This window comes from Malania oleifera, chromosome 10 (genome assembly GCF_029873635.1).
Source record: "Malania oleifera isolate guangnan ecotype guangnan chromosome 10, ASM2987363v1, whole genome shotgun sequence".
NCBI classification, from domain to species: Eukaryota; Viridiplantae; Streptophyta; class Magnoliopsida; order Santalales; family Ximeniaceae; genus Malania; species Malania oleifera.
In genome coordinates this window covers 44,842,829-44,914,917 of record NC_080426.1, presented here as the reverse complement: position 1 = coordinate 44,914,917, position 72,089 = coordinate 44,842,829, and the positions used below count along the sequence as shown (strand labels likewise).

Genomic DNA, 72,089 nt, shown 5'->3' with positions numbered 1-72,089 from the left:
ATTGGACCCTAAGTGCCTTTAGGACACTCACACTTTCACATATATTTGCTAAGCACTTAAATAGGACTTTATTGTATTAAGACGGGACCGAAATGCACACTTGGTGCACTTTCGGTCGACCGGCCAAATCAGTTCATTTTTGGCCTGGTCGACCGAACCATCCCTAGGTCAACCGTTGACCTAGGTCCCGGTCGACCGAACCCTTACAATTCATTTTACCCCGGTCGACCGAACCACCTGGGAGTCAACATTTTGACCTCCTGGTCGACCGACCAACTTTGTACTCCAACTACTTGGTCGACCGGAGGGTCCTCGGGAGAATTCCCAGCGGTCTGGTCTATCGAACCATGCAGTTCAAAAAGGCCCGGTCGACCGAACCTCAAAAATTTGGAAAATCGCCTTGCCTTGGTCGACCGACCACTCAGTTCAAAATACCTCTGGTCGACCGTACCACTTGAGTCCTGGTCGACCGAACCATTTCTGGTCGACCGGACCTCTCGGGTTGCCCTGATTTTTTACCGCAATTAATATTTTTTAAACAAGGTTAAAATGCCTTAAACGTCATTAAACTTTTCTAATAATACCCAATAGGTCCCCAACGGTCATATTTCCTTCCATGGCTATATATATGTGTTCATTTGCAAAAATTAAGGGTGATTAGCCACTTTGATTAGGGAAAATTCTTTGAAAAACCAAAATCCTATAATACTCATTTCCAAGCTCCATATACTTAATCTTACCTTCCCATATTGTCTACATCATTTTGTAAGTTGGCTTTGAGTGTGTGTCTTGATTGGTTTGCTCTCCTATCTTTGGATTGTTTGACTTATCTTTGAGAGCTAAACCTTAAGTATTCTTAGGGGACTTTGTTAATAAGTCTCTCATAAGAAGACTTGTACAAAACTTCTGAGTATTGCATATTCATTACAATATCTTAAGAAGTTTGTATTTGTATTTTGGTTGCAAAAATATTTTCAAATATCTACTGTGTTTTTATTTTGAAAATATTTGATGAGATATTTGCTTATGTGATAAAATCTTTGTTGCAATATTCGTTAACTCATATATCCTTTACTGAATACAAAGATTGAATATCATTTTGCAAACCAAACATATACACTTCAAGAGCATCATACGAATGAGAAAACCCGCTCTTTGAAATATACACATATATTGCTTAGCTAGTATCTTTGTGTGAACATCTTACCTGAATATTTTGTGATACAAAGATCATACTGTTTGTCACTCTCACGTACGCATTACACTGATAGAAAATACCTTTGAGAGTTGAACCATCTAGACCATATTGAGCTTACATATTGAATCATATTGTGGTGTATGTTATTGCGCCCATCTGGGTACATATCTGCTTTACACGAAAGCACAATCATTGTACCATTTGATTGTAATACACTTTGATTGTATTTCCAGGCACGGGCCTAAAGAGGGAGACTAACCCTGGAATAGTCCCGGATTGGCTTTGACCTGGTTAGGAAAGCTAGGTGCGTCGTCCTGTTAAGGCGTGTAGGTTGAGTTCAGCCCCGCTAATTGACCTGGTTAAGGTTAAGGTCAGCCCTGTGTTAATTTGACCTGGTTGTAAACGGTGTCGCTCCACCCTTAAGTGAGCCTTTAGTGGAATCCTTTAGCTTGCAAGCTAAAGGTGGTGACGTAGGCACAGTTGGCCGAACCTCGATAACATATCGTGTGTTTGCTTATATTTCTGCATTTTATATTTACCGCACGTGTATGTTATGGGTGAATGATGTGTATGACTTAATTTCCATAGTATATTTATCTACGCATTTGGAAACTGTATAGACTGATCCTAGGTTCTGTACATACCGTTGTTCCATAGATCAACCTAGGTGAAAAAGTTTTTAAGATTCCAATTCACCCCCCTTCTTGGGAATACACCAATTCTAACAATTGGTATTAGAGCTTCATTGCACTTGACTTAAACATTTTTGTAAAAAGATCGCAATGGCTCACATTGGTGTATCCCCATTCGTTGAGGGACAGTCATTTTCCAGTCCTCCAGTATTTTGTGGTGTCGACTACACCATGTGGAGAGTTAGAATGACCATATTCTTGAAATCTATGGACTAGAGGGTCTGGCTTCTGACTGCCAAAGGAAGATATGTACAAATAAATGAAAATGATTTTGATATGATTAATTCTAATGCCATGAACATGTTATATCTTGCGTTAGATTCTGATATCTTTGTTGAGTTTGTGGCATATCAGACTGCACAGGAAATCTGGGATGAATTAGAAAAGCAATATGAAAAATCCCAGGAAACGGAGATGGTAACTCCTCCAGATGATCAAGAGGAGGTAATCCATGAGCTAGACATCAACGGCGAGGTATATGATTCTCACTCTAGCCTATTTGATGGTTTTTGTGATGAATGTTGTATTGGGTCATATACTGAATCATCTGATGATAATGCTGTAAATGGTTCATGCGATGTTTGCTATGAAAAATCTTGTGATGAATCGTATGTTTGTTTTTGTGACATATCAAATGTTGGACCATCTATTGAATATCATAATAGTTTTGATAATGATGCTTGTGATGATTCATATATTGAATGTTGCAGTATACTATGGAATGAATCATCCCTTGTACCTCATGATAACCCTATTGAGCATGCATGCAACGATTGGTATGAAAACTGTTATGATAATTCCTTTGGTGAATCATGCGCTGATTTAAATATTAAAAGCATACTATCACATGAAGAACTAGAAAAGACTTTATTGAAAATGCACAAGTTTTTAGTTAGAATCTCTAAGTATGAAATACGTCTGAAGAATGAGAACAAAAGAATAGCAAAACAATTAAAGGGGCTGAAAAATTTTCATGCTATTCTTGAAAAGAAAAAGGTTGAGAAGATATTGAATATTGCATGCTTGGATGAAGAAACAGATGGTTATTCGAAAATTGCTCTTGAGATAAAAAATGATATGAATAATCATAATAAACCCTTCGAATCTAAAGAGAAAACTTATTTCAAAAAGTGTTCGGGTTGCTTACATAGAACCGATAGTCTAGTCTCACTAAAGAAAGATGGAATAAATAAGCACAATCCTTCATGTATATTCTATACCTGCTTATTTTGCAAATATGTGTGGCATACGTGGTTTAATTGCTCACTAAGAAGTGTGAGAGGACTAGAAAAGGAAATGAGATGGATAATCAGCGAAGCAAACCTCGTAGGACTTAAGGAAAGACAAATTCAAACCAAAGATGCCTTCGTGTTATCCTTCCCTAGTTCCTAGGTTTAGAAGGCAGTGATGACTGTAGAATTAGGGAGTGATTGATGCTTAATAGGAAGTCCTCACCAAAACCATTATCATACTCGGTGAGTTGTCACTCGTTTCTTGGTTTGTATCCTTGCTCCTCTATATCATCATTTCTATAGGACACTCTCCAATCACCACAGAGCATAGGTTAAGAAACGCCTCATACTCCTTTGTGCCCGGTGCCCAAAATAGGTCAATAAGTTTATTCTTGGTACACACTTCATTTGAGCAATATCTTTCACCAAGAATCCCCAAGAATCATGGTTACACTAGTACACATCAAATCTGGATCTTAGGGAGAACTTTGGATCAAAAATTGGGCAAAATTCTGAAAATACACTATGCTCGGTCGACCGAGCACTGTAGTTATAAAATGCCCCGGTCGACCAAGACAGTTTGACTTTGACCCCTCACGGTCGACCGAACCCTCATGAACAAATTCTCTCGGTCGACCAGCAGTCTCGGTTTCACATTTATTTTTCAAATCATCATTTTTTTTGGTCATTTTACCTAACAGTTTAGATACACGAATGTATTCAAATTGTAACTCTCTAAATGTAGGCATGCAATCAGAATCACAATCGTTGTGGTTTGATTCTGAGTCACTGTTGCTTTGTTTATCCCACGATGTCCCAGCCTTCATGACTTTTTTCTTTTTCTTAGCCTCCTTTTTCAGCAGTGGGCAATCTAGTTTGAAGTGCCCGACCTTGTTGCAATTATAACACGTGGGAGCATTTGATTTTTATTTTCTTTTGTTAGACTCTCCCTTCTCAGTTGGAGACTCCCTATATCTTTTATATGGCTTTCTGTTCTTCCTGAAGAATCTGCTGAATTTTCTAGTTAGCATGGTCATATCCCAAGAAGGGGGGTGAATTGGTACTTTTAAAATTTAAGCCCTAGGTAAATTTCCTAACAGCAGTATATTCACAACCCTATGGTCAATCTAGTGCAAGTAATGTAAATTAGTTGTAATATGTACCATTAATTAAATAAAGAAATCTAATTAACAACACAAGCACGAGAAAGCAGTAAAGTAAGAGTGACACGCATAAATGTTATCGAGGTTTGGTCAATTGCCTACGTCCCCGCCTTGGCTAACAAGCACAAGGATTACCACTATAATTGCTCACTTAAACGGGTGGAGCAACACCTAAACAAACCAGGTTAGTTAGCATAGGGCTGACCTCAACCTTTACAACTAATCCTTATCGGACTGGATTACCGCCGCCTCAGGCCATGCCTGGAAACACTCAGATTTTACAATCAAAGAATATTGGTACAGTGATTATGCTTTCATGTAAAGCAGATATGTACCCAGTTACGAGCAATCACATACACCACCAATATGAAATAATATGTGAGCTCAATGTGGTTTAATATATGCTCTCAAATAAATATTTGCTAATAATGTAATCGGTGCGTGTGAGTGCAAGCAATATACTTTTTGTATCACAAGATGTTCAATCAACGTGCTCAAACAAACATATCAATCAAATCTCAAATATATCAACCCGCAGGTTATCTCAATCGTGTAAAGCTCAAGTAGGGTATATGCTTGGTTTGCAAAAGAAGTTTAATCTTTGTATTCAGCAAATGATATATAAATCAATGAATATTGTAACAAAGATTTTTATCACATGAACAAATATCTTTTCAAAGGTATGTCAAGATAAGTCACACAAGATATTTGAAAATGTTTTGAAAAGATTTTGCAACTCATAAACAAATACAAACTTCACAAGATATTGCAATGAATATGCAATACTCAGAAGTTTAATACAAGTCTTCTTAGGAGAGACTTATCAACAAAGTCCCCTAAGAATTATTAGGTTTGGCTCTCAAGAAAAATTGTATCAATCACTCACAAACCAAAGAAGAGCAAACCTTTAGGGCAAACAATCACTCAAAACAAACTTACGAAGGATTTTAGCAATAGTAGAAGGTAAGTACGAATGAATGGAGCTTAGAAATGAATAGTAGGAATTTTGAAATTTCAGAGAGAACTTTTAATCAAGTTTTCTAATTGAGTTACTCATTATTCCAAATGAAGGGGTATATATAGACTTCCCCTGAATTATAACCGCTAAGGACATGGTTGGAATAATTAGAAAAGATTTAATATTATTTAATTATTTTAACCCTGTTTTAGTGAGTTAAGCGTGGTAAAAAAATAGGTCCAACCTGTGAGCACCGATTGTCCAGGACAAGTTCGGTCAACCCAAGTTCTTGGGGTTCGATCGATCGGGCTAGAAATGAACTGCGGTCTCGGTTGACAGGACATAGAAGTCCGAAGGCGATTTTTCAATTTTTGCGAGGTTCGGTCTACCAGGCTGATTTTGAACTAAGCATGTCGATCGACCAAACCGTTAAGTTCCCACATGTGGGAACTCAGTCGACCAGGTTGGCACTATGTAATTATCTCTCGGTCGACTAGGAAGTCAAAATGTTGACTTTCTATGAGGTTCGGTCGACCGGGCCAAATGAACTACTGGAGTTCGGTGGATTGGGAGGCATTTGTACCTTGGGGTACGGTCAACCGAAGGTGCACATTTTGTGCATTTTAGTCCTTTTTAAACATGCAATTGCCCTACTCAAATGACCAACATATATTTTAGCAATAGTGAGTGTCTTAGGGTCATTTCTAGGTCCTATTTCAATTATTTTTGGTTTGAGCTTACATATTAGAACATGCATGTAATGTGTGTGTGCTTATTACAAACCACAGAACCTAATTACTATTACAGACCCTTTGCATAAATGAAATAAACTACAACACATAGAAATTGGGTCTTGGGTCTTCAACTTCACTTTCTCTTTGTGCATTATGATCTATCAATTTGAGTTCCTGCACATAACCTCAAATACCCATTAGATATAATAGGTATTTATCCTTATCAAAATCAGGGCGTGACCTATAAGGTCAACATTATGTATCCTATGTGAATGTGAGTCTTGTGTTTGATGGTATTCCTGTGTGGATACAGACCCTATGTGGATCTAATTAAAATGTGTGGTATCTTGTGTGGATGTGTGTGGTTATGAATCTCAGTGAAATGGTTTATAATGGATATGTACGAACTTAATTACATAAGTATTTATGGTAAAGTAAAACTCTCCACCCAAGAGCTTGCTAAGAAAGACGAGTGCCCTGGTATTGGTATTAGAGTAGAGAGAAGCTACTTGTATAGGCGGATAATCTTCCCCATTCTCAGGAATCAAATATGTGAATACAAAATCAAATGCTCATAAGGATTATTCAAAGCTTATACTTCAAAGAAAGATGATCAAATGAAGCTTAAAGAGTCAAAGCATGAATTTAAAGATGATTTAGTAAAGCTTGAAGATTATGAGAGCATGGATGTTAAATAAGACTTGCTAAAAGCTTAAAGTATATTAAAACTTGAAGACAAGATGGAGCCAAAGGAAGACAAAGCAAAAGAGCTCAAAGAAAGACAAGCATGAAGACTTAAGAGCTTAAAATGTCAAAAGTCATAAGAAGTCTTTATGTAAGTACTTCGTATTTAAATATCTTTGGAAATATGATGAAAGCTCTTATAGGGTGAATTATGGACTTAGAGACCTTATTTAAAACCCTGGAAAATGTTTTATGAGAAATCAAAGCAAGAGAGCAAAAAGGATTTTTCAAAGCAAAAATGAATATTCTGAAGTTTGTCTATTTAGACGATTGAGGTGTACCCTCAAAAGTCTGAAGATGTACCTCAGATGACTGAAGTTTTACTTCAGACTTTTGAAGAATTTCTTTAGAAGACTAAATAATTAGTTTAGTCAACTGAATATTTATTTGTTGAAACACAGAACACGCAGAACACCCTCAAAAGGTTGAACTCTTAGTTCACTCATCTGAGTTGGGACTTCAGAAGTCTGAACCTATAGTTCAATCGTCTGATCCTATGTCCAGACTATATTTTTCAATGTATTAAGGAACATCAGAATACTGAATCCGATAGTTCAGTCATTTGAACACTGTTAATGACTATAAACTTTAAATATTTTAAATTTCAAATAAAGGTTTCCTGAGCCCCAAAATTAATGAAAACTTGGAAGATACTCCAAGTAATCTTGGGCATCACGAAATTACTTTTCCAAGCCTATAAATACATGGTTTTGCAAATCAAATTAAACACCAAGAACAAAAGAAATGAAAAATCTGTTTGAAAGCTGAAAGCTATCTTGATGCTCTCTCTTGCTCAAATCTTTACTCAACAGAAGTGCTGAATTTCTGAAGTGTCGATCCATCCTACTTCCTCAGTGATAAATTCTCTAGAGTTTCATTGTATTTCATATTGATATTTAGTTATTGAAGTACATAGTGATTGAATTTGTACTAATCTGCTCTTTGTGAGAGTGTCATTGTACGCAGCTATTGTTTCTTGTTTCTTGACGATTCTAGGTTGTTGGATCATTGACCGAGTGTGGGGTATCACTTGGAGAGGTGTTGCTCTAGCCTATTAAAGGAATGACCGAGCGTAGGGTATCGCTAGGAAAGGCGTTGCTCTAGCCTACTTAAAGTGTAAAAACCCCAAAAAGAGATATAAAAGATTAGTGGATTGATTTCCAAAAAATTAAAAAAATAAAATAAAAAATTAATTAATTAATCGGATTTAAAAGAAAAAGAAAAAAAATTAATTAAAATTTATTTTTATTTTTTAATAAAATATATTATTATTATTATTATATACCTTCCTGAAGGATCTGAATCCTTCAAGAAGGATTGTTTTAAATTGAAAGGGCCCCCCTATCTTCTATCTTCTTCTTCTTCTTTATTTTTTATTTATCTTTTTCTTCTTCCTGCAACCTGTAATCTCTCTCTCTTCTCACGTTCTCTCTCCCTCTCTCCTCGATTTCGTGACGAATTTTCGTCCAATCGAAAATTCGAAAATACCACTGGACTCCATTCGCCGCTGCCGTCATTTCTACCAGAGCGAATCGGTGGTAGGAGCGGCATAGGCGTATTCCCTAGGGTATTCATTTTCCCCTTTTTCTTTAATTTATTGCAAAATATAAGCCCAATTAATGAACGAACACCACCACAAGAATCTAGGGATGATTCTCTACAAGTCTAGTGGGATGGAATTCTCGTGGGGGTGTCGGGCCAAAACCCCAAATTTGGGGTGTAGCGGTTATTAAGGGGCTTATTTTTAATTAATTAGTATTAATTTAGAAATGTTAAAATATTGAGCATTTGGGACTGAAGTAGATTTCTGGAATTTAGGGCCCGGGTGAGCGCCGCTGGGTATAATTTTGGGACCCGCAGGCAAAATTTGAAAAATTAAGTGGGGATGTTAAATAATAGTTTAAATATTAATCTGAGGTATATGGAGCCTAGGGAAGGCTAGATGAGTATTATTTTGAAGAAATAGATTAATTAATCTGAGAAAAATGTAAATTGTAGGAGTTAAATTTCGGACCCCAAGGGCGTGAAATTTTGGGTCCTAACAAATTTCTCAGTAGTCAGGTAAGGGAATAAACTAAAGCAGTAATTTTTCATACAAATTATTATTGATTATAAGTAAATTTATTTTCAGAAAAGCATATGTTATATTGTGTATTACGAATGAAATGTACGATTGAGAAAATACTGCTATGATGATTAAAATGTATATGTATGTATGAGATGTAAGGAATTCACGATTTTAGAATATGAAGTATGGTTTTTTTTTACAGCACATGTGTGGCATGAATATTGTTTTATGTGGAATGTATTATGATTTGAAAAAAAAATTACGAACAAAACATGTTTTCAGGTATTATGAAAAGATGAATTATGTTGTGATGGTTTTAACGATTATATGATAAATGATGTATTTTCAAAATATATATACCTGAAACAATTTTGGCCCGAGGCCATATAATTATGTTATCGGCACGAGGCCGTATTTATGTTATTGGCGTGAGGCCATGTATTTATGTTATCGACGCGAGGCCGTATTTATGCTATCGGCACGAGGCCGTATTTATGTTATTGGCGCGAGGCCATGTATTTATGTTTTTGGCACGAGGCCGTAATGATGTTATGTATATGATCATGCATTATATGTTATCACTACCAGGATGTTAGTTTAGTTCAATTCAGGAGCTCGGTACCGTAGCTATATGTGTAGATCAGATATCTACGTTAGATTAGTGTTATCCATCCCACGAGGGGATGGGAGATGAATAGTCGATGTGGCTTTCAGTAGAGTGTGGACGTCCACCTGACAGTCCAGACCAGGGTGTGGCGGGCTTATTGTACTTACAGTCATATTTGATTCGGCAGTGGTCGGCCAGCCATTGTCGGGTCCCGCCTTCGAGCTACACAACTCGTCATGGGGGGTAATACATGACACTAGCTAGCTATTCATCCTAGGTTTGTTTTTGGTACTACAGTTATAACAGATGATTTTATGTATGTTATGATTTATTAACAGATGTGAAAATATATGTTGACCCAGTACGATATAATGATGTTTATAGAATTATGAAATGTACTGTATACGTATAAATGCATTAAATATTCATGTTGCCACACAGCTGTATTTAGTTTATTTTCCCTTACTAAGAAGTGTCTCACCCCCGAACGTTAAATGATTTTCAGGAAATCCAGTGAGACCGGCAGGCCAGAGCCGCCATTGAGTGATTGGAGCTTCCCTACTAGAAGGGTAAGCATTGAACTAGGATCGGGAGTTTTTGTTATTTGATCCTAGTGTTATTTTGACTTTTGGAGGTTGTATATAATAATAGTATTTTGATGTTATAGAAAGCTCTGCTATTATGTTTTATGATTGGATGTTTGAGATTTTATGTTTACTGCTGCTAGGTTTTCCGCCGTGTTTGACAGGTGTCCCCGTTACCCACGGGTTTGTTTTGACCATTTGATCTATTATGTGACATTTTATATTAAGAAATTGAGGGTCGTTACATAAGGAGTGTTTGAGCACGGGGTATCGCTTGTAAAAGGCTTGTTCTGCCCAGAAAGGAACGGTATAATGGAATCCTTTGGTGGTATTGGCCAAAGACAAGGACGTAGGTTGGGGATAAGTCGAATCTCATAAAAATGTCGTGTCACTCTCTTTCTTTACTCTCTTTAATTTTCATTATATATCAACTGCGTGGATGATTTAAATTTCCTAATCATAAAAACTACATGGATTGGATTTTAAATAAACTAAAGATTAATTTGTTTTTGGGACTTGCGGAAATCGAAAGGAAGTACGTTGGCTGATCAATATTAATTGCGAAAATCATAAGGGAGTACGTTGATTGGTCAACACCCAAAACCTATTAACTGAAGGTTTATTTGAAATCTGAATTTTGGGAAGAGTGTGGATGTTATATTGCTTATCATCTTGAAAGACAAATGTTATTCTTTACAGTGCTTGAATCATATTCATATATACAGGGCTACAAAAGCTGAAACTTGTATAAGAGCTAGATTTCATATCTTGATTGAATATATTGTGGTTGATTGGTTTGATTGAATAATGTTTTGAGGATTGCTTGTTCACTTAAACTTTTGCAGTGTATTTAATAAATTAACAAGAGGTCAAAGAATTCATAAAAAGAATTAAAAGAAATTTTAATAATCCAATTCACCCCCTCTTGGGACAACTCCTTAACTTTCAGTATGTGCTTCCTCTACTGATGATGAATAGCAAATGATTGTATTTTGTAGTTATTAAACTTTCTGCCACACACTGTTATGGTTTATTCTTCCTTACTAAGATGTGTCTCACCTTAGCAAATGATTACTTTTTCAGGTACATCAGGCGATCAAGCTTAGAGCTCCGGGCAAGGTAGTATTTTTGGTAAATTTTGGGGTGAATGTAAGAATAGTTATGTATAGTTTATGTTTTAAATACTGGGATGTAATATAAACATATGGATGGTGTTTTTTTATTTGGGATTTTGAGATAGACTCTGGTATTTAAATTGAGATTGTGAGAGATATGGTGTGATCCCAAGAGGGGGGTGAATTGGGATTTAAAAATATTTTGCTAATTTAAACTTCACCGATTCACTACATTAAATCTCATTTAAGAATTAAAGCCTGAATGAAAAATAAGAATGACAATAAATAAGCATTCATACACATGCGGAAATTAAAGTGCGAAATTTAAATGAGATAGATAGACAGAGAGAGAGAGAGAGAGAGAGAGAGAGAGAGAGAGAGAGAAAGAGAAAGGCACACACACGCACACACACACACACAAAAGATTTGTTATCAAGGTTCGGCCAATTCTGCCTACATCCTTGCCTCAAGCCAAACCAGCTTAGAGGATTCCACTACCTTTGCTTACTTACCGAGTGGAGCAACACCGTTACAACCTCTCCTTATAGGGCGAGGTAAACCCTAACTCAAATTTCGGGATTGAGCCACAACCTACAACTACACCTTATAAGATGGTGCTTCTAGTTCTCTTAACCAGGTGTAAACCAATCCACTGCACATTACATGCTAGTGCAATCCCCTTCCGACCACACATCGGGAATAAAACAATAATAAAAATTTGCATACAAAGAGAATGCTTCTTAGATAAGCAGAGATGTACACAATGAAAGCTTTAATATGCACTCTCAAATGATTTAAAAATGAAGTTCAATAGAGTTATGATTTTTATCTTAAAAATATTTTTCAATAAAATGTGAGAGTATGGAAAATGATTTCTTTTTAAAATGACCTTTTTAAACACTTTCAAAAACTAAAAGACCTCCAAGCAAAATATATTGAATTGAATATGTTGTCTATTCTTTTCTCAAGAAGCTTATCAAGCGAAATGTATATCAATTAATTCATGCTCAAAGCTTACTTGAATACCCTAAAAAATTTCTCCAAAAAATTATTTTTCAAATAAAAGAGTAGGAGGAACAAGGGATTTCTTTCCCAAATGATTGACATTCAAAAATAAGGCTTTCAAGCTATATATATATATATATGAATGATGATATAAGCTTGAGCCTTTTCAAATAAAGCCCCAATAATATTTTTTTCGAAAAGATATTCAAGAAGAGTAGGAGAAATATGAACTTTGATTTTCAAAATAATAAGGAGGCTTTCAAGCTATATATTATGAAAGTGAATATAAGCTTAAGCCCTCTAATAAACCCTTAAAAGGTTTTCCCCCAAAAATAATTTTTCAAATAAAAGGAATATGAGAGAAATTTAAACTTTGAAAATTATACAAAGGCTATCAAGCAATATATATGTATATATATATATATATATATATATATATATAAACTTGAATATATATGCTCAAGCCTTTTTAAAACAAAACCCCCAAAATATTTTTCTCCAAAAAGATTTTCAAATGAAGAATAAAGGAGAAACTTTGGTCTTTGGAAAACATGAAAATAAAAGGGCTATTAAGCACAATATATATATATATATATATGAAAGATAGTATATGCTTAATCCTTTTAAAATAAAATTACCTCAAGAAAAAATAAGCCTTTGAAGCAAGAATATATGAGTTGATATGTGCTCCAAGTTTTTTTCAATAACCCACAAGAGTCTCTCTCAAGAAGAATTTTCAAAATGAAAGAGTAGGAGAAATATGAAATTTAAAGCATGAAGCGGTATAAAAAATGAGGAAGAAACAAATAATAAGCAAGTATACTCTAAAGTGGTTTTTTCCACCTTTTACAAGTACTTGAGGTTGATATTTATAGGCTAAAACCAAAACTAACCGTTTTATGACCGTTGGAGGAAGATATAATATTATATTTTGAAAAACTAGCCGTTTTTGCCCGTTGGGGTGCTTTATGCGCAAACACCTTTCAGTTTTTCATACATAACTTTTACCATAAAACTCCAAATTTGACTTTCTTGATATCAACAAAAATCTAAGAGAAAATTACACAACTTTTTTGTTGAATACTTTTTAAGATAAGAAGTTATGAATTGAGAAAAATGCCCATCAATGAGACGGAAGAAATATGAAGGGAATTTTTTTGTTACGTAAACCTTTGAGTGTTTTGGCCCTATATTTTTCTATACAACTCCAAATTGGATGTTCTTAGTATCAACAGAAATTTAAGAGAAAATTTCACAACTTCCATGTTGAATACTTGTTAAGATAAGAAGTTATGAATTGAGAAAAATGCTCATTTATATTGTCTGGTTGGCTGGCCGGTCAACTGACCCCTTTGTAAAAATTAGTTTTTGCTTTCTTTTAACTTCAAAACCATTTTAAAACATTTGTATAAGTTATAAATTTTATGAAAAAGGTTTTTCATGTTACTTGGAGGTCCTATGGTAAATCTAAGTTCATATTTGAGCTTTAAGTAAATCATATGTAATGCATGCACAATTAATCCCTAATTACTATTACAATCCAAAAATTAAACAAGTCTTCACTCTTTTTCTCCTCGAATACACCATGGAATACGCTGGGGTCTACTCGTTTAGGTGCTTTTACGGCTTCCATTAGGCATCTGTTACTTATGCTTCCTGAGATGTAAACATGTTCACACTCAATGCACAAATGAGATGCTTGTTGTATGTCATAATCAAAACAAGGATCATACTCAAAAAGTCAACAGATTGTTTATATATTTCCACTGCATGATTGTAGTTTACGGTATTAGAAGCAGGTGAATGAAACACGTAACCTTCGGGCCCCACTTGGTGGGTTCGGGGCGCTACAAATGATATCAGAGCCTAACGGTTCTGCAGACTTTAAGAATGATTAATTCCAGAGTATATGTTTGAATTATGATAAAGACAATAATGGGTAGGTTAGGTGGAATAGTGGTCTGGAAACTTAGAGGTGGAGATCCTTTTATGGTATTCTGTATTTTTCCAAGAATGATGATATATTGAAAATTACGGTAAATCCATTAATGGTTTCGTTTCTGGGTTGAGAGACTGGAACTTGGGCACGTAAGTCAAAGCGATAGATCGATTGAGTATGTTTGTCATGTCGGTGTTACGATTTTGTGGTAAGATGGTATGAACGAATTGTAGATTAGAACTTCTATGCTATAGTAGCTTTTCATTTCAAACTTGTTTCAGTTATAATAAATGAGGAGATTCTAAGTTTGTTTCTATCCTATTTTCAGGATGGATCCTACGGGGAAGGACGTTGACATCAGAGGAGATAAACACATGGATACCTCTAGTGAGGATGACGTTGATTCCTCGGCGGTGCTACGTAGCATAACATGTCAGGCTAAGAAGGAAGCTCGAAGGGAGCAGGATCAGCCACTAGTTGATAGGGACTGCACTTTTCAATAGTTTACCCAAATAAGTCTGTCGACTTTTAAAGGAGATGTAGACCCGATCGTAGTTGAGGATTGGATTTAGGAGATGGAAAAACTCCTAATTGTTCTGCATTATGTGGAGGAGTAGAGGGTACAATACACTACCTTTAAATTGGTTGGGGAGGCCAAGAGGTGGTGGAGCGCGGTGACGTTGGTAGAGGAGTGGCGACTAGGACCTACGGTCATCACCTGGAGTTGCTTTAGGGAGGTATTCTTTGATCTGTATTTTTTCACTGCCACTCGGGTAGCTAAAGTAGAGGAGTTCCTGCATTTGATCCATGGGTCCATGACTGTACAATAGTATGGGGCTAAGTTTGTGGAGTTATCTCATTTCACTCCACACATGGTCCTGGACGAGCTACTGAAAGCCTGGATGTTTGAGAGAGGACTGAGGCAGGGGATACATGCTCAGGTGGTGGCATTGTTGACTCAGAGTTTCTTAAAGCTGGTGGATAGGATCATGGCAGTTGAGGCCATCATACAGGAAAATGAGGCAAAAGCGAATCAGAAAAGGCGATCCATACCTTCTAGCTCATATACTAATGTCCGATAGGATTCTTGGAGGGGAGATCGAGATGCTGGGGGTCAGAGGTCAAATAGGGCTGATCGAGACTACCAAAAGAATTCATCCCAACCCCTTTGTGCCAGATGTAATTGAAGGAATTGGGGGGAATGTCGGGGTGGGAATACCGTGTGCTATAGGCATGGCAGATATGGTCACATAGTTCGTGATTTCTGTGCTCCACCGAGAAATGCACCCGCTCTTGATCAAAATAGGAGGAACAACCCAGTTCCTTGCGGCGGCGGTGACCTAACGCATATCTATATGCTTACCCCAACTAAAGGGGACAATGCTAGAGGTGTAGGTAATATGTTTACGTTTGCATAAGCAATAGTCTTGTTTGATTTTAAATGAATCGATGGTTCATATGTTAGAATAAATTGAATTGTGTGAATGTGGTTAGTTAGCTTTTAAGTTGTGAAAAACGATGGATTAATGAATTTCGAGGACGGAATTTTATAAGGGGGGAAGAATGTAGTAACCCGAACCTGAAAAATAAAATAAAAATGAATAAAAGAAAAGGAAAATAAATAAAGGAAGGGAAAAATAAGAAAAAGAAGAAGATGGTTTGGTTTAGCACCAAACCGTCGACGATTTGAGGATCTTTAAAAAAAAACAGTCGACAATTTTCTCTTCAGCGAGCATTTTAAGAACCAAACCGTCAACGATTTTGTCAAGTGCAGGAAAATCGTCGACGGTTTTCTGCGGGGATAGAACACTTATAAATAGATCCTAGTTCATTTTTTTATAAAAATTCTTTTCTCCTTCACTCTCTCCGCTAGGGTTTCAGGTCTTTGGGGATTTTAGGGCATTTTAAGCATTTCTAAGCTTATTCGGGGGTTCGTGATCACTCCCAAGCGTAAGGTTCATGTGGTAGCTCGTTGGTTTCCATTTGTCGATGGGTTTGGAGCCTAGGATTTCAAGTTTCCTATTTATTTCAGGCGGTTTCTTTAGAAAACAGGTAAGAGGAATTAATTATAGCCGATTTTACTAAGTTTGAACCGATTAAATTCGATTATACAAATTTATATTTGTAAGGTATGCTTTTCTGAACAGTGTAGGCATTTGGGAAAATAATGATTTTTTATTATATATCATATATGGGAAAAATTGTGTGGCATGAATATAACTTTCATAATTTAACTGGTTGCGAATACTGACTATTGTGAATACTGATTGGTGATAAATACCGACTGCTTGTGAATATTGGCTGATTGTGGTTACAGTTTATTTGTGAGCATAGATTGGTTGCAAATACTGGCTACTTGTGATTACTGTGTGATGAATACTTTGATGTATGTGTATGGGTCATTATGTGTGGTTATTCGTGTGTATCACAATATAACGTTGGCAGGCATGAGGAGTTCGTTATATTTCCTAGATATAATCACGATATAACGTTGGCAGACCTGAGGACTTCGTTATATTGTCATTATCTATTGGGGTAGAACATTGGCAAGCCTAGAGAGGTTGTTCTATTGATATATTACACGTAGGTCATGGGGATTGGATATAATGAGTAGTGGTGTCTGTGTGGGCCACGTGCCACGGAAGCCGGAATGGTGCCTGTGTAGGTCACGTTATATCCTGTGTGGATGATGGCACCTGTGTGGGTCATGTTATGTATCCCGTGTGGATGTGAGTCTTGTTTGGATGGTATTCCTGTGTGGATACGGACCCTATGTGGATGTAATTAAAGTGTGTGGTATCTTGTGTGGATGTGTGTGGTTATGTGTATACATGAATTTCAATGAAATGGTTTATAATGGATATGTATGAACTTAATTACATAAGTATTTATAGTAAAGTAAAACTCTCCATCTGAGAGGTTGCTGAGAAAGGTGTTTGCCCTAGTATTGGTATTAGAGCAGAGGGAAACTACTTGTATGAGCGGGTAATCTTTCTTATTCTCGGGAACTATCACTAAAAATAATTATGTATGTGTGAGTGTGATCTATATGTGCTTCCTCTACTGATGATGAATAGCAAATGATTATATTTTATATTTATTAAACTCTCTGCCATACACTGATATGGTTTGTTCTTCCTTACTGAGATATGTCTCACCCTAACAAATGATTACATTTTCAGGTCCATCATCCGGGCAAGGTAATATTTTTGGTAAATTTTTGGGTGAATGTAAGAACATTTATGTATAGTTTATGTTTTAAATACTGGGATGTAATATAAACATAAGGATGTTGTTGTTTTATTTGGGATTTAGAGATAGACTCTGGTATTTACATTGAGATTGTTTATTTATTTCGGCTGCATGATTATAGCTTATGGTACTTGAAGCAGGTGAATGAAACACGTAACCTTCGAGCCCCACTTGGTGGGTTCGGGGCGTTACCGATCGACTCTCCCATCTCAGTGGATAACATTACTCTATATGTCCCTAATGGTCTTGGTCTTGAATTCCATGAGATTGCAGCGCCTATTTGGGCACGAGATTTCTCTTACATATAAGGAGCTTCATGACATGCTGATTGGCCACAAAAGCTACTTGCAACGTGTTGACACTTCCAATTCCGCCTTGGTTGCCACTACAAACACCACTCAGCGCCGCACTACCGCTTCCACATTCAACCGCAACTAACATTCCAAATTGGTTCGTATGGTTAGTGTCACCCCAAGTTGGTTGCTATAATCGTAAAGAGCGGTCTGGTCAACCCCATATTATTTGTTAGCTATGTGACAAAGTGGGACACTCGGCCAAGACCTGTCGCTTGACTTTAGGAGTGAAGTCTGTAAATTGTGTCACTACCAACGGGTCCACCAACCAAAAGTGGCTTGTGGATTCTGTTGCTTCTCACAATATCACTGCCGATCTTGCCAATCTCTCTGTTCACTTGGAGTATGATGACACATATGAGGTTGTCATTGGCGATGACTCAAGTTTGCGAGTCACACGTTTTGGCTCTATGACTCTTCCCTCTTCCTTGAAGCCTTTTACATTAACTAATATTCTTTGTGTTCCTAATATTCATAATAACTTAATCTCTATTCAAAATTTTGGTAATCTTTCGATGAGACATCCAACTAGAAAAGCATAAGGGAGAGTGATATGCTCATTTTTTTTTTTTTTTAATTTCCAACAATATGTTGCATTCACTAATCTGGTATTGCTCATCCTTATCATTAGTCATCTAAAATTACAAGGAATTTCCTCTTGCAAATTTTTTTGTCCTAGCATCCTTAATTTTAAAATTTTTATCATAGAATCCCATATCTCACATGCTTGTTTATGAGGACAATATATATAAAATATGTTACTTGACAGTATGCTCAGTATAATTTGTCTACACACTTTATTGTCATGCTCCTATAATTTTAAATTTTCTTAGATTTTATTCAAATTTATCTAACTCCTTTGCACACTTGGGCTTAGATAGAGCACATGGCGTTCCTAATAAGTCCAAGCAAAGTATACCCTTTCTTGCTATAGTTTAAAATGTGTGCCACTAAACATAATAGTTTTGGACATATGAAGAAAATCTTGATGCTAAGCAATGGAACATCCATGACAATCATAAATTTTGCGTGTGCCACTAAACATAATAGTTTTGGACATATGAAGAAAATCTTGATGCTAAGCAATGCAACATCCATGACAATCATAAATTTTGCCTTAAAGACTATCGAAAAAATAAATATGAAAATGTGATGCTAAGAATGAAACAAAGAAGACTTGTCAATTAAGGTGTGCACAACTGTAACGATCTGCTATTTATTCAACATTTTTTTCTTTTTATGAATATAATAAATGTCATCTGTCTGAACACTTATAATAACATTTCAGGCCCAAATAGCACTAAGGAAACTCTGTCTGTCATACATCACTAAGCAGCGGTACACAAAACTAGGAACTGCTATATACAATACAATACCAGGAAACTATAGAGTTCTGAAATATAATTACAACACAAAATACCCAGTGACAACATCCCAAAACAATCTACCCCAAATCATTGGCATAAAAAATAATACACCTACCCTTCCTACTAGGGTAGCTCAAGACAATCTCTAACCACGAGCCTAATCTGCTCGTCTAGCGGAGTATTCTGAAAAATAATAAGTCACTGGGATGAGACAATGCTCAGTAAGTGGAAATATGCTATTACTAGTATGTGGCGGCTGAGTTAAATATTTAAAATACTGAAATAATACTGTAATATGAGAAAACTGATAAACTGTACATAATATATCTATCTATCATGTAATCTTTAAAACATGACTGTGTATCTGAGTTACTATTTGAAGGTACTGCTAGTATAATATTATAAATTGCTGTTGTGTGACATATCTGTTCATAGGAACTTCTGTTATACCCTGAGATTTGTATATTATGATATATCCCCTCATGATAGGGTTGAACGGCCCGTAGGCTGGACTTACTCTGGTCGGCCCTCTAGGTAAGTCAATCTCTATCATCCGCCAATCTGTAATGACTTATGAAGATCCTAGCCCACTACAATCTCTCCGGGCTGTGTCAAACCTCTGTCATCTTCTAACCGGCTACCTCAACCCAGCGTACTGGGGAGACTACAATCTCTTTTAGCACGATTAGACGGAATCCACATGCTATTTGAGTCATGTGGTTGCACGTGTCTGAAACTAGCAACGGTACCATGCTCTGTTGTATATCTCTGTCTATAATATCCACAGGGGTCTGTAATTGTGTAATACTGTATACATATATAAATATATAATAATCTTGCTGCTTTTAACAGGATTTCAAAAACAACCATAACACTATATTTTTGAGCTATATTATCTGAGATATATATATATATATATATATATATATATATTATTTATCTGTATCATTTGTGCTTTCTGTCTGTACTATCTGTAATGTCTGTATAAAAATATCTATATATAATACATGTATGCTCTGTATATAATATCCGTATGCTTTATATATAATATCTGTGTGCTTTGTATATCTGCTGTAGCATCTTGATGTTATCACTGTATAATCTGTCTAAATAAATTGTCTGAGTGTTATGGTCTAGAAATCATGTTTTTCTCTAAAAATATTGTAAGTTTCATTTATTTCTAATATTCTGAAATATCTGAATATCTGTATATCTGTAACACTATAAAATCTATATATAGGGTACTGTAATAAACTCATGCCACACATTTGAATAAATGTAGTCTCATGCTTAATTTCGGTAATTCTGCTATAAAAATAATACTCATAATTCTCTGAAAAATAATGTGATATACATGCTTGTAAATACTCATTCATAATATTCTGTATACATATTAAAAATTGCTAGCATAACATATTTCTCTTACCTTAACTAAAATTCTAGCTCTATACCCATAGGGTTCCTAACTCAACATCCTGAAAACAATATCCCCTAGAACAAAACATCAGTATTTCTTCGTGTATAGTATTTCTTATAACTGAGGGAAAGACAAATATCGAATAAAATGTCTTACCCTGAGATTGAGACGAAATTCAAACCAACTCCACCAACGATCAGTTCCAGCAGACTTGCAGAGAACTTTTCTAGGAGCGTCGTGGTGGCTTCGGATCGTCGATCTAGGGTGAAACGAGGCCGGAATCGAAAAGAGAAGGAGGGAGTGACGTTTTTAGAGAGAGAAAGCCCCTTCTGGCTAAAAATTCATCTAAAATCTGGGTTTTCACTATTTATAGAGCTGGATTCGTCGACGAGACACGTCACCTCGTTGATGAGTCCTTTAATAATTTCGTCGACGAACTTCCTCCCTCGTCGGTGAATTTCTGACTGTCTCAAAAACCCTTCTCGGTATCTTCTCATCGACGAAGCATAACTTTGTCTACAAGGTCCCCTTATGTACTCGTCGACGAACTCCCTGTGTTCATCGACAGGGTCCTGTGTATTACTTCCGGGTTATTACATCCAAAATGCAATGTCGTCGACGAACGTGAAGCTGCCTCCTTCTGTTTCTGTTTTTGTTTCCATTTCCCTCTCTCTTTATTATTTAAATACCATTATTTTTCAGGTCGTTACAACAACACTGCCTTTAGGGTAAATTTTGCCCCTCAATATGGTGCAAAAGGCTCATTTGCGTCCACCCCCAGACACTCATTGATCGGGAGGTAGGAATGACAGTAGATTAATAACCCAGACAGATGACAAAAGATGATTTACAATACAACAACTATAATTGATGGTGAGGAACAATGATAGTAGCACATAGATCGTGTTAACAATCGTGTTGATATGATTAAAGACACCCAAGACGGGGGTTGAATTGGAATAATTAAAATTTTGTCAATTATTAATTAAAAACAATCAACCAAAGTAAATGTGTGAAAGCTAACAAAGACGTTGATCCAAGTGATCAAATAAGCACACAAGCAATCATAAACACAAGATAGTAGTGATTTGGTCAACGTTATCCACCTCTATTCCCCAAGTAGAAACTTGAACTTTCACTATCTCAATGGTACTACAACTACTTGTGCAAAATTGCACATCAACATACTTGATCAACTACAAATTAGGTAAACAGTTGCCTAGGCTAAAAAGACACACACTTTGGGTAGAAACCCAACTTGGACTAATGAGTCACAAAGCACATCAGGTGGATACCAAATTGGGTTAACAAGCCACAAATACTTCAAACTAAAAGGTCCTCGAATCAAATGATCCACACAAATGTAAGAGTAATGGAAAATAATAAGAGTACAGTAGAATATACTACATTATTAGGCCTTTTTCTTAATCACCCAAATTGAATCCTTAAGGGACTAAGTCAATTAAGAGAAAGTCAAGAGCTTTTGGCCCGTGTGAGAGGATAAAAAAATATGAACCCTAAAAAATTACAATCTTCTCAATCCTTTGCTTTTTCTTTAGTGCGCAAGTTCTCGCAAATAAGCATTGTAGTGTATGTATTCTTTATGATTTGTGTTGTGTTCTCTTTCTTGTAGCACTATACACAAATATATATTAGAAAGCACACAAGAAGGCTTTATTATGGAGTACTCCCCGATTCCAAACTTTACTAAACAATGCAATAAAAAGAAGGCTTTTGAAATACTTCCTTATTAAACACTAATTAATTGTTACAATAAATGAAATAGATAGCTAAACAAAAATGGGAGATAATCCTAAGAAAAAAGGTCCACAACTATTCAAGTCTCTCTTTGCTTAAGATTTCAAAGTATCATTATTAATTTAAGCATTGGAGAGGTAATTAGAATTCCTTTCAACCTGATTTTGTTTTGCAAGTTTTTATTGAATAGCAGCATTTGAGCATCATATCACAAAGAATCAATCCACATTAATTTTTTTTTTTTGCAACATCACTATTGTCTGTTGATATGCAACACATTATCTGCATAGATTGACAACGATTATTCTCAAGTTTTAAATAATTTTTTTTTAAAAAAGAATTCTTATTCATATTTTTATTTTTATTATCAACCTTAGTTATTTTAACATTTAAGCGTGCACGCATACACACAAAGATATATATATGTAGATGAAATGATAGGCATTTTGAAACTTTTGATCAATAATGTCAAGATAGCACATAATTATCTCACAAAAGATAGTTTCTAATCTCAACATAAAGCAACTTCACATTAAATGATTTATAGAGAAAAGATATAAAAAAAATACTAAAAACTACATGAATTCTATAACAAAAGTAAGCAAATATTGAAAGGAGGCTTGAATCCTTTTTAAAAATCATATCATATGCAGTTTAAGAAATTTCCAAAACACACACACACAAACACACAATCAAGTTCCAATTTTTGGCCAAACATTTTTTCAAATTGAAAAATAAATTAAGACCTACCAAACTAAGAATGCAAAACAAATACAAATTTATTGTTAATTTGTTCTTGTTGTTTTTTGTCTCACATTGGTAGAAAAGTTGTTTTGAACGGTGAGAAGTATTTTTTGAACGTGAGGTTGAAGTTATATAAATAGTTTAACTCTCTATTTGTAAAACACACCTCAAAGTTGTACTTTGTCAAAAAGTAGTGGATTGATCGTTAGCGGCCGAGGACATAGGTAATTCTATACCGAACCTCGTTAAACTCTTGTCTTGTTTTTTACTGTCTTTTATTATTAGTTTCTGCATTGCTTTAGTTTTTTTATATATTCAATAACATTAGTTGTAGTATTGATGTTTGACACAAGTGGGGTGCCCGACACAACAATTGGTATTAGAGTTAGGTTGAATAGTGTCGATACGGAGGTGTTCCTCTATTAGGATCCTTGATTCCACGTTTGATGCCTAAGAAAGACCTTATCTAAGCGAATGCTCAGAAACCATTGCGGCTCAATCGCTCCTTGGAGGTTGGCCTAGTCAAAGTGAAATTTAATAGGATAAAACAAAGTAGACACAATTGGTACGTACTATTCATCCTAGGCGTTTTGCTTTGTTGGTTGTTATTGAATATATAGAAGATGGCAGAAACTAGTGCAGCAGTAGAAGAAACTCTGTCCACACGAACTCCAACCCCTTTGACTTCGACATCATCGTCAAAGATGATAGCTAATGCTCAGTTTTAGGTGGAGAAATTTGATGGTACCAATAATTTTAGTATGTGGCAATGTGAGGTGATGAAAATCCTATATCAACAAGAATTGGATATTGCTTTGGATGATAAACCAATGGATATGGGTGATAGAGATTAGGAAAAGATCAATCGTCAGACATGTGGTACGATTCAACCAAGTATTTCGATTAATAACCACATAAATGCTTTCAATAAAATTTTGACCGATTTGTTAAATTTGGATGAAAAGGTGAAAGATGAGGATAAAACAATATTGTTACTAATTTCTCTCCCTGATGATTATGAACATCTAAACACCACTTTATTGTATGGAAAAGATAAAGTTACTTTTGATGCTGTTTGTACTGCATTGATTAGTACTATATGCAGAAAGAAGGGTCAGAGGGCCCATAAGGAAACAACAGAAGCACTAACAATAAGGGGACATTCTCAGAATTGTATGTGTGGAAGGAGGACTAAATCTCATGGGAGGAGTAAATCTTGTGGGAGACCTGCTAAAGATGAATGTGCCTTTTGTCATAAGAAAGGACTTTGGAAGAAAGATTGCCATAAATTATAGCAGAAAAATAAGACCAAAGCAAATTCTAATGTCAATATTGCCAATGATGATGGAAGTGAGTTAGATTTTTCTCTTGTTGAAACATCTTCGACACATTATTTTGGTGAGTGGATTTTGGATTCTGGTTGTTCCTATCACATGTGTCCCAATAGGGAATGATTTTCTAATTTTGAAGAATTAGATGGTGGAGTTGTATTTAGGAGAAATGATAATACCTATAAAACAACTAGAATAGGATCAATACAGTTGAACTGTTTAAATGAAACTATTAAAACCTTGACTGATGTTAGGTATGTTCAAAGCCTAAAGAAAAATCTGATTTCATTTGGTGCCTTGGAATCTAAAGGGTTCACTATCACTTTGAAAGATAAAATCTTAAAGATTAAATCAGGTGCACTGGTGGTGATGAAAGGAATAAGAAAAAATAACTTGTATTATTTACAAGGTAATACAGTTATTGGCTCAGTAGCTATTGTTTCTGAGAAAAATACAGGTTCAAATACAGCCAGATTATGACATATGCGATTGGCATATGCAGTAGAAAAATCTTTGCAACAATTAGCTAAGCGAGGTTTGTTGAAGGGTGCAAAGGTGTGCAAACTTTAATTTTGTGAGTATTGCATTCTAGAAAAACAGACTAGAGTGAAATTTGACATTGCAATCCACTAGACTAAAGGTATTTTAAACTACATCCACAAAAACGGCTTCATTGGGTGATATGCATTATTTTTTCACTTTTATTGATGATTTTTCCAGGAGGGTTTGGGTATATTCTATGAAGCATAAAAATGAAGCATGTGATATTTTTTTTAAGTGGAAAAAATTAGTTGAAACTCAAATTGGCAGAAACATTAAATGACTCAAGTTAGATAATGATGATGAATACGTGAGTGGCCCATTTATGAAGGTATCTAAAGATGAAGGCATTGTTCGACACCTCACAATTAGAGATACATCACAATAGAATGGGGTGGCAGAGTGCGTGAATCGGGCTTTGCTGGAGAAAGTTCGATGTATGTTGTTTAATGCTGGGTTAGACAAAAGGTTTTGGATTGAGGTTGTTAGATATGTGTGTCATCTCATCAACCGTCTACCATCATCTGCAATAGGGGTAAAAACACCTTATGAGGTATGGTTTGGAAAGCCTGCTAGTGATTATGATTATTTATATGTATTTGGTATTATGACTTATTATCATGTTAAAGAATCTAAGTTGGATCCAAGAGCCAAGAAAATAATATTCTTAGGGATTAGTGCATGAGTCAAAGGATACTGTCTTTGGTGTCTAAAGATGAAAAAAAAATGATTTTAAGCAAAGATTTAACTTTTGATGAACTTGTGATGATGAATAAAATAATACGCAAGGAGTCACCAATTGACAAAAAGACCAATGGTACTCAACAACAGGTGTATGTTGAGACAATTTTGCAAAACCAATGAGAAATGAAGAAATGCAGTCTTTTCATTAGAATCAAACTTAGGAGCTAGCCCAGCTGCCCAAGGGCAAGAAAGCAATTGGTTGCAAATGGGTTTATGTAAAGAAATAAGGATTTCCAGATGCAAATAGTGTTTTCTTCAAAGTTAGATTGGTAGCTAAGGGCTATACACAAAAGAAAGACATTGATTATAATGAGATATTTTCTCTAGTTGTTAAACATTCTTCCATTCGAATTTTGTTGGCTTTGGTAGCACAATTTGATCATGAATAAAGTCAACTCGATGTAAAAACTGCATTTTTACATGGTGATTTGGAAGAGGAAATCTATATGATTCAACTAGATGGATTTCAAGTTGCTGGGAAAGAGAATTGGGTATGTAAACTGGGTAAATCGTTGTATGGTTTAAAACAGTTTTTAAGAAAGTGGTACAAACGATTTCATCAGTTTATGATGGGTTACAAGTACATCAGAAATAAACATGATCATTGTGTTTATTTTCGCAGACTAAAAAATAGATTTTTATATATTTACTATTGTATGTTAATGATATGTTGATAACTTTAAAGAACAAGGAAGAAATCAACAAGTTGAAAAATTAGTTAAATCAAGAGTTTGAGATGAAAGATCTTTGTGAAGAAAATAAGATGGAGATTCGCGGAGACAGAATGAGAGGAAGAGTTAGTTTGTCTCAGAAATATTATTTGAAGAAGGTAGTACAAAGTTTTGGCATGTATGAGTAGTCAAAACTAGTAAGCATTCCTCTTGCTCCTTATTTCAAACTTAGTGTAGCTTTATCTCCTAAATCATACGAGGAACATAAGTATAAGTCACATGTTCCTTATGCAAGTGTTGTTGGTAGTCCGATGTATGCAATGGTTTGTACTAGACCTAGTATTTCACAAGCTATTAGTATGGTAAGCAGGTATATGCATGATTCGGGTAAAGGACATTGGCAAGCTGTGAAATGGATTTTAAGATATATTATGAATACGATTGATATTGATATAGTATTTGAGAAAAATAATACTATTGATCAATGAGTTGTTGGATATGTGGATTCTGATTTTGCAAGTAATTTGGATAAACGTCTATCAACTACTGGATATGTTTTTACATTTGCTAATGGTCCAGTGAGTTAAAGGTCTACCTTACAGTCTACTATTGCATTGTTTACAACGGAAGCAGAGTACATGATAGTTTCAGAGGCTGTTAAGGAAACTATTTGGTTGCAGGGTTTACTTGAAAATTTGGGAGTTGTTCAGAAGCACATTGTTGTGTTATGTGATAGCCATAGTGCTACTCATTTGGCAAAGAACCAAGTGTACCATGCACGAACGAAGCACATTGACGTTCAGTTTCATTTTATGCGGGATATTATTGACGGAGGCAAGATACTTCTTCATAAGATTGCTACAGCTGAAAATCCCGCAAATATATTGACCAAGATTGTGACAAAAATTAAGTTCAAACATTGTTTAGACTTGATCAATATCTTGTAAGTCTAAATATTTTTGTAAGGCGCCGATGATGTGGAACTCCAGAGAATGTTGGTGGCTGAAAAATTTGCTAAATTTATCGTCAAGGTGGAGATTTGTTGTTTTTTGTCCTACATTTGTAGAAAAGTTGTTCTGAACTTTTTTTATTTGTCCCACATTTGTGAGAAGTGTTTTTTGAACTTGAGGTTGACGCTATATAAAGAGTTCAACTCTCTATTTGTAAAACACATCTCAAAGTTGTACATTGTCAAGAAGTAATGGATTGATCGTTAGCATCTGAGAACGTAGATAATTCTATACTGCACTTCATTAAATTTTTGTCTTATTTTTTACTGTTTTTTTATTAGTTTCTGCATTACTTTAATTTTTCATATATTCAATAGCATTAGTTGTAGTATGGTGTTTAACACAAGTAGGGTGCCCGACACAACAATTCTTACCATGATTCTTGTATTCTTTTATATTGTGTTTGACATATTTCGAGATTTGCTTTCAAATTTTTGTAAATTTAAATAAATATATTTAAAAATTTATTAAAATATTATTTTTAATTCACATAAATATAAACGTAAAATTTAAAATTTCAAATACTCTGACCATATCTTTGGAGAAATTTTAGATTTGGATTTATATTGACTTTGGGTAAAATATAATATAAAAGTGTATTGAAATTTGTCCAAATCTATCTCAAATTCAAATTTAATATCTGAAATCCATACTTCCAAACATAGTGCGAGTTTTATTCAAATTCACACAAACTCAAATTTAAAATCTAAATTATAAGTTTCTAAATACTAAAAAAGGTCTATAACTAAACATGTTTTAATTTTTACAAAAAAAATGCTAAATTATATTGAGTTTTTATTTAACTTCACACCCATTTAAATCTAAAATCCCAAAAAGTTCCCAAACATGAAAATTTTATGAGAAATACTACTGAAAATTTTTTCAAGCCCTTGAATTTTAAACCGTTTGTACACTGAGAAGAGGGCCAGGGTCCGGATCGGGAACGGACCCCAATAGGGTCTAGTCTAAACGATCAACCCGTGAACCGGAGTCAAATAACAAGCCACCCGCCAAGAGTCCGCTTTCCCGCCTTCTTGCAGTCACCACCGATGGTCTCATTCGCAGATCGACACTAGGGATTTGTTTCACTTCTCAAATATCTCAACTAGCTGATTCGATTTCATGAAGATGAAGATCAACAAAGCATGCGATCTCAGCGCCATCTCTGTTCTTCCTCCTCACGCAAGGTTTGATTCCGCCACAAACTACGTTGTTCAGATTCGTCTTCGTGTCAATTCATAAATGTCTCTTTCTTGTTCCTCTTCGAATTTGTTGTTTGTTTCGGTAACTATGTCTAGGAGATCAAGTGATGTGCCGACTGGACTGCAAGCGTCGCAGCAGCTTCGATCGCAGGCGTCGCAGCAGTCATTGTCGCAGGGGCTTTCATCGCAGCATGGAATGTTCTCGCAGTTCTCGCAGGACTCTTTTAGTGAGACCGTGACGAACGATCAGGTTTAATCTCGATTCCGCTTCGAATTTCCACCAACTACATTTCTTGCTTTTGAAGCAAATATTTCATTTACTTCGGCTTTTGAGACCAATAGAAGGTGCTTCCTCATTGCTAAGCAATCGATGCCTTCGGTTTTTTGAAGTTTTACAAATGTAATTTTGCTGGAGATAAACCACAGCGATGCTTTATCTTTTGACTGAATAGATTCTTTTGATATTTAAACGACCTCATGATGCATTAGTTAGATTTTAGGAACTTAAAAAAAAATTGTTTAGTTTCATTAGCTCTGTTTGGTTGCTGGGAAAATGAGAAGAAAAAGAAATATGGAGTTCTGCTGTGCATTCTGTTCTAGAAATGAAATTGCCTAAGTACTTAACTAAGCATAGGCTGAACTTTTTTTTTTTTCGTTGTCTGTCTGTCCTTTTTTCTTTTCTGGAATAAAGAATAGAATAGACATGGATTGTTTTTTTTGCTACCGATTTCTCAGAAACCAAATGAAGCTTCTTGTTTGAGTTAATAATCAAGCTATGATGTTTTAATACTTGGAACTTTTTGGTGATTCCATTCAGAAACACTTTTTACTGCCTTTTATTTTGTTTTTATTGTCAGACATGCAAAAGGCTTAATTTTGTTCATCAGTTGAGCACACAAATTGGTCAGGAACCATATGTGAAAAGGCCACCGTGCTTGGGCATTAATATGCTTCCATCGGCCAGTGTATAGATTACATTGTTTGGAATGATTGAAAAGTTTTATTTACTTGTTTTCTATATGTGCATCAGAAAGTTCTATTGGTGACTGAGTTGTGCTCTCTGAGCAAATGACTTCTGGTAGAAATGCCCGAGGTTCATAGGGAGTGCAATTTTCTTTTCTATTTTGCAGTTTGTAATATATGTGGATGTGGTATAGCTTCTAGACCTTTTGCTTGGAAAATCTCTGAAAAAATTGTCTTTTTCTTTGATTATTCAAAAATAATATGATGCCACTATGAAGCTCTGAAAGGACAAAGTTCATATTTTCTGAGCTGCTTTTTATTTTTTCTTACATTAACAAACTGCACACATACATGACACAGGCACACTGCTCTTTCCATTAATTTTGATAATATTATTTGCAGAGACTAGGTTCTCAGGAAAGAGAGAATTCAAAGAGGAGGCTTTCTTGCTTTGCCCCAATTAATTATGCACGAGAAGAGAGTCAAATGGCAATTTCAAGGTCTTCCACAAAGCCGATGCAGAGATGGAATTCTGCTTCAGTTCCAGAACACAGATGTAAGTACATGCTCAGCGTCAGATAGAGAAGTTTGGATTTTATTTTTTTTTATTTTAAAATTAGGCTATTATCATTTTCCTTTTCAATTGAGAAATAATCTGGTATTTGTAATTTTAAAAATTAAAAAAATAAATCAGTCTTAAAGGCCGTATGATTATCCAAAACTGTGCTGTTGTTTCCTTTTTTTTTTTTTCTCTTTTCTTGTCTTTTTAAAGAACTTGTATCCTTTCAATATGTGGGTATATGTCTGCACGGATGCTAAATTTTGAGTTGCCTGATCAGGTCGGGTTAGTGAAGAGCTTGAATACAGGATTGGAATGATTGAAACTACAGTAACTAGATTTGGAATGATCTTGGATTCTGTTCAGGGTGATGTCATGCAAATAAACAAAGCGACAAAGGAAGTATCAATGGAATGTAAGCACCCTGATACCTCAACATATATATTGGACAGTAAGAGTTAGAAAATCTGTCAGTCAGTGGTTTAGCGTTGCAATACTGTATTGGACCTATTCGTATTCAAATATATATATATATATATATATATATATATTGTATGGGCCTATTGGTTGTTTTTAGGCATGTGATTGAGGAATGAGGAAGACTAGGTGGAACTTTTCAGTCATTGATTACTTTCAGTAATTTTTAAGTTCATCAACACAGTGTACATAAAAGGGAAATGGGATGCTCTATCCTTGGTAATTTCAATGGATTCAAGTGAATACATGGCAATAACTATTTCTGCAGCATAAAATTTTGCCGTTGGCAGTGTATCTTTACTCACAGCTGGGTAAATATTTTGGTTTTGATTGTACTCATTTTGGCTTGTGAAGAAGGAATAATATTTCATAGGGGACTTAGATGTAAAAGGAATAATATTTCATAGGGTACTTAGATGTAAAATAGAGAATGTAGAGTTTTATTAGCTACAAAAAAAGGACCGAAGTTCCGTTCATCGTGAGCAATGATGGCATTTCTTTGGATGGAATTTTCAATTTTCAAACTGGAAGAACAACCAGTTTGTTTAATTTTATTACTCTTGATGTTCTTTCAGTGGAAGGCATGCGGCAGAGGCTAACTCTTAATGACAACTTACTGCAGCTAATGGTGAGAATGGCTTATTTTGCCTGTTTTCTTTTTCCCTTAATAGTTTATCAGTTCATATCATATGTCAATCTATGTGAACTTCCTGATAAAAATGACATATGCCAACCAGAGCAAAGGACTAGAAGATATCAAAGATAGCCTTGAAGGGAAATTGAAATCAATTTCAGATGGACTGTGCAAGATTTCTTATCAAGAAAGATTACAGGAGATTTTCTCGAAACTGTCAGCTTTACCAGAGCGGATTGAAGCTCTTCTACTGAAGTCACAAAATGACCTCTGCAGTGCCTTCATTAAAGAAATGCAGGCATGTTTGAAATTTCAAGGTGTTGGAACACATGCAGATGCTAAAAGCTGCAACATAATTTCCCTTTTACTCGCTCAAGAAGTGGCAATAATGTCTGAATTGAATTTGATTCTTTTCCAGTGGCATCAATATCCAATTCCCTATTTGTTGATCATCAACAGTTGATATTTTCTATTTTGTAAACTTCTTTGCTTCTCAGCTGACAGGATTGTTTCTATGTTCATTTGCTTGCAGGCGAAGTCTAGCAGCCTGAAAGATTACAACCAAAAATATAAGGAACCCCATTTTCCTCCTCAAAAGGTTTTTTTTTTGACTTGTTTTCTATTTCAAGTTTCATTTGTACTCATTAACATTTTAAAACATGAACTTGTAGGGTCTGGGTTGCCCCATAACTTTGCAAAAAACGACACCCCCTTGCAAGATGTAAGGCTCAAAATTTTTTCCCTTCATTGATTATTGTTATACTTGACATAGATCTACTCGGGAAATTATGATTAATTTGGCTATGTAAATGAGGCAGCCTCCCTAAATCTGCATAAAATAAAGAGAACGCTGCCAATTTAGAATTGCAACAGAGGGCCTAATATGTGGCTTGAGTAACATCTCATGCTGTCAAGAATTCAATAACAGAGGAAGAGGAAATAGAAAGGAACTGAAAATTGTATTGAATTGATCATTGAGTAGCAGAATACAACTGAGAAGAAATACATTCGAGAGGGAGAGGGAGACCATTCTGAGAGAGATGCAAATATAGAGCAGCCTACTTCATATTTATAATACATTGAAGACATAAAACTAATATAATTGAAAAACTAACTGAAAGTTAATCATAGCAGTTAATATTTGGAAGAATCAGTTGAGTCTTCTTGATCTCCTTGAGCTGCCTTGAGTTTTTCTTCCTTGGACTTTAATTCCTAGTTATCAATGTGAGATGCTATACTCCAACACCCCCCCTCAAGATGAGCATTAATGTTAATAATGTTCATCTTGGGCAAATTATGGTGGAAAGGCAACGAACCAAGAGGCTTTGTAAGGATGTCTGCAAGTTGTAATCGTGAAGGAATATAAAAAGTTTTGATAATATGCTGCTGTAATTTTTCCCTTTCAGATGACAATCAATTTGAATATGTTTGGTTCTCTCATGTTGTATTGGATTAGTGGCAATTGACAAAGCTGATTTGCTATCAGTATATAACAATGATGGTTGAGGATGAGCAACATTAAGGTCTTGAAGAGCAAAGAGTAACCATTGCACTTCACATGTTCTGGCTGCAAGAGCTCTATATTCTGCTTCAGCAGATGATCTGCTAACTGTGGGCTGCTTCTTAGATTTCCAAGAGATGAATGAATCTCCTAGAAAAATAGCAAAACCAGTGACACTTCTTCTGGTGTCTAGACAACCTGCCCAATCACTGTCAGAAAAAGCCTTCAATTGTAAAGTAGAAGATGAAGGGAAAAATAATCCTTGGCCTGGTGTTGCTTTTAAATATCGAAGAACATGAATAACAGCTTGATGATGAGATATTGCAGGTTTAGCAAGAAACTGACTAAGAACCTGAACAGAATAAGCTAGATCAGGTTGTGTAATAGTCAAGTATAAAGTCTGCGAACTAATCTTTTGTAACCTGATGCATCTTCATAGATATTGGGATCAGCTGCACTGAGTTTGGTATTTGATTCCATTGGGAAAGCAGCTGGCTTGGAACCCAAAAGACCAGTATCTTGAAGTATGTCTAAAGCATATTTCCTTTGACAAAGAGAAATGCCAGACTGTGATCTTGCTACCTCCAATCCCAGAAAATATTTGAGTTGTCCCAAGTCTTTGATTTTAAATTTATCATGTAAAAATAATTTGAGCTGCTGAATTTCAGTAAGACTATCACCTGCTAGAATAACATCATCTACATAGGCAAGTAGAGCTATAAAGGAAGTAGCTGTTTTTTTAATAAAAAAGAGAGCAATCAGATTGACCTTGAGTGAAACCATAATCAAGAAGGGCTTGAGAAAGTTTTGCAAACCATTGTCGAGAGGCTTGCTTTAGTCCATATATACTTTTGAGTAGTTTGCAAACCAAATTGGGCTACTGAATATCTAAACCAGGAGGTACTGCCACATAAACTTCTTCATGTAAAACACCATGTAAAAAAGCATTATTGACATCTAATTGATGGATGTGCCAACACTTGACAGCAGCAATAGCTAATAATAATCGAATGGAAGTGATTTTTGCTACTGGAGAAAAAGTATCAAAGAAATCTAATCCTTCTTGCTGATTATAACCTTTGGCTACCAGCCTTGCTTTATATCTCTCAATAGTTCCATCAGCCTTGTATTTCACTCGAAATACCCATTTACAACCAATGATCTGTTTATGTTGAGGGAGAGTAACAAATTCCCAAGTGTTGTTTAACTGTAAAGCATTTAATTCATTTCTCATAGCAATTTGCCATTCAGGTGATTTGGCAGCCTGTTTATATGATTTTGGTTTTGGGGTAACAGAAATTGAAGTTAAAAAAGCTTTATGGGAATTTGAAAGTCTATTAACAGAAAGAAAAGAAGAAATAGGATAAGGAATACCTATGTTGGAAGAGCAATCAATTGAAGGAGATGAGGTGTTTGCATAAGGAAACAAGGATACATTACCACAATGACAATCCTGCAGATATTTTGGTGGATGTTTAACTCTGGAAGATTTTCTGATGTATGTATCAGGAGAAATGGGAACTGTTGATTCAGAAGGATCATGATGAGAGGGATAAGGGTTTGATGTAGAAGGAGATAATGAAAAATTATTACATGAATCAGAAGGAACAGAAGTTGGTGATTCAGAGTAATTTCTGGCAGTATGAGATGAGTCTGAAATAGGAACAGTAGATGATGTAGTATGTGGAACATAAGAAATAGGAATAGAAGAGTCATGTTGCAATTCTGAAGGAGGAAACCAAAAATTTGAAATGGTAGAGTTGAGTGGAAGAACTTTAAAAGGAAAGGGGGTTTCATGAAATATAACATTTCTGGAAACAATTATTTTGTTAGTGGTTAAGTTCATGAGTTTATATCCTTTTACATTCGGAGGATAACCTAAGAATAGACATTTAGTTGCTCTCGGATCAAACTTTTGTTTGTGATGAGCAATTGAAGATGCAAAGCATAAGCAACCAAAAACTTTTAGATGAGAAAAATTTGGGGGTTTGTGAAATAACATTTCAAAAGGTGATTTGTTTTGAAGAAGAGGAGTTGGAATTCTATTGATGACATGGGCAGCAGTCAATATACAATCACTCCAAAAAATCAAAGGTAGATTTGCTTGAAACATCAGTGCTTGAGCTGTATTTAATAAGTGCTGATGTTTTCTTTCAACGACTCCATTTTGTTGTGGAGTTTCTACACGTCTTCTTTGATGCAAAATGCCAAATGTTCTATAAAAGTTGGTAAGTATAAACTCTGAGCCATTGTCTGTTCTTATTGTTTTGACAGAAGTATTAAACTAAGTCAAAACCATTTTACAAAAATGTGGCAACAGAGATGATACCTCAGATTTGTTTTTAAGTAAATAAACCCAAGTACATCGTGTGAAATCATCTACAATGGTCAAGAAAACTTTGAAACTAGAGTATGAAATAGTAGCAAATGGACCCCATACATCACAATGACAAGTCAAACATCTTATTAGAAGTATGCTGAGATACAGGAAAGGAAAGCTTTTTCTGTTTTGCAAGTGGGCAAATGTCACAGACATTTGTACAATCAAAAGCAACTGAACTATCTATCTGTTGAATAAAAGGAATCGTAGAATTTGAAATGTGGCCTAATCTGTAGTGCCAAAGGTTTGACTGAATTTTTGTGGTAGCTGATACAAAGGATGGTATAGAATGCAAAGAAGAAGTTGACAGAGAATGCTGGCAAAGATTTGTTTTCGTAGAAGCTTGAGAAAAGTTATAAAGTCCTTGTTTCTAGTCCTTGTTTCTCAAAGGCAATCCCAATCATCATCTTCATTGAGTGGTCTTGTAAAAGACAATAAAAGGCAAAGAAAGATATACAAAGATTAGAATCTTTGGTTAGTCTAGAAACAGACAAGAGGTTGAAAGAAAAGCTAGGAACACACAACACATTATGCAAAAATAATGTGTCAGAAAGTTTCACAGTTCCAGTATATAATGCTGGAACAGTATGGCCATTGGGAAGATTAATTGAAATTGAAACTGATTTAGGGGTAGAATAATAAAGTTGAGGTGAACAAATCATATGATCTGTTGCTCCAGTATCCAAGATCCTAGAAAATCCAGAATTTAATTTTGTAGATACAGAATTACAGTAATTGAAAAGATTACCAGAAGAATGAGGTGTAGTGACTAAATTTTGCTGCTGTTGTAGATGAATTAGTAGGCTGAGCAGATGAACCTGAATTGGCAAGAGCTAAGAGTTTATTAAATTCTTCAGCAGTTAAACTTATCCTTTGATCCTCAGTACTTCGTTGATTGGGAATTTCTTCAATTGTGATGGCAGCATGTGCAGAAGAAGAATTTCTTTTTCCTTTTGGTCCAGTCCAACCAGGAGGATAACCATGTAATTGAAAGCATTTATCAATCATATGACCATTGTATCCACAGTGAGTACGATGCAATAAAGATTTCTTGGACATGTCTTTAGAAAACTTGAACTGAGTAGGCTGAGTATACTGAGTAGGCTTGGCTAGCAACGCATGTGTTGCAGGAACTGAATAATTTGTTAGTTGTCTCTGGCTTTCTTCGTGAAGCAACAAAGAAAATACCTTGGCCATGCGGGGCAATGGAATAGTAAGCAACAACTGACTTCATATTGAAGCAAAAGAATCATTCAATCCTACAAGAAACTTTAATACATAATCTGATTGTTGTTGAAAAATCAAGAAATTGAACAAATCGCAGGTACAAGAAGCCATCTTGCCACATGTACAGGTTGGAAATGGTTTGTAGCTGATATACTCATCCCAAAGAGTTTTAAAAGCACTAAAATACTCAGTAATCAAAGATGAACCCTGATTTATACAGCTTAAAGATTTTTCGAGATGAAAAACTCTTGGACCATCACTTCTCAAATATCGTGTCTTTAATTCATTCCAGAGATCAACAGCTGAAGTAACATACAACAAACTGTTTCTTGTATCTTTAGAAATGGAATTCATGAGCCAAGAAAGCACCAGATTATTTGCACAAAGCCAAGCAGTGTGCAAAATACGATGAGTAATAGGAGAACAAAGCTTGAGCCATCAATAAATGCCACCTTGTTCTTGACAGTGAGAGCAACGGTGATCGAACGGCTCCAGGCAATATAGTTATCTCCTGCAAAAATCTTAGAAACCAGTACAGACCCTGGATTATCATTAGGATGAAGAAAAAATGGGCTTGAAGAATCATTGGAAGGATTGACAAAAGAATCATCTGATAGATGTGAAGAATCTGAAGAATTAAGAGGGTTAGCATCAGACATGTTGTAAAGAAGATGCAAAAAACGACTGAATTAAATTCCAAAGCAGAATTAACAGTTTAGATTACAAGAAAAGAAATGTATGCGGAAGCAAGAAATTGCTTTGATACCATGTTAAGAATTCAATAACAGAGGAAGAGGAAGTAGAAAGGAACTGAAAATTGTATTGAATTGATCATTGAGTAGCAGAATACAACTGAGAAGAAATACATTCGAGAGGGAGAGAGAGAGCATTCTGAGAGAGATGCAAATACAGAGCAGCCTACTTCATATTTATAATACATTGAAGAAATAAAACTAATATAGCTGAAAAACTAACTGAAAGTTAATCGTAGAAGTTAATATTTGGAAGAATCAGTTGAGTCTTTTTGATCTCCTTGAGCTGCCTTGAGTTTTTCTTCCTTGGTTTTTAATTCCAAGTTATCAATGTGAGATGCTATACTCCAACACATGCTCAACTTGCTCTGGCTTACCAGTAGGTGGTAAAATCAGCAAATTGTTGCCTTGATGCATTAACAGAGTTATTGAAACCCATGTAGCAATCTGACACAGAAGCATCCTTTAAAAAGCACAACGCAACTGTTTGCTGCTGTTGCCATATTATTTGTGTTATTCCAGCACGTTGTTGCAGCAATGCAGTCACAATAAATACTCTTGTATTGTTCTTCTTCGGGGCCATATTTTCTTTCTCATAAGTCATGTCTTCTTTGCTTTTACCTCAACCATTACCTGTTGGAATTCCTTGGCCTTGTATGCAGTCTTGCCTGCCATTCTGGTCAGCACGTTGCTCACTGCTGCCAACATTTGCCTTTGTTGCAGATAATACTATTAGCCCATGTGCTCCAATACACAGCTCAGCTACAGCAGGGGTTCAGTTACAGCAAGAATAATTTGTAACCAATGTATTCTCTTCTGTTGTAACTATTTTATATTCCTTGATTCCTCATGTAAAGTCTATATATAGACACAGTATTCGATAAATAAAATATCGAATTCACAGCAAGCTTTCTATTGCTGTAATCACTCTGCAGCTCTTCCTTTCCTGCAAACAATACACAGCAGGTACTCACTGCTGTCAACATAGTATCGGAGCTCTGTGACTAACCTGTCTGCAGATCCATGGAGTTGTCTTCTCCCTCCCTTCCCTCGATACCCTCCATTTCCTCTTCCTTCTCTCACATTGTTACCGCCAAACTCACCACAGAAAATTATCTCCTCCGGAAAGTTCAAATTACAGCCTACCAAAGGGATCAAGATCTTTTCTCTTATGTTGACGGCTCACTCCCTTCCCCACCTGAATTTCTCCCTGCCACTGCAGATCAGCCACCTAAACCTGATCCTGCCTTCTTAGCTTGGAGACGTATAGATCAATTGTATAAGGAAAGACTCCTCAAATCAAGCTCCCAATCACAAGTCTTGATTTATAGGCTGACATTATGCTTGTAATAAATATCAAATATTCTGTGCTGTAAATGTGAGACTTGATTTTAGTTCTCTTGCTGAGAATAGAGTTTATGTACGTGTATATATGCTGATACAATAAAGTGAAAAAGTGTGGAAGATTTCTCCATTGAAAGTAATAAGAATCTTTGTTCATATTTCTCAAAACTTCATCATGGTATCAGTAGAGCCAATCTCCACTGAGCCTTGGATCCCTTCCTCTGACAATACCCATAACCCGATGCTTCACCGTCACTTAGTGGAAACGGGCCTTACATGATGCTTCTCAACCGTTGACATATTGGCCCTATGCCTTTCCCACTGCGGCATACCTTATTAACCGTCAACCAACCCCTCTCCTTCAAAACATATCTCCATTTGAAGCATTATTTAAACAACCACCAAACTATTTGAAGCTAAAAAAATTTGGTTGTTTATGCTTTCCACTCACTCGGCCGTATAACACCAACAAAATGCAGCCCAAAGCAGTTCCCTGTCTCTTCATGGGCTATTCTTTGACCCAAAATGCCTACAAGTGCCTTGATCCATCTACCAACAAAATGTATCACTCCAGGCATGTTTTGTTTGATGAAACCCGAAATGGTCTCGCTGAAAAATCAGCATCATCGTTGTCCTCTGCAAGTGTTTCATCCCTTCCCGGTGCGCCTTCATTCATTCAACAGCCTCCACCAGTGACTTCGGTAGAAGCGAACACCTTCGCATCACCCCCAGGTACCGCCTCTCTCACTTTTTCTCTTCATTCCCAGCGTCTTAACTCTGTTTTCTCATGTCCTAACTCCCTTGCATCGCATGACATTGCGACATCATCCTCACATTCGCATGAACCCACTGATTTGAACCTTGGTCACATACCAACTACCTGTGACTCGTCTGCACAACAGCCTATGCGAACCCACTACATAACCACTCGGTCGATGAATAACATCCATAAACCCAAACAATTAAATTTCACAACCAAACATCCCATTTCTAGCACCATTGAACCAACTTGTGTGGGACAAGCTCTTCTTAAACCACACTGGAGAACAGCCATGTTAGAAGAACTCACTGCCCTTATGCACCATGGCACATGGGAACTAGTCCCTCCCCCACCTAATTGTCAACTCGTAGGGTGCAAATGGATATTCCGGGTCAAGCGAAAACCTGATGGGTTTATAGATCGTTTTAAAGCACGACTTGTTGCCAAAGGCTACAATCAACGTCTTGGGTTGGATTACAAGGAAACCTTTAGCCCCGTTGTGAAGCCTGCAACCATTCGAATTGTTCTAACAATTGCTGTAATGCAGGGATGACCCTTAAGGCAACTTGATGTTAACAATGCTTTTTTGCATGGGCAGTTAACTGAAACAGTTTATATGGCCCAACCCCCCGGGATTCAAAGATGCATCGACACCTAATTATGTTTGCAGGTTAAATAAGACAATTTATGGCCTAAAACAGGCTCCTAGAGCCTGGTACTCGTCATTGAAAATGGCTATCGTGAGTCTCGGGTTTCAGAATTCAAAGGTAGACTCATCCTTGTTTATCTACCAACAAAACTCTGTTTTGTGCTATTTATTGGTATATGTGGATGATTTGGTCATCACTGGCAGCGATCCGATGTTTTTATCTCATATCATTAAACAACTTGGAATTCAATTCTCCATAAAAGACATGGGCTAGCTTCATTTCTTCTTGGGCATGGAAGTCATTCCAACAACATCCAGTCTCTTCCTATCCTAGCACAAATACATTCGGGTCCTTCTTTCAAAAACAAATATGATGGGTGCAAAGGAAGTATCTACCCTGATGTCTACAAGCATGGCTCTGAAGCTGGTTGATGGAACAACATCATATGATAATACCGAGTTTCGAAGTGTTATTGGAGGCCTTCAGTATTTATCCCTCACACGCCCAGACATTTGTTTCTCAGTAAATAAATTGTCACTATTGATGCATAAACCCACTGTAACTCACTGGGCTGCAGCAAAGAGACTTCTCCGGTGCTTGAAACAAACCATTTTCCATGGCATTCATATTAAAAAAAATTCCAGCTTTGCTATCACCACATATTCCGACGCTGATTGGGTAGGCAACTTTGATGATCGTACATCCACATCAGCATACATAAGTTTCCTTGGTTCTAATCCCATTTCATGGAGTTTAAAAAAACAGAAAACTGTTGCAAGATCATCAACCGAGACTGAGTATAGATCTCTTGCCAATGCTGCCTCTGAAACCATGTGGCTGCTATCGTTATTCAAAGAACTCGGGCTATCAATAAAACATACACCAACATTGTTATGTGATAATCTGGGTGCGACACATCTTAGTTTCAATCCTATTCAGCACTCTCGGATGAAACACATACAGATTGATCTACATTTTGTTCGTGATATGGTTCAAAACAAAATTCTCAATGTTCAACATGTCAACACTCAAGATCAGCTAGCAGATTTAATGACCAAGCCGTTATCACAACAACGCATGGAGACTCTAAAAATCAAGATTTGCTTAGCTGATGGCTACTCCATCTTGCGGGGGCATATAAGGAAAGACTCCTCAAGTCAAGCTCCCAATCACAAGTCCTGATTTATAGACTGACATTATGTTTGTAATAAATATCAAATATTCTGTGCTGTTAATGTGAGGCTTGATTTTAGTTCTCTTGCCTAGAATAGAGTTTGTGTATGTGTATATATGCTGATACAATAAAGTGAAAAAGTGTGGAAGATTTCTCCATTGACAGCAATAAGAATCTTTGTTCATATTTCTCAAAACTTCATCAAATTGGTCCTTAGTTTACTGTTCTCCTCTCTCTCTGAATCAATTCTTGGTCATCTCCTCTCATCCTCTACATCCCATGATCTATGGTGTTCCCTCTCTTCCATGTTCTCCCCTCATTTACAAGCAAAGGAGTTTCAAATTTGGTTTCAGCTCACCAATCTCTCTCGTGGTGATCAATCCATCTTTGAATATTTTGGGAAAATTTGCCTTCTTTCCGACTCTCTTGCTGCAACTGGCAATGCTCTCTCTGATAAAGAGCTTGTTTCCTATCTGTTAAATGGCCTAGGACCCTCTTATGAACCCTTCATCACCTCCATTACAACCAGAGCAGATCCCTTGACCACCCATGAACTATATCAGCTTCTTCTTATTCAAGAAACCAGACTCTCACATTTCCAAATTCCCCACTCCTCCTGATTTCTCTGCACATTTAAGCTCTGCTGTTGGTCCAAGAGGTCGTCCCTATCATTAAGCTGGGAGACAAGGCCGTGGCCGTGGGAGAAGTTCCTATCACAATCGTGGTGACCGTAATGTTTTTTGCAACCCATCCCAGCAGAACTCATCGTCACGGCCAACCTGTCAAATTTGCAACAAGATCGGGCATTGTGGCACTTCAATGCCCAAACATGTTCAATCACTCCTATCAATATGATTCTCCTAAGAACTTCTCGGCAAATTTCGTTGCTCCTAGCTCTTCTTCAGACAATGTGTGGTATCCAGACTCTGCAGCGACTCATTATATAACCAATGAACTATCAAACTTGAATCTCTCATCCGACCAATACAATGGTGATGACACTATCAGGGTCGGCGATGGTTCTGGACTCATCCAAAATTTTGGCGATTCTTCTCTTTCTACATCTTCCTCTTCCTTTCTTCTTAAAAATCTTCTCATGTTCCGTCAATTACCAAGAATCTAATTTCAGTTCTTGGTTTCTTCATTGATAATCACTGCTTCTTTGAGTTCCACTCATCTCATTTCTTTGTCAAGGATTTGCAGACGAAGCAAACTCTTCTCACCACGCCAACCCGTGATGGGTTATATGTGTTTCCTTCCACCGTTCCAGCTTCTCCTTCCACTCACGTGAGTCAGAAAGCTTCCCTTCTCCAATGGCATCGCAAATTGGGTCATCCTTCCCTTGCTCTCGTCCATTTTGTCCTGCACACCAATTGTTTGACGCATTGCTCCTCATACGTCTCCTTCAAATGCCCGGTCTGTCCTCTTGCAAAATCACATCAGCTTCCCTTTCCTTCAAGTTGGGTCGTGTATCACAGGCCCTTGGAATTACTTTGTTTAGACATTTGGGGTCCATCTTCTTTTGTATCTCGTTTGGGTTATAAATATTATGTTTCTTTTGTGGATTCACTATACCCGATTCACTTAGTTATTTCCTATTAAACAAAAATATGATGTTGTTAATATATTTTTCAATTTTTTACCCTTTGTTGAGAGAATGTTTAACACCAAATTAGTAACCTTACAAACTGATGGCGGTGGTGAATTTAAGCCCATAACCTCCATGTGTCAAAAACTTGGCATTCAACATCGCCTTTCATTCCCTCACACCCATCAACAAAATGGACTTGTTGAAAGAAAGCACCGGCATATTGTTGAAACCGGGCTTGCTCTCTTGGCCCAAGCATCTCTTCATTTTTCTTATTGGGTCGATGCCTTTGAAGTTGTGGTTTATTTAATAATTCGTCTTCCCTCTCCAACATTAAATCATAAATCTCCTTATTCAATGGTTTATCACCGTGAACCCGATTACAACCTTTTAAAAGTGTTTGGTTGTCTTTGTTGGCCGAATCTTCGCCCATACCTTTCCCACTAATTTAATTTTCGGTCCACTCATTGTTTATTCCTGGGCTATAGTGCTTCCCACAAGGGATACAAATGTTTGGATTTCTCCAAAAACAGACTATACATATCCTGTGATGTCACCTTTGATGAAATATCATTTCCCACTGGACAATCTCAGCCCACATTCTCTTATCAGTTCGTTCCTTCACTTCAGGTTTCATTACCCATTCTCTCATCTTCAATTCTTGGCCCAGCTCCACACTTACCTCCTGCAAGCCCATCTCACCCTCCATCATCTTTTGTTCTCAGCCCAGGCCCCAATCCTTCATCGCATACAGCTTCTCCTGCACCTTCTACCATCTCCAGATCTTCCTATACATCAAATCCCTCGTCTTCTTCACCCTCCATTCCCCCAAATGTCTCTCCAATTTTTGTCCTTCCTTGGTCACCCATTATAACTCGAGCCCAGACAAATTCCTCTCTCCTTCGAGTGTTTTCAGATGGTACTGTGCCCTACCCAGCTCGCCAGTGCCTCACCACTACTGTTCCTGTTCCCGATGAGCCCTCAAGCTACACAGTAGCCTCAAAATTTTCAGACTGGGGCGCAGCGATGGCTCAAGAATTCACTGCCTTGACTCAAAATCATACCTGGACTCTTGTGCCGCCTGTTCCCTCTTCAAATATGCTTGAGTGTCGATGGGTCTATCACACCAAGACCAATGCCGATGGTTCATTTCAGCGACGGAAGGCCTGTTTAGTGGCCAAAGGCTCATCTTGTCCATTGCTGTGTCACGGCGCTGGCCATTGCGCCAGCTAGACATTGAGAATGCCTTCTTACATGGAACTCTTACTGATGATGTCTTTATGCAGCAGCCTAAAGGTTTTGTGGATCCAGCTCATCCTACGTTTGTGTGCAAGCTCAACAAGGCAATCTATGGATTGAAGCAAGCTCCACGAGCCTGGTTTGATCAACTCAATTCGTGGCTACTTGAGTATGGTTTTCTTGTCTCCAGAGCTGATCCTTCACTTTTCATTTTCAGTCATGCAGCTGTTAAAATTTTCTTGCTTGTCTATGTCGATGACATAGTGATAACTGTGTCTCACTCCTCTGTCATTGATACTTTAATTGCTGCCACGGGTCTTGCCTTCCCTATTCGGGATCTTGGAAATTTGTCCTTCTTTTTGGGTCTTGAAATTGATCATACCCCTGCTGGCTTGTTGGTCTCCCAAAGAAAACACATAAAAAATTTACTCATCCTCAGCAACATGCTTCATTGCAAACCCATGTCCTCACCAATGGCTGCATCTCTCAAGCTCTCCAAATTTGATTCACCTGATTTTGATGATCCTGTTCTCTACAGAAGTTTAGTTGGAGGTCATCAATACCACAACTTCACCCGCTTGGATATATCTTATGCAGTGAATAAACTCTGTCAATTTATGCACTCACCCAAACTTACTCATTCGAGTGCATTGAAAAGGGTCATGTGACATCTCAAGGGTACAATCAATCATGGTTTACTTTTTTCTTCTCTATAGAGTTTTGTCCTTTTAGCCTTTTCAAATGCGGATTGGGATGGTTGTCCAGATGATCGATGATCAACCAGTGGCTTTTGAACCTATCTTGGAAATCATCTCATCTCATGGAGTTCTAAGAAATAGAAAACAGTAGCTAGATCTTCCACAGAAGCTGAATATAAATCCTTGGCATCTTCAGCTGCTGAATTACTATGGCTTCAAACTCTTCTCAAGGAACTTGGTCTATTTTTATCTCAAGCACCAACACTATGGTGTGACAACCTTGGTGCAACATACCTTTGTGCTAATCCTATTTCTCATTCAAAAACCAAGCACATGGATATAGACTACCATTTTGTTCGGGATCGTATAGCTGCCAACACACTCAGAATTTCCTTTTGTAGCTCAAAAGATCAACTTGTGGATGTTCTCACCAAACCGGTAGTAGCAGAACGATTTAATCATTTTAAAGCAAGTCTCAACGTGGTTGACACCCCCTTGGGGTGTTACAGTAAGAATAATTTGTAACCAATATATTCTCTTCTGTTGTAACTATTTTATATTCCTTGATTTCTCATGTAAAGTCTATATATAGACACATTATTCAATAAATAAAATATAGAATTCACAGGAAGCTTTCTACTGCTGTAATCACTCTGCAGCTCTTCCTTTCCTGCAAACAATACACAGCAGGCACTCACTGCTGTAAACAATACACAGCAGGTACTCACTGCTGTCAACAAATGCAACCTACAGTCTGACTTGCCCCCACTTGGTAACAACTAACTTAAAAAGAATTATTATAATTCAAGTCCATTTTGATTGAGCTCTCATCCCAGTTCAACTATTCTTAAGAATTCATTCAGTCACTAGCAGTACTCTGGTTGTGTAATCGTGTTTGGTAAATTGTCTTGTTATTTTAAGAGGCATTTGAGTAGAGTGTTGGAGGAGTTGATAAAAAAAAGAACAAGAAAAGGAAGTAGGGTGGGAGGGGGACGGGGAGGGGGAGGCGGAGGCGGAGGGTGGGGAGGGGTGGTTGGGGTTACCCCACATCAGAAAATGTGGATGGGGCTGGGTCAGTTATAAAGTGAGAGAAAGTCTCACCCCATAAGCTAGCTTTTGGGGTTGAGAAGACTCTGGATCACCCAACACTGGTATCAGAGTCATGGTTCAACATTCTCCCTGGAATTCTAGACATGTAGTGCCGTCGATTTGGAGCCCGATGTGTGAGGGAGAGATTGTTGGGGTTATCTCACATCGGTTGTGGAAGGGGCTGGTGGAAGGCCCTAGACCGCCCAACATTGGTATCAGAGCCATGGTTCAACATTCTTCCCGGGGTGCCGGGTTTGTGGTGCTGCTGATTTAGAGCCCAATGTGTGAGAGGGTGATTGTTGGGGTTATCCCACATCGGTTGTGGAAGGGGCTGGTGGTCAGTTATTTAGTGTAAGGGAAAGCCTCATTACATGAGCTAACTTTTGGGGTTGAGGAGGCCTTGGACCGCCCAACAGGGGGATGCAGCTGATGGCTATTAGCCTGACACCATGCCACAAGTGGCAGTGGCAGGTGAGATACATATGATATAGGAAAAAGGGAAGGTAATTAGAAAATGCCGTGGACTCTTTATTATTAAATGAATTGGGTTTATTACAAATTAATATGACATTGCTCCAACAGAGGTGCCTATCCTTGGAATGAATAATGATAACTTCTCTGTTTATTTTTCTTGAAATATAAATTTTGGTTATTTTCAGTGTTCTTCATTATTCAAATGTCTATTGATTGCAGTTCAGATGTGCCCCCAAAGGAAGGTGTGCAAGCAACTTTTGTTCCAAAGATAGAAGTGGGATGCTGGAACTCAGTGAAGAAGGACCGAGCTGCTGTCACAGCTAGGAACCCCATTATGAAGACTGAACGGAAAGAATTTTCTCCCATCCAGCAGGTTTTCCTTTTCTTTCTTTTCCTTTTTTCGTTATTATTATTATTTTTTATGGCAAGAAGGGGAAGGGGACGCTAGGACTAGGTGAGAAAATGCTTTCTAATTGAGATGAGTTTGTGTAATCCGAGATACATATAAAATTGCATTTGAAAGTGAAAGCTAGCTTTCTTTCCTGTCCCTTGGAAAACATTGTGTGCTCTACTTCAGAACAAAAAAATGCATCTTTTTCTCAAGGCCCATTTTAGATGACACTGTTTAATGCAGGAAAAAGAATGGAGAGTGATCATTGAATCAGATGAGGAGATTGATAGAAGTTTTTCCTGCTTGATTGAAGAAAAAGAAACAGGTAACTAATGATAGAATTTTTTTTTTGTGAGGTAGATAATATCTTCCCCTTTTCTTTTAAAAAAAATCAATGTGAAATTATTATTGTGCATAAGACGATTCAGTTGACGTCTTTTATCAGTTTAATATTTTGAAAGTAGCTTGATAGTAGGAGTATTCTGGAGTACCACAGCTAGCCAGCATCCCAACTATGGAAAGCTGGGGCGGAGAATCTAGATTACTTTCAGGACCTGTGAAAGTGGCTGATTGTTTAGTGTTATCCCTTGCAAGTTGCTCCTCCCTGATAAATATCTGACCACTTGTATGCAAAATAACTATGTAGCATAAAAAATAAAAAAAGAAACTGCTCGCTTCGTATTGTTCCTTGTTTCACCTAACATGCATTGGAAGGTGGAAACTAAGTCTAATTTTCTCACTGTAGGTTTGTATGCCTCGCTAAATTTTTAAGAGAGAGTTCATTTGTTTAATGATGATTTGTTTTACTAGCAATGTTCTTGATGTATAAACATAGGGAACTATTTGATAGACGATGTGAGGGAAGAGACTGATCGTATTCTGAGGAAAGCAAGGAGAAGAAAGAGAAAATCCTGCAGTGCTATACTAATAAGTTGAAGGTATGTGACTGTACTGCGTACTCCTGTATTTTCTTCTTCAAATGCTATGGAGACGCATCTCATCTCCATGAGTGTGATCTCTCTTTGGTCATGAACTTTGATGAGGAGAAAGAACCAGGCATTAATTTTACCTTGTTCTCTCTTGGAGCATTTATTGACGAAAATGGAAGCTTGGTTTCTTTCGTCTGCTTCATTCTAACCATTTCTATATCATTTCAGTAGACCTTTGTTATGCTTAACTATGCCAAGATGTGTAAATGGAGATATGGCTACATTTTTTTTTTCTTTTTTCGGAGGTAACTAATTGTACCTGGGACCCTTTTGGGAGCCCAATTTATGCATGGGATGAGGGGACTGGCCTTAATTCTTACATGCAGATACGTATGGGATTCAAGCTCGTGAACAATGACAGACATTCTTCATGCTTTTGCGACTAGGAGGATTGAAAAAATGAAGTTGGTATACTGAGAAGTTCCAATTATTTGATTGAATATGGAGTATGCTATTCAGGATTCCAGTAGCAACCAAAATGGATGCTAAGCACAATGGAGTAGGTGCATCTCAACGATATTATTTTCATGGGAGATTCAACAGGCTTTGATAGTTTGATTAGTGTCCAGCATGCATGCAATTTAATGAGACTAAAAGACCAAAATGCGATTAAGTTCAAAAGCCCATGTTAGGGAATCTCTAGAGAGAAGGGAATGAGAGCCAGAGGTAATCTCAGGGCTCTCCTAAATACCGGGATTTGGGAATTTGATTTGTTCGTTTGGTGGAAAATCTGAAAATAACTGTACTGAAAATACTCTATCCAAAATGTTTTTCCTGAAAATGGCCAGTCCCCTTTCTTTGGATGAGAAAAGTTGAAAACTATTTCCCCTGACTGCACATGTTGGTGTATAGGTGTAAAATAGAATCGATCAGAATATAATCAAAGTTATCACTCAATTTTATTATATTCTACATTTGAAGGAATTTTTCATTCCATTCCTTATTCTATTTCATTCTCTAAATTAAAATTCCTTTATTTGCTTTAATATGATGCAAGCATAGAAACTAATTTTCTCTTTAGCTGCATTTTTGAAGGCCTATTTTTGTCAAACAAACATTTTCAGAAAGGCTCAAGCACGTCAACCCCTCCCCCACAAAAGAAAAAAAAAAAATTGCAGAAGAAAATAATAAAATAAGTAGCTAATAGTTAAAGAGTATGAGATTTGGTTCCATTTTAGGAAAATTGCATTTTTTTTAAGGCCTATTTAGGCACAATGGGAGGGGGAGGTCTCCTGTGTAATTTCTCGTGCTTGAGCCTTTTTAAAAATGTTTGTTTGAAAATGAGTTCCTTTTTTATATTAATGAATATAAGATTAATTTGCCACATCTAACATTAAGGAAATAGACATACATACGTGTGGACGTCTCTTGTATAATTTTTCAGTAAGCATCCCCCAAAGTTGCAGAAGAAAATAATAAAATAAGTAGTTAATAGTTATGAGTAGGAGAGTGTACGAGATTTGGTTCCATTTTAGGTAAAGGGTAGAAAGAATCTGGGTAAATTGTCTGTCTCTCTGCGCTTGAGCTATGCACAGCCCAACTGGAACTTTGTGTTGAGTTCAGTCCAAGCTCAGCCCAAATATCAAAATTGGTTTTGGACCTATTTGCAGGCCATATAATAATACATACACAAAATAAATAAATAATAAACCCAAAATTAAGCCTAAAAGATTGTCCGTCACTAATTATTTTTGGCAGTTTCCACATGGCTCAGCGCAGAAATTTCAGGCCCAACTGATAGAACTGAGCTTTGGGCTAATCCAAATCCAGTCCAATCCAGCGTTAGACAGGTTGAGTAATCATCTCAGCTCAAACTGTGCAGTAGCAGCACGTTCGAAACAAAACTTCAGCATATATTCCTTACCCTCGTTGTGTTTGTGAGTCATTGTCAAGCAGAGATGCTGCAATGCAGGGAATGATATTAAAGAACTTGCGCCCCCCGCCCCACCTCCCACCATGCTTCATTTTCATTTTCTTTTTCTTTTTATTCTAAAGTGGACATTGTCTTTATTGATTCAATCTGATTTTCAAAGGGCTGCTTACAGTGCAAACTCAATTTCATAATGTAATAATTTCCTTATTTTATTTAATTTTGAGAATGCAGCTCATTGAACAATGCCTGTACCCTTCTTCCTCCATTCTTATTTTATTTTTGATGATGGAAGTTAGCATTTTGAAAGTAGAAAATTTTTCCATTTATCAAGTATATTATAACAAATTATTTAATTAATTTGTATTTTATAATAATGATATGATGGATACACTGTACCAACATGTTTAAAAATTAAGTTATTATATTAATTAATATTCTTTCTTTTTTCATTCATTTTTTTTTTCTTGTCTTCTTTGTAGAGAATCCTTGTATTCTTTTCGGCACTATTTTAGTACATACAATTCATAATCATGTTTTTGAGTGCAGAGAATTCAAATTTTGGATTTGAATTTGATTTTTGTGTAAATTTAGAAATAAAATGTGAAACAAAATTATGTTGAATTTTTTTTTTAAATACAAATTCACACATGTGGCGGTTATCTGTGGGATTTTGATTGTGGGCCAGCATCATTGATGTTTGATGATGGGTTTGGCATCGTCATACACTGTATAATATTATGGGATGAGTCATAATTCCACTACTTCCCAGGCAGTCCAACTCACCATCATTCACGTATATTAAAGCAGACTTCGCCACCCCACGCAAGTGTCCATTATACTTTGAAAAAAAAAAAAACCCCTTATTCACAGAGCTTTAATTACTTTATGTCTAGGGCAATTGGGCATGGTTGGGGTTGGGGTTGGGGATGAGTCCTTTGCGACTAGGGTTCCCAAAAAGTGAAGCATCCAATGCTTTGAAAAAGAATGGCTGGACCGGAATTGCAAATACCCAGAACCCCAAATCTCTTGGAAATTAGCTAGCCCACCATCGGACCATCCCAGTGGAGAGAGTTGAGTTACCACTGCTTATAGACGTTTAAAATGTACTGGGAGGGAAGGTTTGATTTCATCACAAGTTTTCTGATATCATTCCCACTCTCCCTCGATGCTGAACAATTCTTGTCTAATCACACGATCTCCTTGGCCTTTATTTTATTATATGCCTCTTCTCAACAGCAGATGAGACATTTGTGGTCAGACCAATGACATCATTTGTCGTTGTGGCCCTCGCATGACAACCACCACCTACTATAGAACATGAATACAAACAGCCCTGAATATATAATATTCAATTGGGTTTTGTAAGTGTTGACCTAATCTACTGACACTCTAATCTCAACTAATGGCATGCCGACCTTTGAAACAGATATCCTTTCTAATGAATTAAGATGACATAGTTTGGGCGAATTTAGGTTGTACCAAATGGATTCTGATTGGTTTCTGATTAATGAAGGTTGCAGCTAGATAATCATACCCATCAATCTGAAGTGGTTAAAATTTGTGCTTCAAGTATACGCTGTTGCTTTTGAAGCAAGGCTGGGTGAGAAAAAATAATGCCCGCTGCCTTCCACGGTTATTATGTTGACAGAAAAAGTTGGTAGGAAATGATAGAAGCAGTGCCAGTGGGACAAGTGCTTGGCTTTGGCTGTGGAGTGTGGTCCTTCCCCCCGTTAGCTTATCTTGACCTAGTTTGGGGCCAAGCAAGGAAAAAGCTGACCCATATATTTTTGATTTATTAAAAGTGATCAACGGATAATGCGAGGTTTTATGTTTAATTTTGCACAAAAGTCGATATTTGATTTATTAAAAATGAGTTCTAAGATCGATTTCATTTTTTGTAGAGAGATTATACGGGAAATTTTTATCTTCATGTGTTTGTGAAGGACGCGTGTTTTATCATTTATATATGTGAAATATGTGATAGTGTTTTTTACATTTATTATCATTAACACTCAAAAAATATTAAGAAAATGAAAAATATTAAAGAATCTTTTTTTTTTTTTATATATATATATTTGGTTGTCTAGGAAAGTGATAAAAAAATATATACTATTTTAAGAACAAAATTTTGATTTTACACATTATTAATGTTTAGTTTTCCTTAATTTTTAGTTATATTAAAACAAACTTGCATTTTTGATAATATTTAATAGAGAAGGAAATACAAGGGAAAATAAGGAGGAAATTTATTTTACTTTTCTTTTCTTTTTCCAAGCAAAATCTTTTGACTTAAATGGATCTTGACGGCTCGTTTGGTTCGATGGAATAACTATCAATTGAAATAAGATGGAATATAGTTTAAATTTTGGGAATTAAGAGAATAGTTATTGTTGGAATTGGTGCATTCCCAAGAAAGGGGGGGTGAATTGGGTATTAAAAATTTTCTTCTTAGGTCAATTCAAATTCCAGCAGTAGTATAACACAACCTAAGGCCTGTCTAAACAAATACCGATTTGCGTAGATAAATATAATATGGAGAAATTAGTTCATGTGCAACATTCACAATCAATTGAATATAACATACATGTGCAGGAAATTTAAAAGCAGACACACGATATGTTATCGGGGTTTGGCCAATATAGCGTGCGTCCCCACCTCAAGCTCACAAGTAAGAGGATTCCACTAGTTGCTCACTTCACGGGTGGAATGACACCGTTTACAACACCTTACTAGGATGTCGCACCTAGTTTTCTTAATCGGGTCTGAACCAGTATGAGATTTTTCGTAGGGTAAGTCTCCCTCTTCCGATTATACATCGTGAATACAACAAATAATCAAATGTGTACAAAGAAATGCTTTTAATACAAGCAGATATGTATCGATATGCTTAACGTAATTAATGCACTCACAAATGATAGGATATCAAGTTCAAGTGAGATTTTGTTAACTAATGTGTTAACTCTCAACAATATGTGTGTCAATGTGTATATTTGAGAGTGAAACTTTTGATTTAAAGATAATACACGTGTAATATGAATAGTCAAAAAGTCTCTACAACCCTAAACAAATATTACAATAATGTTTTTCACAAGCACAATAGATATTAGGGTTTAAGCTTTCTAAAAATATTTTTGTCAAAGTATAAAGCAAGCTGATGAGCCTTACAACAAAGATGCAAGATCTTAAGCCAAATGAGAGTTTTTCCCAATCCAATATTTATAAATGAAATATTATGGAAAAAACTTTAAGCTACTCTCCAAAAATCAATACACAATCAAATGCAAGTGAGGGAGAGTTTAAGCTTGTAATATGAATATGAAAAACTAATCTCTCTCAAAATAAATCACTAAAAAAAATAAGGTTATTAGTGACGATTTTGAATTAGTCGCTATATCTCCCATTACTAATACTTATTAGTGACGAATTTTTCAAATCATCACTAATAATAGAGTATTAGTGACGGATTAAAACCGTCACTAAAAAACCTAAGCCTGTCACTATAAATTCTACACTGGCTCGATCAAAAATCGTCACTAAAGCCATAGTATTAGTGATGATTTTAAATTCGTCACTAATGCTCTATTACTAGTGACAATTTGAAAATCGTCACTATTGCTCACAGACAACTATTAGTGACGGTTTTCAAACCGTCACTAATATTATAAAACCGTAACTAATACTATATTATTAGTGACGGTTTGAAAACTTTCACAACAACTCTTAAAAAAAGCAATTATTAGTAACGATTTTGAAACTTTCACTAATACTTAAATTGGACAATTAGTAGTGATGGTTTTAAAATTATCACTAATAATTTTAAATTAATTTTTTTTCAATTATTAATTTCTGTAAAAATCTGTAATTACATTTTCATATACGTAACATTAAACCATAATTGCTAAAAAATTCATAAACTATTCAAAATTCAAATTTAAATAAAAATACAAATATATTATACAAATTCAAATTCAAATACAAATATATTATACAAATTCAAATTTAAATACAAATACATTATATAAATTCAAATTCAAATCCAGAAATTTCATCTCGTCAGATAACAAAAAAATCAAAAGCTGCATCCGTAGTGCATGACATCGTGTTGACGTTGTGACGGTTGCAAACCCTACAAATTAAGAAAGTAAAAAAAAATCAGTATATGTTTTTTGAAAAATTTTGGTAGCATTTCTCCTGTAAATATAGACTTTTTCTATAGAGATATGCTCCAAACCTAGGTGTTTACAATAAACAGTTCACAATAATCCAACCAGTAATAATGAATTTTACGAGTGCACAAGAGCTTCATATAATAAGTATTAAATAATGTAACGTGTTCGTGCATCTCATAAACAATATATATCAAAATATAGTTCTATGAAAAAATAGAATGTGATGTTACTAGTTTACATGACTTCCATAGGACTCTAAAACAACTATAATAATCAAATAAAGCAAATGAGTCCATGATTCATAGAATTTTCACTTAACATATGCAAAAGTAAATTTAGAAATGAAGTTCAAAATTCATTTGAAGTTCACTCATTCTTTAAAAAATGTTTTAACATTTAGCACACTATAACCATATGAGCATATGGTATATGACTATGATTATTTTGGGAAAAAGTCAACAAATTTTCGGTAGCATGCCATCTATAAATAGAACATTTTCCAAACCTGCAAGTCACAAAAGCATGCAATTTACAATATTTTTGTATCATACAGATGCCATTTAAATTAAGACATGCAACAACTTAAAAGTATCTACCAGCAGGTAATACACATCACTGCATCAGCCATGCAGGTGTCGTTCCAATCAAGCATGCAGTCCTAATGTCTACTACCAGCATGCAGTTCACAAGATATATCAATCCAAGTATGCAGTCCAGAAGTTAAATCATCTATTAAACTGAAGTTAGATAAGCACAAGGAAATTGTGTGTTGTGCGCAGGAAAAAATTTTGAGTACACAAACAATAGAAATTGTGTGTGTTGTATGTACAAAAAAGAATTGTAAGTGTGTTCTGTGTGTTGGCAATATGGAAGTGTTTTGTAAGTGAGAATGCTTAGTGTTAGTTATCTTGTAGTACTTGTGAGGTACATTAGTGTGTGACCATATTTATTGTCTTGTGTGAGTGTCTCGATGTATGTCCAAGTCTAAGGTCTTGGGCATGTATTTTCATCTTGTAACGACGTCCAGGTCGTAGAATTAAATGAACATAATACTATATATATATATATATGCAGCTTAACACTAAAACTACATAAAATTAAAAATAGCACATTCATGAATTTTTATTAAGAATGTTCTAAGTACCAAAGAAGATAGTAACCTTTGTCTTCCCCAAATCAGCTTCAGCCCTATCTTCCTCCACCGCAGCCACCATAGACTTTAGCGCCACCACCGACTTCACCTCCTTCCCTTGCTCCCCCGATCTCTGCTACAAAAACATCACAAAATCGACAATCACAGCCACTGAGGTCGTCACGATCACCATCGCCCAGTTGGACTCCATCGACACCCACAGCACCACCTGGATCTACTTAAATATATTTTAATGTATTTTAAATAGATAAAATATATTTTAATTTAAAATTTTTTTGAACAAAAATCTTCTTTCATTGAAGAAGACAATGGAACTTTAGCATCATGGATGGATCGACCATGATGGTGGTGCAAGCTTCGACAGTGAGAGACCATGGTAGCAAGGGCGGCTATGGCTTGCTGCAACGTCATCCTTGAGGGCGAAGTTCTCGAACAATAAGGCTCAATCTGCAATCTAGGACCCAACTTCAGAATCCTCAACCTTGATGGTGATGGAGTAGACGACGAGATCATGGAGGGTGATGAAGGACAATGAGGTCATGGATGACAGAGAAGGACGACGAGGCCGTGGATGGTGGTGATTGCATCAACGATTCTTTATTTAGTTTACCCCGAGTTTCTTTTCAAAATTGATTTGAAATGCGATAAGCCTGCCCATGTAGACAAAATGAATTTTAGTCTTTCATCTGATAGGTTGTCTCTTATAGTTAAGGTATGATTTAAATATTAATTTTATTTCTCTTGAATCTTGATGCCCTTCTTGCGGTCATTGCATCCACTTGCCTTATTTACAATAATTTCTCACTTGAGTCTTTGAAATTCTGTAGAATGTTCTAATTGAAAGCAGTGATTTGGACAAGATTCGGCCAGATTATGGAGCTAATTTAGTTATTTGTACACAAGATGAGTTGTGATACCCCATGGATGAAAGACTTAAAAGGATTAGATGTTACTACCCATATCAACAAGGTGCACCTTTCTTTTTGGGAGTTTTTCCATAAGAACTCCATAGTTAAGCGTGCTTGGCTTGGAGCAATCTTGGGATGGGTGACCACCTAGGAAGTTTTCTCAAGAAGTGTGTGAGTGAGGACAAAACACACTGAAAATGACACGTGTTGGTTTGTGAGGCCAGTCATTAGTCTGATAAAGCCCGCCCCCTGTTGTCTGGTCTAGGTGGAGGAGGATAGACGCAGTGCTCCTTGACAGACCCAGGTTGGGGCGTTACAAATGGTATCAGAGCCAACACCCACCTGGAAGTGTGATGAGATTCACATCACCTGGGTTTGGAAATGTAGGTTTGCAACGAGGACGTTGCATTCTATAAGTGGGGGAAGTGATACCCCATGGATGAAAGACGTAAAAGGATTAGATGTTACTACTCATATCAATAAGGTGTACCTTTCTTTTCGGGAGTTTTTCCATAAGAATTTCATAATTAAGCGTGCTTGGCTTAGAGTAATCTTGGGATGGGTGACCACCTGGGAAGTTTTATCAGGAAGTGTGTGAGTGAGGACAAAACACACTGAAAAGGACACGTGTTGGCTTGCGAGGCCAGTCATTAGTTCTCAATTTGCATTCCATGTCAAGGTATGTTCATTTGTTTCTTGTTCTTTAATCATCATGAATTTTTAGTTAAGCTTCGACACATAAGGTTGAAGAGATAAGTCCAGGATACAATACTTGAGGAATTAGTACCTCTTCCTCCTCATAGGTTTGTGGTTGGTTGTTGATAGGTTTACATTATGAAAGTTAATCATGATGGTTCCATGGCTCGGCTTTCAAACCCATCCTACCTCCCACGTCTTGACCCTATTAAGATCCATCCCAGACCTAGATGATCTTTATTGGCCTCAGTTACACACTTGGTCTTTCAACTGTTAGCACGCTAGGAGAATTAACTTCACGTTTCGACTTTTACAATGTCACTCACCCTGAGTTACGAATCGTTGGCTCTTATACCACTTAATAGTACCGAAAGAACTCATGGGTGAGCTTGATACACATGGGTGAGCCACCAATTTGACTCAAAAGCTTAAGCCTTTTGGGTCTTGAGCCCAATCATATATATATAAACACCCATCATCCATTCAATTTTTTCAATGTGAGACAAACTCACAAATAGAATTCTCAACACCGATTATTAAAAAAAAAAAAACTTTAGAGGATAAATCCCTTACTAATTTTTTTTTGCTTCATTTAGGTTCAAGTTCACATTCATCAATTTGCACACACTCTCTCTCTCTCTCTCTCTCTCTCTCTCTCTCTCTCTCTCTCTCTCTCTCTCTCATTAGTTAAAAAGGAAAGCACCAAGAACGGGACGATGGAACGATGGAGAACAACTTAAGCCATCAACATCTGTATCCCCATCAGGATAAGTTGCACCCAAATATGGTTAATTAACAATAGACCTCTCACTGGACTGCATAGTTAGCAGTGGACCCTGTTTGGTAGCATATACAGTTGGAACCTTCATCCCCTTAAAACAATTATATTATTTTGATGCCAGAGCTATACACAGATTCCAAAGGTCAGTCCGCAGGCGTGCTGGAGCAGCTTGCACCTGTGACTGCAACATCACCACTACAACTCATTGAAAAGATGAGAAGTCATTTTAGAATAGTGGCATAGTGTGCGAGGGAAGCACATCAACTGTTTGGTTCACCAATTACGTGTTTAGGATGAAGGGTTAGTGTCTTGAGAGCAGTGGAATAAATAATACATGTAGGCCCAGCTCTTCGCAAAACAACTCAATTATACACCTTCTGGGCGTCTAAGAAGTTTATTTTTTGATCTAGATGTGACTGAAATCGATACGCGTTATAGAAGTCTTGAGGGATTTGATTAGCACTCTCCCTATCGATTATGACTTTCGGTGCAGCTACAGGCACTAGCTACATTGAGTAGAACTCATTATCAATAATATTAAATTATATAGTATTCATATTTATTATTTGTACCATTAAACATATGGAAACTTCCCTTGCAATGACAAATATAAAATTTATTTAATGCATCCTTAAAAAAATTTATGGTATTGAGGATCCAAAGAAAAAAGAAAGAAAGTTTGTTCATCAAAATTAGATGAGTAAATCATTTTTCATGAGTTTAGCTCTCTTCAACTAATTTTACTTTTTCATTTATATACTAGAGATGAGAATCGGTTTTTAACTTCTCTTCCATTGTATGTACATAGAGAGTGAGAGTGAGTGAAGACACAATGAGTGTGAGTGCACTATGACTGTGTACTAAAGTGAATGAGTTGAGTGTGTTGTAATCCTCCTCCTTCACTGTATGTATAGTGAAGTTACTCATCTCCTGTGGACGTAAGCTAAATTGGTCGAACTACGTAAATCTTGTGTGTTATTTGTGTGCGTGTTATTTGATCTTGGGCGGGATTTATATCCCAACACATTAAACATGTTAGAAGTCTTGAATTTTAATATTAGAGAGGTGGGAAGAAACATAGTCATGTAGGATGATAAATGAGTTACGCTCGTTATGTAACTTCCAATAGATCCAAAAAAGAATTTAATTAAAAATTACATTAATTTGGTAGTTAATTTGATTTCATTAGCCTTGTTGGCCTGTATGACACCCATATGAAGAGTCGAATTTTGCGATGGAAAATTTTCATGTGTAATATTAAATTAAATGTGAAGTGTAGAAGAAATCAAATTAACCAAGAATCAATTTTACTTAATCCCTTTTTAACTATTAGACAATAATTTCTCCCTTATAACAAAGCATGTTCTTATCCCAAACTCAATGAAGAGAAACTCTCCTTGAGTACAAGACAAAGTTCAGAATTAATCCTAACAAAAAATATAACATAGAAATAATATAGGGGTGTTTGGTTCGCAGCACCAAAGATATTCTCATGAAATATTGACATTTTTTGGAATTTGGTTCTAGGAATGGAGTATTTGTCTCATAAGAATATTTTATTTGGCTTGTGTGAGGAGTGTACATAAGGTTTTTATGTTCATATTTGGATAAATATGAAAATATTGGTAGGGATTTCAACAAGATAACCAATGTAACCTTGATGCATGCTTAACTAATATATGAAAAATAATTATATTTTCAATACAAAAACTTGTTAAGATTAAGTCCTTTATTAAATATCCTAAAATTTTTAAAAATTATAAATTTAAAAATTCAACAGTTAAATAATTAATTAATTGAAATAATTGAAGGTAATATGATTTATAGATTATAACTATTATATTATTATGACATAATAATTATATTATTACTTTTGTTAATAATTTATTATTTTAAATATAATAATAGATTGTGATAATACTATATTATAGGGATATTACTATCCAACTTGCCAAAATAATGAAGGTAATTCAATTTAGTTCAAGAATTAGGATTCCAATGGTATGTATCTCCACTCCCTTCTGCTAAAACTCGAGGAGTTCATAGGTGTGTTTGATACACATGGGTGAGTACCAACTTGACCCAAAAACTTAAGTCTATTGTGTCTTGGGTTACACTATGTATATAAGTACCTTCAAATACTCACTTTTTCCAATGTGGGACAAATTTCACGAATGGAATTCTCAACAATCTCCCCGTCACTTGTAAGTTCCAATTGCTCTCCCTTGTAAAAAAGCCATCTTCACCCTTACAGGACAAATTTTCCAACAGTTTGCTCAAGTGGGCCATCTTACGTGTCTCGGATTGTATTCCAAATGGTGCCTCCAAACAAATCCTACCTCTCACGTCTTGACCCAATTTGGATCCATCTTGGCAGTTTAGATGATCATTCTTAGCCTCGATCACACACTCTCACACCCAGAGTTATGAACGGTTAGCTCTGATACCACTTGTTAAAACAAGAGGAGTCCATAGGTGTGCTTGATACACATGGGTGAGCACCAACTTGACCCAAAAACTTAAGCCTATTGGGTCGTTGGCTACACCGTATATAAGCACCCATCAAATACTCACTTTTTTCAATGTGTGACAAACTTCATAAGTGAAATTCTCAACACCTTCATATTGAAGTTATTTAGAATTACATTCCACGTCTATTTTCTATTTAAATTTTCAATCTATCCACAAAGAGAGCTGGGAATGAGATTTTTATGTTTTTTTTTATAAATATTCATATTCCTTAGAATGTAAATATTCTTACCACTGTTGACTTTTTGAGTCCGTCTCCTGTTTTAATTATGACAAACCATAATATCTCATATGTGCGCTAAATGTATGAACATTTTTACTTTTCTAAGCATGGATAACAAATGAAAAATGGAAGTCAAGAAGCAATTAAAGGAGCACACCTTTCGGCGCATTCCATAAAATTGCAGAGGAGCGAAGCATGAAATTTTTGTTTATTTTAAGTTGTATTTTTATATTTATCATTCGGGTTTGTAATATAATCAAAGGTCTGTAATAATTAATGCATGACATGCATGGTAGGAACTATAAGCTCAGTAATGACTGTAGATAGACTTTAGGGTCGACTTCGGTCGACCGACGCAAGGTTTTTTAGGATAAATTAAAGAGTCTTGACCTTAGATAGACCCTACGTCCCTACACATAACTTTAAACTCAAATTAGGACTTAAATGCACACTTTAAGTGTGTTTGGTCAATCAAACCCGAACCTATATACAAGCTTCGATCGATCGAACTGAACATAACCAACTTGTTGACTATTCGGTCAACCATTTTAAAATGAACTTGAACTGTATGGTCGACTTTGGTTGACCTAACCCTTAGTTAAAATCTGACCTGGTCGACCGAACATTTGAATATGGTCAACCGAACCTACCTTGGGTCGATCGAATCTCGGAAGGTTCAAAATTGCTTAAATATGGTCGACCAAAACCTCAGTTCAAAAATGCCATGGTTGACCGAACTTAGTGTTTTGGTCGACCGAACCTCAAATATGGTCGACCGAAACTCTCAGGTTGCTCGATTTTTACCGAAGTTAAAACGAGGTTAATTTTATTAAAACAAATTTAATAATTCCCCTAGTGTCCCCAACGTTCATAATTTGTGGCATGTCTATATATAGGGCCTCATTGGCTTAGATTAAGGATTGATTAGCATTTTTGATTAAGTGAAAATTCTTTGAAATTTCCAAAGCCCACTTTTCCAAAAACAAAGCCTATACACTCACCCTTTGTTATTCCTTTGCAAAATCTAGCTTGGTGAGGGTACCTTGAGTAATTTTACTATTAGGACCCTGTGAGCAACCAGAAAAATTGAGACACCAGAAATTTACGTGGATCGGTCAAGATCGACGACCTACATCCACGAAGCACACCACAATTCACTTAAACTGTTGGTAAAGAAAATACAATTCTCTCAGGCCTCTCTTCTCTCTTCCTCACACTCTCTTTTTCCTCTCTTTTCTTATCTATGCATACTATCTCTCAACAGCTCCTTTATTTATAGGTAGCTGATAATCAATCATAATAAATTACAATAAATCAAATTTGAGGAATTACATTCATCTAAATTAAATGACTGCGGATAACAGCTTGCAAACGTGTCTCCAGCTTGCAGCTCACGCATCTCCAGCTCAGCTCGTGTCTCTTAGCTCCAGCACAACAATCTCCCACTTGGAGACGGAGACGCCTCCTCAACTAGTATCAGTATATAAATAAATGATGTACTCAAAATATGTCTTCAGGCATGAAGACCAACTGAAGTTGAACACAACTTCAACTTCTCTGTAGTCACCACCTTAGTTAACATATCTATCGAATTTATGCTACCTTGGATTTTTTCAAGTGTCAACACGCCGCCCTCTATCAGAGATCTGACGAAGTGATGACTCAACCCAATATGTTTAGTTCTGGAATGAAATGCGGAGTTCTTCGCTAGATGTATTGCATTCTGACTGTCACTATACAAAACATTCCTCTCCTACTTTAATCCAAGCTCCGTTAACAAACCCTAAAGCCAAATCATCTCTTTACTGGCTTCTGTCACTGCTACATACTCAGCTTCTATAATGGATAGAACAACAATCTTCTATATCTGTGACATTCAACTAATAGTTGTTGTGCCAACAGTGAATATATACCCGGTGGTACTTCTGTGATGATCAATTTCACCTGCAAAATCGACATCTACAAACCCTTGGATTTTCAAATCGCTTTTTCCGAAACATAGGCACTTATTAATAGTGCCACGTAGATATCTCAAAATCCATTTCACTGCTTCCTAGTGTATCTTCCCTGGATTTGACATATACCTGCTGACAGCTCCCATTGCTTGGCCAATATTTGGTCTGATACCAACCATAGCCTACATGAGACTTCCAACGGCTGAAGTGTATGGTACCTTAGCCATGAAATTTTTTTCTTCATCTGTCTAGGGAGATTGATCTTTAGAGAGACAAAAGTGACCTGCCAATGGTGTATTTACAACTTTGGCACTGCTAATGTTAAACGTCTGTAAAACATGGCTGATGTACTTTGACTGAGATAACCACAACATACCTTGTTGGTTATCTCTAGAAATTCGCATCCCAAGAATCTGTTTTACAGGATCCAAGTCTTTCATATCAAATTCCTTTAACAATCGCTGCTTCAATTTTTCGATCTCTTCTATATCTGATCCTGCGACTAGCATATCATCAACATATAACAATAGGATAATACAACTAGTATGATACCTCTTGAAGTACCAACAGTGGTTGGTATTGCACTTTTGAAAATTGTTCCTCTGCATATAGTTGTCAAATTTCTTGTACCATTGCCTAGGAGCTTGTTTGAGACCATACACAATCTTCTTCAATTTGCATACAAGATTCTTTTTACCTTTAACTGAGAAACCTTCTGGTTGTTGCATATAAATTTCCTCATCAAGATCACTGTGAAGAAATGTTGTCTTCATGTCCAACTGCTTAAGATGTAAACCCTCTGAGGCAACAATACTCAAGACAGATCTGATGGTTGTCAGCTTCACAACCGATGCAAAAATATCAGTGTAGTCAATTCCTTCCTTTTGTTTGAAATCTTTGACTACTAATCGGGCTTTATACCTCTTGGATCCATCATGCTCTTCTTTGATCTTGTACACCCATTTGTTGTGAAGAGCCTTCTTACCATTGGGCAACTTAGCTAGTTCCCATGTTTTGTTGGAGTTAAGAGATTTCATCTCGTCTTTCATTGCAAGCTCCCACTTGCTCAAATCTCTTGCCCGACATGCTTCAATATAGCATTCAGGTTCTCCTCAATCTGTAAGAAGTAAATGATTCACATATCTCCTATTTGGTATATGCTGCCGTGAAGATCTCCTAAGCTCTGGTGCTGTAGGAGGTGGTGGTGCAACAATCTGCTCCATAGGTTCCTTTGCCTGAGGATTCTTGGTATTCTGCTGAGGATTCTCAGTGTTCCGCTGACGTGTCCTTACTCTTTCTAAAACATCATCCATATCTACAAAGGTTGTTTCAGACTCTGTAGATTATGTTATGTGTTTATCTTTGTACATCACCTTTTCATCAAAAATCACATCTCTGCTTCTGATCACCTTTTTGTTTTCATCATCCCAAATGCGATACCCATATTCATCTCCACCATAATCGACGAAAGTGTATTTCCAGGATTTCAGATCCAGCTTATTCTAGACATAATCATTGATATGTACATATGCAACATAACCAAAAACTGTCAAATATGAAAGTCTTACCTCTTTATTACTCCATACTTCTTCTAGTAGATTATAGTCCAATGGTACTGATGGAATTTTGTTAATAAAATAAACTGTTGTGTTGGCTGTTTCTGCCCAAAACATCTTTGGCAAGCCTGACTTCATACGCATGCTTCTGGCTTTTTTCTGTCAATGTTCTATTCATCCGCTTGGCTACGCCATTGTGTTGAGGCGTACCTGATACAATTCTTTCCATTTCGATACCATGCTTATAGTAGAATTTCTTGAACTTGATGACAACATACTCACCATCGTTATCTGTTCTCAGCTTCTTGATTTTTAAACTAGTTTCATTTTCTACCACTGCTTTTCAATTTTTAAAAGCATAAAAAACATCAGATTTATATTTCAAAAAGTAAACCCATACCTTCCATGAATGATCGTCAATAAATGTTATGAAGTAATGCTTGCCACTTGTGGATGAAATGGTCGTTGGTCCCCATACATCTGAATGGACTAGCTCAAGTCTCTCATTCTTTGGGGTACTGATGTTCGTCTTGAAACTGACTCTCTTCTGTTTCCCAAATATGCAATCCTCAAATGTGTCAATCTTCACCGACAGTAAATCACTCAACTTACCCTTTGAGTGCATCACCTTGAGTCCCTTCTCACTTAGGTGTCCAAGTTGTTGATGCCATATGTTGCTATTATCATTTCCTGTAGCAACTGTAATATACATACATGCATTAGGAGTTATATAAAGAGTACCGCTTTTCTTACCTTATGCAATTGTCATTGCACCCTTCGGAATCTTCCATTCATCACGAATGAAAGTTATGTTATATCCTTCATCTACTAGTTGACCAACTGAGATCAAATTCTTCCTCAAGTCTAGAATATATCTGACATCTCTCAACTTCCATACTGAACCATTCATTTTGATCTTCACTATCCCCTTACTAGCAATGTCACAAGGTTGATCATTGCCAAGATATACTTTACCGAAATTACCTGATATATACTCTTCTAGGCAATCTCTACTGCAAGTGGCATGGAATCATGCTCCAAAGTCTAACACCCAAGACTCCTTTTTGCTATCCAAAGAGAAGATCAACATATCATCATTTTCTGAAGCAACATTTACTTCTGTCTTTGCCCTCGTCTCATATTCTTTCTTTAGACTTTTGCATTTGTTCTTGTAATGACCAGTTTTTCCACAATTCCAACACTTAATAATTTTTATGCCCTAGGAACTTGAGTCCTGAGAACCTCTGAGATTTCTGAATTTAGACATCTTAGGCCTAGATCTTCCGTTGTTGTTTGATGGTCCATGTTTGTTTTCTCTGCCTCGACTTTCCATGTTCAAGGCTAAACTCGAAGTGGATTCATGGTTTGACTGCATTCTAATTTCTTCTGTCAAAATCATGCTGATGACCTCATCGTATACCAGCTTTGATTTCCCTGCAGAGCTACTGATTGCAGTAACAACAACATTCCATCTTTCAGGCAACTGATTGAGAATTAGTAGGGCACGAATCTCTCTATCAAATGTAATCCTGACTGAGGCGAGTTGATCCGACAATTTGTTGAAATTATTCAAATGTCTGCTAAAATTTTCACTTACATACATGGTCATAGTAAATAATCTTTTCATAAGATGTACCTTATTAGTGGCCGACGGTTGCTCGTACATATTAGAAAGTGCATCCATCAGAAACTTGGTGGATGATATATGCTTGATATTGAATGCCACAGACTTTGACAACGTCATTCTGAAAGCTCTGAGAGCTTTACAATCAAGCAACTCCCACTCGTCCTCATTCATAGATGCTGGCTTACCTTTCAACGGTAAGTGCAACTCCTTCCTAAACAAGTAATCTTCAATCTACAATTTCCAGAAATCGAAATTGTTGCCGTTGAATATCTCGATCTTTGAGTTCTTTTCGTTCGATGTCTCGATTTTTTGATCTAGAGATCCGGATCGATCGAAAACCTTAGAAATGGTTCAAGTTGCTCGAAAAATAGACCCAAAATGACTCTGAAATATTCGGTCAAAGATTAGGTCAAATCTGGTCAACAGTTGCTGACGTGGTAGGTGTGGGCCCATTGCTGACGTGGCGCTAACATTGTTGGCAAATTCTATGGGTCCCACTACTGAAACATGCGCCTGACGTGGCGCTGACTCAGCGGTGACAGGACACTGGCTCGTTGACGTGGACGAACCGGGTATGGATCCGGGCAGCGGGTTTTCGGGTCGAGTTGAGGGTTGCCAGGTCGGGTTGAGGCGGCCGGGTGAGGAAGACGTGTGGCGCATGTGGCCGAAAATTCACCAGTGCGTGACGGCGTGTGAGAGCACGAACCACTTTGGCAAAGTGCGTGTTGGCGCGTGTGCGTCCGTCTGAACTTTTTTTGAGCTCTGGCTTACACTGTTGGCTTCATCTCTCGGCAAGGTGAACATGATGGTGGCCTCAAAATTTAATTTTGAGCCACTGGACAGAGCTTTGATTTCGGTGGAAAACTCCAATCTGGCCTTTCTGCTCCAAATCGGGCTCTGATACCACTTGTTAGGACCCTGTGAGCAACCAGAAAAATTGAGACACCAGAATTTTATGTGGTTTGGTCAAGATTGACCTACGTTCATGAAGCACACCACAATTCACTTAAATCTCCAGGAAAGAAAATACAATTCTCTCAGGCCTCTCTTCTCTCTTCCTCACACTCTCTTCTTCCTCTCTTTTCTTCTCTGTGCATACTATCTCTCAACAGCTCCTCTATTTATAGGTAGCTGGTAATCAATCGTAAAAAATTACAATAAATCAAATTTGAGGAATTACATTCATCTAAATTAAATGGCCATGGATAACAACTTGCAAACGTGTCTCCAGCTTGCAACTCACGCGTCTTCAGCTTAGCTCACGTCTCCTGGCTCCATACATTGTCTATACTACCTTAAACTCTCATTGATTTGTTGTTTGATTGATTTTGTATTGAGAGTTTTAGCCAAAGTTTTTTTCTCCCGATTTATTCAATAATTTCATTGTGTGGGGAAAACTTTGAAGCTTGTGAGTCTTGGCATTTGTATTGCAAGACTCCGAGACTTATATTTTGATTGTGATAAAATTATTTTTGACAAACTTACATTTCAAATATCTCTTAAGCTAATATTTTGAGATAATCATTTTTTGAGATATTTTTAATATTCTGGTTGGAACTCTTTGAAACCCTAGTCGTGATTGATTAATATTGATACATAGTTTCAAAGATAGATTGATTATACACTCTTGAACTTGACTGCATATTAACATTAAATTGGGTGTCATTACATATATTGCATAGAGCTTATATATCCTATCTTGTTGATGTGCATTGATTGATATTCATACAAATCTACTTGTTGGAGAAGCACATACTTTGTACACAAAATTGTATTTTGAATTGGCTGTATTCCAAGAATAGCTTGAGGGGGTTTGATCTAGCCCGTAAGGATCGGTAGGGCCTTCTCCGCCGCGTAAGGAGAGTGTGTAAAGGTTGAGGTCAACCCTGGGGTAATTTGACCTTGTTGTAAACGGTGTCACTCCACCCATTAAGTGAGCAATAGTGGTAATCCTCAGACTTGTGAGCTGAGAAGGGGACATAGGCAGTATTGGCCGAACCTCGACAATATATCGTGTGTCTACTTTATAATTCCGCAATTTATTTACTACACATGTATGTTATTTTCATTAGACCGTGAATGTTGCGCATGATTTAATTTCTATATATTATATTTATCTGCGCATTTGAGATTGCATAGACAAACCCTAGGTTGTGTTATACTGCTGCTGGATATTGAACGTAGGATAAAATTTTTAATACCCAATTCACCCCCCTCTTGGTAATACACCAATTCCAACAACCACATTAGCTAATTCTCATCCTTAAACAAATATTGAAGTATGATGTCTTGTATATCACATTCATGAAAATCAAGAAAGATACCACAAATTAATCAACTGCTTCCCTAACATTTATGAGGAAAACGATAATGAAAAATTTAGTGAGAAGCACTATAAGATTTCTTAGGACCTATCTTAAGGAATAGCACACTGTGCATCTTTTTAATTTCTTTTCTAAATTCTATTGCATCTTAATGGTCAAAACTCTCTTTAACATAGTCATTTGAGCTTTGTCAAGTTCAACTTTAACCTTGATCCTTCCATGTATCATAATAAGACTCAATATTTTTCTCCTTCTTTCCATTTGTATGTTATCTTCTTAAAGCCAAAACCTTTCCATCTCCCAATATTATCACAAACAATCTTAAAGCAAATAATAAGTATGATTTATTAAAAAAGTAAATCTTTCAAATTAAGTAGAATTTCTAATAGAATATTTCTTCTCTTAATCAAAGAAAGATAAAACTTTCTCTTAAGACCAAGTAATGATATCCATGAAAGAAATTTGTTGTCCTAAGAAAATTTTATTATTTTAAAATGTTCTAAAAGATCTTGTACCAAAAAAATCATTTTAAAAGACTTGCACGTTCAGAACATGAAAATTAAAGTCACATGTCTTAGATTTAAAAAGTGAAAAAAATATGCGTTGGAATATAAAGAAAAAGTATCTTTTATATAAAGTTTTCAAAAAGTCATATTTGAAGATTTCTTCCTAAAATAATATTTTTTAGTATTCAAAAGAGGTGTACTCTTTTAAAATACAAATAAATAATGTCATAAAGTCGTCAATATCGCATAGAATAAGATAGATCCACACGAGATATAAGCTTAGGGTGATAATCCATCAAGTAACCATGCCAGCACTGTCCAAATTGAAGTCCACACATGCATACGTGTAATCGAAAACCTACTATAGAAAATGTGAGCACCCTAAGTCTAAACCTATTGAATCGATATCAAAAACTCATTACTAATGCATTGTAATCCATAAACATAAAATACATTCATTTGAATAACCATAATATATATAACCTACTAAAGATAAGTTTGGTTTTTTTACCATTAAAATCTCTTTTATGATGTCAATGTTCTCCTTCATAATTACCAAAATATTAATCAATTGGGATAAATTATGTACAATCATTAAATCTCTCCCTAAGAGAAAAAATTCTTTACTTTTAAAATCATTACAAGATCAATAACTTGAAAACTTATTTGAAAATCAAATATCTCAAGAATCACATCCTTACTTTGCACATCCAATTTCCTTAACAAGCAACCAAAGTAAGGTCAAATTAATTACTAACTCAATAAGATTATTAGTCCAACTTTTCAAGGATGATCTATCGTGTGATAGGTTCCTTGTTAGAATTAAAATGAAATTTGGCAGAATAATAAACACACTCTTTATTTTTTACCTTTTCAACACAAATTTGAAAAGTAAGAAAATATGCTAAAAGTTTATAAATCTTTGAAAAGTAAGAAAATAGTTTTTATTTTCTATTTTAATTTTTCAATAAATTATAAAAATATTTGTATAAAATAAATAAATAAATAAATAAATAATAGTTTTAGCACTATTTGCTTACGAAAATACTTTTATTTTTATTTTTTAAAATTTTTAAATAATTACAAAAAAATGTCGCTTATTTTTTAATTTTCCAAATTTATATAAAAAAGTGAAAAAATATTTTTTTTTCATTATTTTTTTTTTAGATTTGCAACTCTTACTTTATATATAAAACATAAGATTCAAATTTTAAACTTTATTATATATATATATATATATATATAATGTATATAATTTCTTCCAAATCTACACAAATCCAAATTCAAGTCTCAAAATCCATGATTCTAAATATTATCATATATAAATTTTAAATATGAGAAAAAAATTGACTTTTTGTGATTATTTTAAAATCTAAAAATAAAAAATTTTAAAAAATTTATTTTGCACATTCAAACACTCTTTATTTTCTATCTTTTCAACACAAATTTGAAAAGTAAGAAAATTAGCTAAAATTTTATAAATCTCTAAAAAGTTAAACAAAAATGGTTTTTAGAAAATAAATAATATTTTTAAAACTAAATGGACACATAGTGATCCCATAGAACTACACCATTCTATTTCACTTCTATTAAATCATTGCAAATTCTAAAAATAAGAACAGCAGCTCATGTCTTTATCTTATTTTTTTTATAGAAGGCTGATCAAATACAGAATATGATCATTACTATTGCAAATCCAGCGTAGAACTGAGTTGAGTTGAAAAAGAATATTCATCCTATGCTAAATGTATGTTACTTATCCAATACTAAATCAATATAAATGACTGAATTCATTTGGCTTGTCATAGACAAAGTGTTGTAATGAGATTCCTAATGCCTTTATGTATCACTACAATTAATCTCAACTCCCTTCACAGAAGGGCAAGTACTCCATAAGCGTCTCTAATAAGATGTATTTTCAATTTACAAATAAATTTAGGAGCGTCTTCAATAAGACCCATTCCCTATTTATAATTAAACAAGCTAATAAATTTTAACAATGCCTTTAATACATTCAAAATCAACAATTTTAAGAAAGCTCACAAAAAAACTCTATATATGGGATAAAAACAAGTGTGATTACTAAATTTGTCACTTAAAATTCAATCTGCTTACTATTTTTTAATTCTTGCAATTTTAATCATTTAACTACTGGAAATTATATCAATGTCATCCAAAGACCAATGATCATTAGAAAGATTGGACAAATGCTTCTTTGGCATCTGACGAAGCTCTTACCTTCAGAACCAACTTGTAGGTCTCGCAACTCTAGTCAACTAAGACCACAACCTGCAATGACAATATTACTACCACATTTTTCGCATCATCATCTACTCGTCCTCTTCAAGACATTAGATTAAGGTCTGTAAATCAGTTGTTAACATACATATTTTGTTTACGTGGATGGTGATCAATAATGATCAACAAAAAATGCCCATTACATTCATATTCATATTCATGTTACGAAGTGTTTTTGGATTAAGTATTTCACTTCATAGAAAAGAAAAGAAAAATTTTGCCCATTACTAAGCCTTAACTTTTATTTGCCTTGATCCATGTTAAAGAAGCAACGACTTAAGCCCTACTTTTCCATCAACTTTCACAAAAGATTCATGTTTCTTTTGACATCGTTTGATAAAAAACTAAACACATTTTAAGGGATGATATAGATTTAGATGGATATATGTTGGATTGATTGTGAATGGAATTGTTGCATCAACTTTCATTAAAAGTGCAAAGATAGAAATAATAAGAATAATAGAAATCATAAAAATCGTAAAAGAAGGGGGAAAAGAGGGAGGTGAAAAGATAAAAAAGAGTGAAGAGAGGGAAAAGACTAATAGGAGAAGAAAGTGGTAGAGAAAGAGACAAAGAGATAATAGAGATAAAAGGCAATGAGGCTTGTTTAGCATTGGGTTATTGCATGATGTTTGTTGAGTTGAGTTAGAGATTCCTTTACAATAATCATTATATGTACTTATACCCTTCTTGAATCAAACATTCATTAATTCTATGGTTACAAGTATAAATTGAAAATAATAAATCATAATAATAAAGGAAAATTTATAAAACATTTAAAACCTAATCATAACTTGGAACCATTTCATAACATTAAAGGTCTAATCTATTATAGTTGATGTGTTTGCCCAATGTTTATCTACCTTGTTGCTTGATGAAAGAGACCTTCGCTTGATGACTAGGCGACCATCGTTGCCTAATGACTTATGCAAGCATCATCATCTCATGTCATATGACTATCATCGCCTAATGATTGCATCTTCTCTATCGCCTAAGTGACTACTTACGACTTCTGTGTCATTAGGTAATAAGTGTTTCATCCCTTAGGCAATTTGTGTCTCGCTTAACTATTTGATATATGCCTCTTAGAAGCAATCCTCCACTTAGTCACTTCGGAGACTAGGTGAAATGTGGTTCACCTTACTTAGGGGACCTTTTTTTAAGGTGACTATCTTGACTGAGTGATCACCATCACATTTGAGAAGATGCACAAGGATGACATAATCAAAACAAATGGTTTGATGTCAAGATTTGTAACTCAAAATCCCTATTGATCTTTGAAACTTTGGAAAATCTATTAATGCACCCCTTTAACATGCCCAAATTGATCCTAATTGCTTTGTTCTTGCAAATGCTATTAATCACATTTTGCTATATCTTGTGATCCATGATCATCCTTTTCTCTTTGGGAATCATTGTGAACATGTTCGAGCATCAAATAACCACAATTCTTCGCAAATTCGAGAGAGTATTTCCTCAATCAAACCATTGGGTACCTCCCCCATACAAACACATCGAGAGGACCCTCCATCCTTTCCAACCTATAAAGCACATGATTCGACACACCTTAATGAACGAAAACTGATTTGCCAACGTCCACCAACACAATCACATTTTACAACAAAAATTGACTCAAGATTGGACAGTCTGGTTGCAAGGGATCCTTAGCTTTTGACAACCTAGAATAGAGACTCTTCATGTGATTATTCCCAACACAGAACCAATCAACCCAAACCTTGAACTTGTGAAGTCCCCATTTTGTGATGCACCTGCAATCATAGTCAATGTTCATGATCTCATGGTTACAATTCATTGTATTCATAGTGCTGCTAGCTAGCTTTAGAAGATTTGCACCTGAGATTCTTGAGGATGTAAAGGATCTTGAGCTCATCATCACTACATTCGAGGAATTCATCAATCTAGACAAAGGTGGCGACATTGCTGACTCATTGATTAGAGGCATCAGTGAGGTTGGGAAGGCATAAATGAGAAGGAAGCAAAAAAGGCAAAGAAGAAGAAGAAGAGTGTTGAGAGAAAATAAGAGAAGGGGAAAAGAAGAATGGATGCTGAATGAACATTGATCCGAAGTTGAAGATTGTTGATTAGGATGCCAACAAAGTATTTCATTTAATCTCCTTAACAATAGTTGGCTTTTGGATGAAGCCCTATCAATT

General features: G+C 36.0%; 1 protein-coding gene across 3 annotated transcripts; it reads left to right on the top strand.

Moving 5' to 3' along the window:
- Positions 1-28,213: 28,213 nt before the first annotated feature.
- On the top strand, positions 28,214-49,038 carry LOC131166835 (putative recombination initiation defects 3). 3 transcript variants are annotated; one of them, XM_058125427.1, is made up of 12 exons: positions 28,214-28,413; positions 28,525-28,678; positions 29,794-29,947; positions 30,231-30,365; positions 31,003-31,055; positions 31,165-31,359; positions 31,594-31,659; positions 31,733-31,782; positions 46,157-46,310; positions 46,572-46,653; positions 47,164-47,266; positions 47,644-48,220. In XM_058125427.1, the coding sequence occupies exons 1-11, from the start codon at positions 28,349-28,351 to the stop codon at positions 47,262-47,264; spliced, it is 1,209 nt and encodes a 402-aa protein (XP_057981410.1). In that variant the 5' UTR covers positions 28,214-28,348; the 3' UTR covers positions 47,265-47,266; positions 47,644-48,220. The 3 variants fall into 3 exon arrangements, with proteins under 3 accessions (XP_057981410.1, XP_057981411.1, XP_057981409.1); XM_058125428.1 differs by lacking the exon at positions 47,644-48,220 and adding an exon at positions 49,016-49,038 and having other exon boundaries at positions 28,265-28,413; XM_058125426.1 differs by having other exon boundaries at positions 28,265-28,413; positions 47,164-48,220.
- Positions 49,039-72,089: the final 23,051 nt, after the last annotated feature.

Coding starts and splice junctions, on each gene's coding strand:
- LOC131166835 (XM_058125428.1), top strand. CDS start 28,349: ATGAAGATGAAGATCAACAAAGCATGCGATCTCAGCGCCATCTCTGTT. Junction 31,056..31,164: donor ACAACTTACTGCAGCTAATG/GTGAGAATGGCT, acceptor TATGCCAACCAG/AGCAAAGGACTAGAAGATAT. Junction 31,360..31,593: donor CCTTCATTAAAGAAATGCAG/GCATGTTTGAAA, acceptor ATTTGCTTGCAG/GCGAAGTCTAGCAGCCTGAA.